At 39.5% G+C, this 72,089-nt stretch overlaps 2 protein-coding genes across 3 annotated transcripts; one reads left to right on the forward strand and one right to left on the reverse strand.

The window, feature by feature from the left end:
* The first annotated feature begins 242 nt into the window (after nt 1–242).
* Nucleotides 243–27,907, forward strand: igfbp2b (insulin-like growth factor binding protein 2b). 2 transcript variants are annotated; one of them, XM_018696677.2, is made up of 4 exons: nt 243–694; nt 12,353–12,495; nt 16,308–16,448; nt 20,252–27,907. In XM_018696677.2, the coding sequence occupies exons 1-4, from the start codon at nt 334–336 to the stop codon at nt 20,408–20,410; spliced, it is 804 nt and encodes a 267-aa protein (XP_018552193.1). In that variant the 5' UTR covers nt 243–333; the 3' UTR covers nt 20,411–27,907. The 2 variants fall into 2 exon arrangements, with proteins under 2 accessions (XP_018552193.1, XP_018552192.1); XM_018696676.2 differs by having other exon boundaries at nt 247–694; nt 12,353–12,504.
* igfbp5b (insulin-like growth factor binding protein 5b) lies at nt 27,047–40,640 on the reverse strand. The gene is made up of 4 exons (XM_018696675.2): nt 39,283–40,640; nt 31,092–31,306; nt 30,739–30,858; nt 27,047–30,365 (listed from the first exon to the last, which is right to left on the reverse strand). Exons 1-4 carry the CDS (start codon nt 39,641–39,643, stop codon nt 30,234–30,236), a joined length of 828 nt encoding a protein of 275 aa, XP_018552191.1. The 5' UTR covers nt 39,644–40,640; the 3' UTR covers nt 27,047–30,233.
* Between the last annotated feature and the right edge of the window lie 31,449 nt (nt 40,641–72,089).

Here is a 72,089-nt window from a genome sequence, read left to right on the forward strand (position 1 = left end):
GGCCTTGAATATCCCCTTGAGGGATTTTTGGGATTCCCCTGCATTTCCACCAATAAATAAATATAATAAATTTTTTTGAGCATGTATTATTTGCAACACACAAATAAAACGAATCAAAATCAATCATTCCAGGATGTATACTTTGATGAAGAGTGTAATGGGCTCTCCTGTCTTTGAGTCAACAAGTAATATGAGAGCAGATAGGACCCTGTCAGTGGCATCAGAATGTTTACCCAGACACAGTTGACTTTCGGGATCCTGAGGTTCATTTTGTTACCTTCCAAGGGTCATTTTGGACTTCAATAGTCACTGAAAAACCTAGCAACCGTTAGAATGGTCATATATTTTACACGCGGGTTGCTGTTTGCGTACTTTGCCTTGCCTGGAATCTTACTTGGGGATTTAGTTTTCCGATGCCCAAGTTGCACCGCGGACCATTTAGCTGCGTGCCCCAAAGTCACAGCAATATGTACAGAAATAGTGAGGGAGCCGGGCTGCGGCTGCTGTCCAGTGTGTGCCAGGCTAGAGGGGGAGCTTTGTGGAGTCTACACACCAAGGTGCTCTAGTGGCCTGAGGTGCTACCCGAGCGCAGATGCTGAATTACCTTTGCAGGAGCTCATCCAGGGTTTAGGTCGATGTGGACAAAAAGTAGAATTAGATGTCCCAACAAGTGTGGACCACCAGGCAACAAATGGTAAGTACAGAAAAAGAAACATTAAAGCTGCACAATTTTATAACTTTACATTAACAATGGATCAGATTACTATGTGTAGTGTAAAAGGTGTTGCTTGTAACTTTCAACAAAAAAGCTCTATAGTGTGCCCAGCACTTTAAGTTAAATTCCTAAACAAAATGTAGGTAATGACTTACAGGTTCTGAAAAACCTGAAATAATGTCTTGACTGCCTTAGAGACAGTTTTACTCCTTGAAATTCAATGTAGACTTACAGTATTCATCAAGGAACATATTGATTAAGATTAATAGTAAGTCAGCATCACCCAGCCAGCTAGTTTTGACCTGGGCATGATTTTCAAACAATTACCTTAAAATGAAGAAGTTTTACGGAAAGCTGCACAATGAGTCAAAACAATATTTTCACTGCAGGACTCCTTTTATGCTAGAAAAACCACAACTACATCAAACACATTCAGCCACAATAAATACCCAAAAGAAATAACCCAAAAATGCTGCGGGGACATAGAAATGTTAAGCTTTGCTCTCCCACATTATAGCTATTAGGGACAAAAGGTCACTATTGATTCCTGAGAATGAATGTTGACATATGCAATGTGTTTGGCAGGCAGTGGCAAGCCCACATCTGTGAGTGCAAACAAGCAGTATCCCTGCAATGAACCCGTAACATGTCTGTAACCCACATATTCTCAAAGCTCTCCTACTGGGAGTGTCTTACTTTGATGTATTTTGTTTACAGTGCTTAAGAGAGGCAACTAAATGAAAATTCAAAACTTACTATTTTGGAATGTTAACATTTAGTAAATATAGAAGATGCTCACAGACTTTCCTAAGAGTTTCAGAACCCCATGGAAACAAGTACCACTTATTTTCTCAATCAGGCTCTTGTTGCATGTGTCTTGGGTCAACTCTATGAAGAATGTGCTCAATAAGGTCTTGTCTGAAATATTTTCAGACAATAAAAGACTGAGCAGAGATGATTTTTTTTTCCCTTCAAGAATCCTCATTTGGTTGAAGACTTATGGTAACCACAGACTTAGAGGTTTTGGTGGGAGAGGCTAGTAAAAACAAACCCAATTCCATTCACTGTAACTTTAGTTAAGCATAATGTCTGTGCTCTCTGCTAAGATTTACCGTCTTTGGTGTTCAAACCAGTTAGAGCACAAAAGGAAAAGCTGAAAATGAGTATCAGTTGAGACTGTGGTTTGCCCCCAGTTCACTGAGTTATGTTTGGCTTTTCAAGCATGAGTAACTGCTTGCTATCAGATGTCAACATCTGTCTCCTATGTACCTATTAAAATGCACATTTTGGAGTTGTTTCCTGCAGTTGGTTGAAATTATATTAGCACTCCTACATAACCACACTGCTGTTCATTTGAAAGAGAACAGAGACCTGCATGTACTTTCGCTGTGGTTATTTGGTGTGATACTGAGTTCAGATGGCAATATTATCATTAAACTGAAGTAAACAGCATGATAGTCTGAGTAAACAGTCCAGAGTTCAAATAAAGCACTCCAGGTCTGTCAGGTAGGAGAACACTTCATATTCACTTACATTTTGACATAATTTTGTGATATTATACTGCTGATGTCATTAACGTAGCATTTACCACCTCTGCTCCTGCTCCACCTCCGCAAGTGTGCTTTGACAAATATCCACACAGTAATGGTGACAGCCAATGGCAAAACATGTTTAAATCCACAGTTTGAATTCTTCCAATCTGACAGGCATTTCATATTTAAAATGGCACATCATCTTCAGTATTTCCACTTTGGCTATTTTTGCATTGGGAGTCAACTTGGAAATGTTCTCCCAGTTATGGTCCACAAAGGTTTCAGTCTGGCGATGAGTGTGAGCTTTGGTCTCCAAATGAATCAAATCATCTCTCTTCTTTTGAATCCTGGACAAAAATTGGACTGTCTCTCATGAGGCTCTTAAGTCCATAGCAGGTGTGGTGCTTCTTTCAGTGACATGGATGCATCATTATACATTGTCTGTATTAACATTTAGACTCATACATGTACACGTATGCAAGGAAGGCGTGGTGAGCAATGCCCACTCTTTGATTACCAACTCTGTGTCCATTGGACATATTTGAAAACCTGAAAACCAATACTTCTATTCCAGAGCATTATTTTCATTCCACTAACAGCAACAGTTTGGACATGTAACTACCCAAATGTTTGCGAGGGGGAGGGGTGCTCTAAAGGCCTACATGATCTCAGTGGTTGGGCTAAATATAACTGAATGTCTTCAAGCCTAGCAACTATTTGAAAAACAAGCAAAAAAGTATTTAGTAATATTCAGTAATATTTCCATATTGGGGTAGACTCACTGTTGGTAAGGGAAAACTGAATTGCACTTGTGGCAGTTTAAATAATGGTTATGGGACTGCTATCTAAATGGTCTCCATCAGATATCACAGAGAACTTCTTCAAATAAGAAACATGTAATTTTCTTCCTGTGGAATGTCAACATGTCTTCTGTGAAAAAGACCTACTAGTTAAAATGTGAAAAAAATTCAGCTGGGGGAATATAAAAATTTGGAACCAGACTTAATGTAAAAACACCAAGCTTCAATGATTCTTCGAATTATTTTAATGATGTTTATAGGAAATAGTCTACCCTTTAGATAGCAAGGCAGAAGGTAAGGCTGTGTAGATCTGAGTGGTGTTTATTAAGAGAGATTTCCATGCAGGAAAGCCAAGACTGTGTCCTGTTACAGATCTGCATTTACTGTTTATCTTTCTATCATCTGCAGCCACAGTCTTTCCCATCTTTAACTGTGTGTTTAATCATATATTTCTTTGCCATAACCACCTAACCTTAGAGGATTATGATACTTGATATATAAATGTGGCTATTATGGCTCTATGAGTGTTGATAACTTTGCATTTGCCACCATCATTGTAGAAAAATGGAGACCTTGCACAAAGCAACATCTATCAGGACAATTGGCACAAGTGTCTTACAGATTTCCAAATAAACATGATTTTAATGTGAATCAGCAGTTGTTTCTGAGTCTGACTCAAAGGTAAACACAGATTGTAGCCACTAGGAATGGCTATTATGCTATGCATTATCTGGGGCAACTTGCTGGCTGATCTTGTCCTGAAACCTTATTCATTCACACAAGCTGATTTGTTTACATGTGTGAGGCTAACTCTCACTGGAGTTATACTGTCTTCCCAGCAAACTAAGGGACCTTTGAGGAAAAAAATAAATGCCATGGATTATGCTGTGGACTCTTATGAGGAGCAGCCACTGTGGTGGTTGATCATATTTATGATCTCAACTGGCCTAAACAGATGAGGAGATAATCAAACAGAAAAGCAACAGCACTGTCCTGAAAGACGACATACCCCAGAATGATGGTGAAACTGATGGTGATCCTGCAGTCACTGCTCTCCCCAGCCAACTGAGAAGGAAATTGTTCACTGCTATGGGAAATGTCGATTCCAGACTTGGAGAAATTAATGTGTCTATGGATTATAGACACATTAATCTACAATCTACATTAATCTATCTACAAGAAATGATTTTACAGCGCTTATAAACTTTGTCATCCTGGACACTTTTATCTCACCTCTCCAAATCTTTTTTTTTAATTTAGCTGTGTTCTGGACTTTTCTGTCCACAAATTTTTCAGTGTGGGGCACCCTCCCAATGGAGTGTGTGGGAGTGTATATTTGTACATAATACAAACATTTGTGAATCACAACCACTGTGTCTCTTCCTCTCTCCCTGCTTGATGAAAAAAAGTGTTTTTGCATGGCAGCAAGGGGTTAAAATATTAAAAGGACAAAACATGAAATGAATTATAATCATGTGTAACAGGGTGTTTTCTTCTCTTTGATGTTCTATGCTGGTTGTTTTCTGTCGCCGTCTCTGCTTTACCTTTATTGCATTCTATGGGGCTCAGGGCTGGATCTATTAACATAATGATGGGAGGAACACATGTAAGAGGGCTTTAGTGGCTGAGGTTGTGAAACAGGAAAAGACTGATATGTTTTTTTCTACAGGAAACACATAGTGATCAAACTAATGAGATAGATTGGGGTCTGTGGTGGGATTGGTTGTATACACTCAGTCATGGCAGCAAACTTCTGTGGAGGCGTAGAAATTAAGCTAGTTAAGGACAATCCAAAGATTTTATCAACTGTGGAATTAGTTAAAGGAAAGTGCCTGATTTTAAGAGTAGAAATTAAATTATGCAATCTGTTTGGTTAATGTCTCTGTCACAACAGATTAAATTTTCTTAGTGTTGTAAGGGGTGATCTGCAGAAATATGGTCAGGAGCAGGTGATCATTGGTGAGAATTGGAACTGCAACATTGATTTAACCCTGGACAGGACAAGTGTAGAACCACACATTCATCTGCAAGTTAAAGCAGGGCAGTCACTCAGTTAGACCTACTGGATGCATGGAGGTTGAAACACCCCACTGCTAGACTGTCCACAGGGTGAGCAATAACAAGGTGGGTGCATCAAGGTTAGATAGGTTAAACATTTCACATATCACATGGCATCAAGTCTAGTTAGTAGCTCCATTACTACAGCGCAGAATTGATCATCTCTCCAGGACAAAAAATTAGGTCATGTTGGCATTTCAACAGAAGTTTGCTGCAGGATAAAGCTTTGCAGAGTTTTCAAGTTTTGGGTCTGTTGGTAAAGGGAAAAGGACAATTTGGATCTGCTGAGGTAGTGGTGGGAAGTGGGCAGAGCACACTGAGTGTGCTATGTATGAGCAGCAGTAACCCAGACTGCTGCTGACAGCCTGTTGTAGGAGAAAAGACTGGAGCACAGGATTTTCATGCATGAAAGGATTACTCGTTAGGTTTGGTTTCCCCAACATAAAGGACATGGATGTTCCAAGCTCTTTATTCTCCAGTTTGGAGAAAGGGCAAGTCAATGACATTCTTGATGCTTCCTGGTGGCAGGGTGATGATAGATTAAGGGGAAATGAGGAGCCATGTTGTGTTGTTTTACTCTTCTCCTTTTTGAGCTGAGACTGTGATCCGAGTAGTGCTGCAGGGTTGTCAGAGGGGCATCCTCAGCTCAGCCCTGAGGATAAACCAGAGCAGAACAGAGAACTCAGCTTGGAGGAGCTGAGCTGCAGCTGCTGATCAGATGGCTTCTGGATGTGCTCCAGGGATAGATGGGTTCACCACTGACTTAAATGTGTCTGGTGTTCGGTTGGGCCTGAACCGCATGAGGTACTGCTTTCATGCAGGGACATGTCTCCCAAAATAGGAGATTTAGTCTTGCTAAGAAAATGGAGGCTGATGGCCCTTTTATGCACAGACTATATAGTGCTTTCCACAGTACTGTCAGACAGATGAGGGTACTATCTGGACATACTTGTTCATAATAATCAAACATACGGTGTACAGGGCAGATCAATAATGGACAACCTCTTCCTTCCTTCTGTGCTTGACTTGAGATGTATTATCTCTTTAGATCAGGAAAAAGTATTTGACAGTGCTTGCTCATGGTGGGATCTGTTGGGTTTCTCTCTGTAAATTTTATAAGATAAAGAGTACGGTCTAGACCTGCTCTATATGTACAGTGCCTCGAGATAACTTCTGTTGTGAATTATATAAATAAAATTTGACTTGACTTGACAGGGTGGACACACAACTCTTTGTTTTCAGTACTTAAATCTTTTGTATCATGGGTAGGATTATTGTACAGTGGTGCTGAAGTTTTAATGAAAGTCTGGGGATATCTCAGGTGGCCAAGCTCTGTGCAGGGGCAAGGCAGGGTTGTCCCATTTCTTTATAAGTAAGCTTTATAAGTCTAGCTTTTAAACCTCCTTTAAGTTTATGTGTGAATAGAGCCGGTAATTGTCCAGAGAATTCATAGTGAGTGAGTGAGCATATTAATGACCTTCTCTCCTGCAGCGCTAGACTCCTGTAAACTCTGCCCAAAGGTGTCACCCCTCACCTAAACTAATCAGAATATTTCCAATAGGAGATAATGCATCTCACACGACTGTTCTCCAACTGTTTGCTGCATGTGTGAAAGGGAAATGCTGTACCTGGTTCTCTGGTCTTTTTCCATCTGGCTGAGCCAGGCATGGGGGATGGGCAGTGTGGACCCTTTGTAGACCCAGATTCTTATGGGACTGCTGACAGCTTGGCTCAGGGTGGAGCATGCCTATAACAAAATGTTTTTGTTCTTGTTTTTCTTTTCTTCACCTGCAGGTAACTATGTAACTGAGGTCTACCTTTGGTAGTGCATAATAAAGGGCTATGCAAATTCTAATTCTCTCTCTTTCTCTCTCTCTCTCTCTCTCTCTCTCTCTGTCTCTCTCTTCCTCTGAGGAGGGGCCATTTTTAGTGGTGCAACTGACAAATCCTACAATGTATACCTTTAACTATGGAGTAGTTGCAATTTACAGAGAGCATAAGAACAGAGATTTTTTATAAATGTCACTGAATGTAATCCGCATTCAACTATATTCTACAGTATGGCTTTTGTTCAAGTCCATCTATGCAAGCATATTTGTGTATTCTTTGCTAAACTATGCAGACCACCATTCCTCTGCTAACTCCCTTCCCCAGCCATTAGGATACCACTATCCTGTGTACTACCACTATCCTGTCTACAGACAAGGAGATGCCCAAAAGTCTTCTCTCTCCTTCTACCTTTTCTCCTGTTGTGAGTGGTCTAAAACTGGCCTTGTTGCCCTGCAGGTGATCCTATGTTGAGACTTGCGTCCTCTCCTTTATTCACCCTCTATGGTCTTTAATTACTCTATGTAGATGTAAGTGCACTTGTGTGCATTACACATCCACAGGAAAAGATGAAGCCATAAGAGATCACTTTGGGTGGGAACTGCAAGCTGGCGCCTGCAATTCTGAGAAATCTCCCCCTGAGGTGTAAATAGGAAGCCCTCCCCCATTCATGCTAATCTTAAAAACAGTCCATGTTGAAAAATCACATTTGTATAATATGATTACAACATTAGTGAGCCAGAATGTATAATCACAGCAGGTACACAAGTACACATTCAAGTACTCTACTTAAAGTACAATTCTGTACTTTAATGTCATTTTGTGCTACTTTGACTCAACACATTTCAGAGGGAAATAGTGAACTTTGAAATCCACCACATTTACTCCACTTATTACTTACTTTTCAGATTAAGATTCACAAAAAACATATAATCAATCAAACTACTAACAGTATTGTTAAAATCAGCTCCATCTCCACCAACTTTATTACAACAATAATGTTTATGTATGAATGAAACTTAAAAAAATACAAATAAAACTTATGTCAGTGGTGAAAGTCTATATTTTGTAAATGTCAACCTTGACCCCAGTGTACACACATTCTATTTCCAGTCTAACAACACTGCAGGAGTGCCAATTGGCAGCAGTTGTCCTTTTAAACTACAAAGGAAACATCATTTGGTTCGGATGACACACACACAGCCACATGGAAGCAAAGCAACATCAAGAGTTGAAAGAAATAGCTAACCGTAAAAGGTTTGAAGGGGATCTCTGGCGAGACAAAATCTTCTTCATTATTCAATTGCTTTTTGTAAATTTGCCAGCAGTAAACTGTTTGAAGTGGTTGAGCCTTGAGAAGAACCATTTACACTGACAATGGTTTGAAGTACTGTAAGGCCACTTTCTTGGCCATGGAAGCACAGTCAAGTGTTTGAGACACAGCTCCAGTGTATACGATAACAGGGCAAATACATTAATGCTAAGCAACTCTGGAAAGACATTACTCATTCTGTGCTATGAGAGAACTGTGAAAGCATTGCTCAAAGGCAATACTAAAAGCCAACACTCCAACAGCTCAAGACAGGTAGTTTCTATGGCACTGAAGACAGAATCAACAACACAGTATTTAGATGACAGCTGCTGGCTTAAGACATGTTTTTTCTTCTCTGTGGAACATGCTGTCATGAGTTTTTCTAAGTGTCTACAGAAAACAAAATCTTAAACACAACTATAGAAAACCTTTATAACCTTTTTGTATTTACACCTCAGGTAGCTTGACAATACAGCACTCCTCCAGCCACAGTTGCCTTGTGATACATACTAGCACTCTATGTAAAACTTTTGAAGGGAAAGGAAAGCTCATCTGTTTTCTTTAGGTTCTTATATATTTTTAACCACAGACCAAAATTCCATCACATGTTTAATATGTTCTGCAGAAGCTCTCCATATGACAGATTCTTCCACTGTTTGTGAATATCTTAACACAACTTGGATCATAATTCTAAGCTTGTGTGCTCAATGGAGGTTGGAATTTATGACATTTAGCCATCCTTGACCTCTGCTGTGAATATAATATGACTTCTTAAAAATCAATGTCTTTTTTATGGCCACAGTTTTAACTGTCTGCCCATGGGAAATGTGGGCATGTGCAGGTATATTATATATTTTATAAGAGGGGGCTTCAAAAAGTTTGTGGGAAAAGGACAGTTGGAAAAAACGGTTTAGGCAGTTATGATGTTTATTTGTTAGAACATGTTATGATACGGTAATACGAGAACATACAGGTGCAGATCAAAATTCCTGCATATGATTTTTAGCTATGTACTTTTTCCGCAAACTTTTTGAAGCCCCCTTGTATTATACACCAGTGGTGGGCTGTGTATTTCATGCCTAGGCCTTTACTGGTGTTGTACCGAATCAACCCACCTCTTACTACCATCATTATGATGCCACGGCTATAGAAACCATCAACAATATGCAGAAACACAGTACAACAGAACTTTGCATCACAGACAGGCACTGCAGCCACAGCTGTACCACACACATCTCCAACAAGAAATATCAATATTGACCAATAAAACAAACAAACAAACACATAAACAACAAAATACAGGTAAAATGTGTTTTACTCACCGAAATTGCAGATTTTTTGCAGACAAATAAAAACACTGCTTCTGTCGAGCGGACATTCTCAGCCTTAAAGCAAATTAAAACTTATGCGAAAAATATGACTGGGCAGACTCAACTTTCAGCATTAGCCTCCATGGTGATAGTAAAGGACTTATTATTGGAGCTAGAGGCTTATGAGGAGTAAGTAAGTAATGGTGGAAGTGGTGGAACATAAGTACATTTACTCAAGTATTGTATGTAAATACAATTTTGAGGTACTTTTACTTTACTTGAGTACCTCCATTTCATGCAACTTAATATTTACTGAGAGGCAGAATAATGGCACAATGTTCCTGCCTTGAAAAGGCTGTGGAAAAGGGGCTCTAGACTCTCCTAGGTGGATGCGATTTTTCCCTCTGTGGGTGTGTGTGGTTGACTCAGCACCTAGCTTACCTTTCTCATTTCCAGCTCACTCAGATTAGGCGAACTCTCTGGAGATGCCTGAGGAGCTATTGCGTCAGTCCAGTTGATGTTTCCAGGAGGATGTTCAGTTTAAAAGGAGCTTACAGACAGTTTGTGATGGTGTGCAAAATGGACTCTGTTTTCTCTTTTTGCCTGCAAAATGTCTTGTCCTTGGCATCTAACTTGTGGTGTGTCGGACTCAACTTGAAATCCAGAAAAATACTTCAGATGCAACTTCTGACAGTTAATGAGCCCCTGACATCAGTTCTGACCCTGCCTCCTTCAAACTGCCTCAGCCATGCATCTTGAAAGTATTCACCCAAAATAAACTGCTAAAACCTTACCATAACAGTGATTAATAAACTATGCTCCTAGAATGTGAACTCTTCTAGATAAACACACATAGTACTTCAGCTTCTGAAGGCCTTAAGGAGGATTTTGAACATTAGATTGTTTTTGTGATTGAATACTCTACGTCATAGCTTTAACGGTAACATTTCTCATTGTTGTTCAATTCTTAAGTGTTCACCTATGGTATTACATTTTCTTCCCCTATTATAATAGATAAATCGACAGAGGCGTCTCTAATAGAGACACAGTATGATGATATATTATGATGGCTTCAGCCTGAGTCCTTTAGGGAATATAAATTATTGATTATATATATATATATATATTGTATTATTATTATATACACTGTGATTTATATATATGTAATCTAGATAAATTTAAATCTATATATTTTGTGTATATAATTAAAATGACATGTATTACTATTTGTAACAGGTGTGATGTATCATGTGTGTTTGTAAACATGAATTGTCTGTATTTAAGATGGCAACTCTCTATTTATCAATAGTGTGAGGAAGAGCTTTGTGCTCTATCTATTTTCTAGGAAAAAAAAATTCAAGAAATGTTCATATATGACATGAATTCACTATAATGATCATGGTTTGTTGTAATGTCATAAGAAGCATTATTTTTTGTTTTGCTCCACATCATTTTCTCCTGCAGTAATTTTGACACCACATGATCAGGGTCGATACCATTTACACTCGGGTCATCTACTCAGGTGGTGAATATAGCCTGAGAAAATGAGTGGACCTGTGAAGACAGTCAGTCTCTTTTTAGAAGAAACTGTTATTTATTTAGTTAGTTTGTTGCAGTGTAGAAACCACACTTACTTAGTTTTAACACCTGGCCAAGTGTGAAGAAAATGTGCCTAGATACACATTAACACGCACAGAAGCATTTCAGACAGTGTCATAGCATGTGTATGGAGCTCTGAAGATTCGCTGTGGGGCTTTTCCCTCTCAGGCGTGATTTACAACCTCAGAGTTCTGCTCCACTTTTGACAGGGCTAATTACAGACACACACAAATGCACACACAGAGCCTCTGGCAGCTACGATAGATACCCCCACAAAATCCTTACTCAGCATGAAAAATCCTCATCAGAAGTGCTTTCTCACAAGTCTGGACTCACCTCTAGTGACTAGCAGTCAAGCTCAGCTCTTTAATTCAGTCACAGGTTTGTCATCTTCTGTTAAAATGTGTAAGACAAGGATCAGGACTTTGACATCTAAGACTATGTTGATAAATGTCTACACAGTGTTATGCCCTCCATGTACTTGTGTTGTGGCACAACATTTGTCTGTTTCTGATGCTCTGAATGAATTTGCATCACATTTGTTTCTGTTCTGAATTAACTTGTTAGCTTGTTGTTTGTGTTTTGTCTCTCTTGTATCCTCCAACAAGCAGCAGGAAACACACTGAGAGTGACCCCAGTTCTTAGAAGAGATCAAACCATGTCATAAGTGTTATAAACCTAAATGCACTGGATGTGCTGAGAAAAGATCTTAGTAATTCTGTTTACACTGTTGCCATAGTAATTATAGCCATTGCTCTGCCTGTCCAGCATAGTATCAGTCACATGAGGTATGAGGGACACAGGATGCCTTCAGGACACAGAGTGACTTTGTCTTCTAATTCTAGGATTAAGATGACTTGTAAAAAGACCTGTAATTACAAAATTGTTTGCTTTTGATAGCAGCATGTGTTTAAAGAATGGATAAATGTAGACAATGTGAGGTGAGACAGTTGTGTGTGCATAACAGCTGTTGATTAAATACATACTAAAATACATTACTTTTATGTTCAAAAGACTGACTCAGAAGATGGATATCTAAGAACCTACAAGTATTTGAACATTGCACTGGGATTAAAACCAGAAATGTTGAATTAGCTTTGCAAAGCTCTCTCTGGACCCAGACATAAAGTCTGTTTCCAAGAAGGCCCAGGCAGATGTTTTGTATGTCTGAGTTTCTTGTGTGTCTTTATTTGCTGCAGAGGTACATGGGACTGAGAATCCACTCACCAGGAGACCTGCCCTAGACGTAAGGATTTGGCAAGAGTCCGCCAAGAACCATCACTTGAATGAGCTCAAAAGCAAGATGAGGACAAATCAACTAGAGGACCTGCGACCCCCAAAGGTGCCTCAGGTCAGGACTAAGATAAGATAAGATATACTTTATTTATCCCACTTGTGGGAAATTTACAAATCTTTTAGCCATGATCTATTTATAGGTGACAACTCAGGATTAATTTCCTCAAACTTATTACACATTGTAACTAAAGGCTAAAGTTGTAAAACAAACACAAGATCAGCAAATAATTGTTATTTAATTACTCTTTCCTAGCTTGTGTCTAATATCACAAACATAGTGTTATAATTATCTCATACATCCTCAATGATCCACTGGGTTTGAAATGCAGCACAGTGGTCTGCCTTATTCTAAAAATAAAGATTCTTTACGCCACCACTTTACACTACGGTATTAGCCTAACGTCTAAGGATGTTGCCTCCGCAAGTTATTATCTCAAAAAAAAATATATATATATATTGTTATAACACAATATTTTAATGTCTCTTGCACCTTCATTTGTTTGCTATACAGACACAGTAGCAGATACTGTAGAAAAATTAAAAATTCAGAAAAAAAGGCTTAGTGCGATATAATTTAGCATGAGCGTAGAACCCTAGTAGCTCCATGAAAATTGAACAAAACAGCATGCTAACGTTTTCTGTATACTGTAGTTTTACAGTGCATGGCAAAGTACAGCTAAATTGTCAGTCTGCCTATTGAAAGCAAGCAGTGACAAAAGGTCAATAATGAGCTGCGTGAGGAACAATGTATAGTACAGTAGTGACCTCCTCTGGGCACTCTTTCAGTCAAACAAACATATGCACATGCACAGACACAGACACAGAACTACACAATTTTTTTTATCTCTTACAATTATTAATTCTTGGAGACTTATCCTTACCTTGCCTAAATAAAACTTTTACTCTGGATTAACCCTCACTTTAGGCAAAAAACAAATTTGACACTGAAGCAGCTTACCTGGTGGAGACCAGAACAATGATCAATACAAACACACATTAATGAGCTATCATACAGATGTTGGTGTTAAAAAGTCCAAGAATGTGAGAATATTTTCTGTGATAATAAAAAAAAATATGTGTGTGTGTGTATATATATATATATATATATATATATATATATATATGTGTGTGTGTGTGTGTGTGTGTGTGTGTGTGTGTGTGTTAAATTAAATTGAACTAAAAATTAATGACAGAGTCCCCCATTCCCTGTCGCTAACGCTCACCCAAACTTCTACATTCTCAAAAGCAGCTTCACAAAAAACAGTTCCTGGAAAATCCTTTATAGGGTGGCAGATATTCTTTCTGTTTCATGCAAATGAGCTTGGGCCCTGGGGGCTGTGCAGAGGAGGCCCATATATGTTTCAACATGGCAAACAATGATATGCATTTGCTCATTTTCTCCCTCATTTAACTCAATCAGTTGCAGCAAAACAACAAAATAAAACAAAAAATCATAAGTGGCAGAGTACAAAACAATTGTCAAGATCATTAGAAGCAACAAAAGAGAGAATGCAGTAAAAAGGAGTCACGCAGCTGGGTAGCGGGAGGGATTTCAGACGGCTGGTGTCAAGCATGGATGCACTTCGTTGTGGGTGGCCATGTACTGTATACAAAAATGCATACCGCCCTGTCAGAGCTGGGGTCGTATCAGATTTGTAACCCAAATGGCTCAATATATACTTGATTTTTGATAGATAAAAGCCTCTTCACAGCTGTCTTGATTGTCACTGACATTTAAAATATCTATTTTTTTGCCCTTTGGCTTCATTAAACCTTCTTAATACTTGCTTAACTAAAAAACATTTTATTTCTTTGTTCATGGAAAGCAGATTCTGGAGACAATGTTTTCATGGTAATAATGTGAAGGTTTAAGTATATCGTCAAACTATGTCCTATAATGTCCTTTAGAGGCTTTAAACACACCCAAATCTCCGATTTTACTGTCAGTGGTCAACTTGCTTTGTGGGTAATGTACCAGGCACCAGGTTTTACATTGTTTTATATCCTGTGCAGGGTTGGCAGTGCCAGAACACAATCCTTAAAGGAGCACAGTGGCCGAGAAGGAACATAAACCTGTATGATTGAGTTTAGGTAGATGGGTGCAGACCCAGAAGCCACTCTGTAGGCAAGCATTTGTGACTTGAATTTGATTTGGGTGGCCAAGGGTATCCAGTAGAAATCAATGAGCACCAGTGAGACATGTCTCCTTTTAGGCTGATCAAAGACCAGATCTGCTGCTGTATTCTGGACTGTGTGAGGCTTTCAGTGTGCATGAAGGGATTCTGGCTAGAAAGATATTACAGTAGTTGCAGTGAGAGATAACCATAGCCTGTACCAAGAGTTGGGTGGTGTACTGAGTCAGATAAGTTGTGATTATTCTTTTGTTGTATTGTGCAAAGTGAGTGGGAGACAGAAGCAACATGGTCATAGAGGGATAGCTAGTCATCACGGTCAACATGACACCCAAGTTTTGCTCAGCCTTGGTTGGGGTGAGAAATGAAGAGATTTCATAATTTGATGTAGAGATTGATTGGCAGGAATGATTAAGAGTTCAGTCTTAGAGAGGTTTAGTTGAAGCCATGTGGATATGTTTGAGAAATAAGGGCATCATCTAGCAGGAAGGGCAGGTATAGTTGGGTGTTGTCTGTGTAGCAGTAATATGAGAAGTTTGGAATTGGACCCTACACCTAAGGAAGTGGTGTATATTGCAAAGTAACGATCATTGGGGCACCCCTGTCAGGAGGGGATGGGATAAGGACGTTTGTCCTTGCCATGACACATAGAAAGAGTGTCCAGTGAGATAGAATTCAAACCAAAAAAGTGCTTTGTCTATACTGCAGATTACAGATAGCAGAATGCAGTGGTTCACTGTGTCAAAATGCTGCAATGAAACACATGCATTTTTGCTTGAAACAAAGACTGGATTTTGTTCTCTATTTCTCACAGTGTAGTTTATTGGCATGTCCTTAAGGCCAGAGAGAGACAGAGAGTAAATACAGCAACAAAATATATATGAGTATTACCTGGCAATAAATGCCCTAGGAAAAACTATACCTAAACTATGTAATGGGAGCAGCAGTGAAGTTGGAGGGTGCATGTACTGAGATGTGGATTTATGTGTGTCTTTATTATGAGGGACAGAGAGAGACAAGGAGTCAAAGACTGTAAGAGAGTGTGAAACTGAAAGCAAGAGATAGAGAAACAGTACTTTACATCCATATATTCAGATAAGGTTTGTGGTAGCCCCTCTCTCTGATCCTCAGCCAAATAATCATAAGACTGAACCCCTTTGATTCCGCTGGCAGCCTGATCTAAGTATGTATGTATGGCTACAGTACAGTATATGTGCTTGTATGTTCACATGAATACATGTAAAATGTGTGTGTGTGTGTGTGTGTGTGTGTGTGTGTGTGTGTGCACATCCATGCAACAGGAATTCTGTGCACAGTATTGATGTATGTGCATGGACGTGTGTGTGTTTGTGTGCATGTGTGGCCGTGGCCACCTGCTGAGTTAAGCAGTCTAACCACTCATGTTCCACCCCACTAGACACACATCAATAATATCGGCTGAACCTTCTGCTTGCCTAACTGCACCTCGTAAAAATGTTAGCTACAAATGTGTGCATTTGTGACATTTTTACAAGACACACAGAAGTATTTTATTCCACCATTCTTTTTCTTGGACAGAGCACATTCTTGGCCTCAAACTTAGTTCTAACTTTTCCTTACTGTATTTTTTGTCTCCTCATCTTTTTATCCACATGACTTTAAGTTCTTTTTCTTTGCAAATGTTTTTGTGAAAATGCTTAGTAGTCATTGGTGTTAGTATGAATAACTGTCTCTTTCATTCTTTCAGAGTGCCTGTCAGCAGGAGTTGGACAAGGTCTTAGAGGAGATCTCAAAAATGAGCTCTCAGGATAACAGAGGCCCACTGGAGAACCTGTATGGGCTCAAATTTCCTAACTGTGACAGACATGGATTGTACAACCTCAAACAGGTGAGCCATGGACAGAGCACTAATCTCACACCACACTCTTTTAACATAAAGTCTTGTTGTTGAGTTAAGCCTGGCTCACACTTAACAATTTGTAATACCTTATTAATTTAGAAAATGTGAGAGACAACTCACATGACGACATATAATGTCAGATTTCGCTGTTTTGTTCTTCTAGTGTGTGGTGTGCAACGAAAATGCCAACACAGCACACCTCACACAAACAGATTCTGTCCACCAACACCCAGAGTCTGGACTTTCAAAACTTGAAATGTCACGTGGTCAAACGAGACTTTAGAGTAAATATACACGGCGGACGGCGACATCTCTTGTTTGCTGTGCTTCTGTCCTCAATCAGCTTGCTTCCTGATTGGCTAATGCCCTGTTCCATATGATAATCCACAGAGTGAGAGCTCGGCTCTTCTTGATCTACTCCCCACACAACAGGATTTTTGATTGTAAATATTGAACATGTTTAATATTTATTGAGGCAGCCCTGATCGTCTTCAGAGCAGATCGGGGAGGGTAAAATCACTTGTTAGAACCATTCAATAATCGAGCCTTTGTAGACTTTGATCAGAAGAGGGGATTCAGGACGATAAAAGGCCTGATTATCTTTTGGTGTGTACCCCACTTTAGCTAAAGGGAGTTGCAAAAGAATCAATGAAACCCACTGACTACAAGGTAAACATAAAATTATGAAAAATTCCCCCAAAACCCAGAAAATATTAGCATGTATTATTCTGACCGGTCAAACATTACATATTTAAATAAATAAATACATTGCAAATATAGAAAGTAAACAATTTATGGTTTGGTTACAAGACAACAAGAATGGCTTAATGTCGCAACTCATACGAAGACCACTGAGAGATAGTATTTTGAGGAAATAATTCTATAAAAAGGTTGATGAAGTCATCTTGCATAATTCTACATCATTTTAACCCTTCCACTTACTCACTATCAATATGCAGTATTAACATTTAGCATGTTAATAGTGAACATCCACACAATTGTTGTGGAGCAAGTGAACCCTGAATGGCCTGTATTTATCTATAAAGTTGTCACAAAATATATTACAATAATGAAAAATACATTTTGACTAAAAACACTCAAACCATTGTATTGTTCTTGTCCATGTTGAATACATCATTTTAAACATTCACAGTCTAGGTTGGAAAAAGTATGTGAACCCCTTGGGTAATGAACAAAAAGGTCTAATGTTCAAGAGTTAGCAAATCTCCAATCAATGAAATATGATTGGATGTGTGGGTTAGAGCAACTTTGATTTCTAAAGGTGACCCAATCAACCAGAAGCATCTGCTGATGGGAGCTAAGCCTGGAAAAATCAGTCCACACTGGGACAAACTGTTTCTGGAGACCATTTAGTACTTTGGCTACTCTCACCAGAAGTGTGTGCCCAGCTAAGATGATTTCAAAGGCACAATGCAGAACTTTAAATGTAATCAGTGGAGCTGGTTAACATTTCTGTTGATGAGTCTATTAAATGCAAATCGTGGTACATAGTTGTATTGAGCAAGGTGTCCATCACAGGACACCATGGAGGAAGCTCTCCAAAAAAACATAATTTTTCCTTTCAAGGCTTTGTGTGTTTAATGAGTGAATTTAATCTGATCACATTTTATGACCAATTAGAGCTGAAAACCAGGTCATTCCAAAGGGTTCACTGACTTCTTTCTTGCCACTGTATAATACTGTGTGTATCTTTACTTCCAGGGATACCTAAATACAGTGTCTCAGGTAGAATTTTAAGAAAATGCCTATAAAATGACATATACCTGAAAATGTAGAGACAGTGATTCAGTAGTGAGAGAGTGTTGTTTACCTGAATTTGGCACATAATACTTTATTTTACGCCACTGGAAATACTGCACACATTTATTCAAATTCCATTACTCAGTTCAGATGATGGATAATTAACATCACATCTTCTATAAACACATTTTTCATGTTTTAAAAATAAAATTAACAATTAATCAAGCAGCAGAAAACGGCTGCTCTCTATGGGTGGAAACTTTTATAAATTTTAAAATATTGGCCACACCCCAATCAGTGATGTCACAGCAGGTGTTTTCCATCCACTGTCAAAGACAAAACACCTGCTGTGACATCACTCATTAGGATTTGGCCAGGGTTGTTACGTGTTTGAAATTTTCTGCCCATAGAGAGCAGTGCAGCAGCAGTTTTCTGCTCTGTGGAATTCACTGGTGACTTACTGTTTCATGATGAACTGTAACCCAAGAGCATGGAGAGACTCAAGTGGTTGCAGATGTCATTAGGTTTCAAGTTGTTCTGGTAGTCGTTGTTCGTGTGCTGTGACCAGTGACTTTAGAGGAAAGAAAAAGCTTGTGCTGTGAGCAGTATCACTGAAGATTATTGTGCCTACACATGTAACAAATTTGAGTTTGTTGCAGCTTCTGCTTTATGTTTTTTCTGCTTTGCTTTTCAACTTTTTCTTTTTCATTTCTTGACCACTTTCTGAGTTATTTATGTCAGTCATACATGTCATTTGGTGTAATTATTGGATTTCCCCTCTCTTTTCTTTCCTAGACTAACTCAGCAGGGGTACACATACACACACACACACACACACACACACTTACAAATTCTCTTCCATCACCCTGGCAAAATCACCCTGGCAAAAAATATAACCTCCGCTCCCTCCCGCTCCCTCCCACCTACCACCATGCTCCAACCCCCCCCCTGTCTCTCATAAACACACTCATACATCCTCCTCATCTTCATCCTAAGCAGTCTGCTGTTAGACACACAACACACTCAAACACACACGCACATGCACACACAAATGCATGGAGAGATATTGTCATTGTGAATGAGGCAACAAGCTTCTGAGCTCAAGGTTACAAGGCAATAAAACTGTTTGGCGTACTTCATGGGAAGGCTTTTGTTAAGCTGAGGAACGAACTGTGCTTCCGACTGGGGGCTTGAATTTGAATTCTGCTCATCCATAGAAATCAGACAGAGGAGGACAAACAAGGTCACATATCCAGTGTTGTCTTACGAGGATAGTAGAGCAGAAAAGAAGATTTGAATAGGCGCCACAGGTTTCCTAAAGCAAGGCTCTCAACCACTCAGCCAATTTTCATCACTGGTCACAAACAACAGCATTGTTTTGGACTGGAGTCCTTGGTTCCCAGGGAGGAACACTGTACCTCCTCAACACTCGGCTCCCTTTTGGAGTTGTCCCTCCTTGTCGCGCGGTAATTACTGTAACTGTCACTTTTTTTGTTCTTTTTCAACGAAGGAAGAAAATGGAAAGTCTTTTCTTTACCCCCAGCTCTTCACTCTTTTCGCTGTCCCCTACTCAGCTGCCCCGCGTGCGCGGCGTAAACTATGTCCACTTCAATAACGACCTAATTTCTGAGTTGAGGGGGGCTCTGCGGGGGGGTGTGGGGGTCTACTGGCATGCCTCTGTGTGTGTGTGTGTGTGTGTGTGTGTGTGTCTGTGTGAGTGTCTGCGATGGCATGTGTAGCTGTGGATGGGTTGTGGGTAGTGGGCATGACCTAAGGATGGGCTGTTATTGGGTGACTGTTGTCCCACCCAAACCATAGCCCTCACTCTCATCCAATGGCCCCCCCGCCACCAGAAGTACACACCACAAGTACACACACACACACACACACACACTCACACACATCTCAAGCCACCATACGCCATGCTTCATTAGCACACCCGCTGCTTCCCACTGTGCATCTTTACCCCTCCCTCCTTTTTCCACTGTTTTCCAACTTGTCTAGTTTGTGTTTTTCTTCCCTCTTTCCAGTGCAACATGTCCACCCACGGCCAGCGGGGCGAGTGTTGGTGCGTTAACCCCTTAACTGGGGTCCAGATACCAGAAACGCCTAAAGTCAGAGGGGATCCCAACTGTAACCAGTTTCAAGAGGAGCTCAGAGAAATGCCCACTGCAGTAACCTCCTACTAGCACAGTTCAGCATACATTATGACATGGTTTGGTTTCCTTCAAAATTTTGAGTCTAGGAGAATTTTGGTATTGTGTTATTCTATCAACAAGTATAAAAGTGAAAAGACCATAACCAACAACACATCAGTCCAACTCTCAATGCTTATTGACTTTCTTACTCTGTCTGTTCTTTTTTTAAAGGGTCACCAAAACTGAATATACCATGCAAAATTTAATAGAAAAGTAGCAATGGAAGTAAGTGAAGCCTTTGCACTGTGGAACAAAGTGTGTTACTACTCATTCTGATACATTATTAGGATAATACTGCAGGAAGTAGTGTGGTATATTATTCTATGCTTAATTTTAACAGTACACTGAGACATTACATTATGTAAATTTAAATTTAAATTTTCAATTCAGCCGGAAAAATGGAGCAGTTTCCCAAAGGTTGAGAATTTATTTGTGGTGGTGGGTGGCATGGCGTGTGACCAATGTACACACAGAGACTCATGCAGTTAGAGGGAGAGTGTAATCCACCGAGTACTGTTGTTACAATTTACAGATTTCCCCTTAATGCCTCACATGCAGACTACTAGTAGATGCTAACTAGCCAGCTGTGCATAGTTACAACTCTGTAAGGCTGGTGCAGGTCACGCAACTCAGACAGGTGTGTGGCTACTGTTCAGCTAGTGCACAGTGGATTTATCAGAGCTATTTGGCTAAAACAAAACAATGGGCTAAAAAAGGCAAAAATGCTTTGTAGGGCTAAGGGTAACTGTTGAATTAGGTACTGATTATATATGGGTTTGTAACTACAAGTAACCACTATGTTATCTGATCCATTATTAACATAAGAATATTGATTAGTGCAGCTTTAAGTGAAATTTACGTAAGACTTCTTAAAGGGAAGAAATGTAGCTGTGTGTTAAAGACCTGAACACTTGAATCCTCACATTCACACAGTGACAACTGCAGTTGGTAGTCTTGTTACTATGCTAATGATGGGGCAGGGTTGCCACTGACAGCAGTGCGACTTACTTCATACTTCAAGCACACCAGCCTGTTTTTTTTGAGCTGAGATGAGAATATTGCAGTTGCTCCTTAAAATCTTTTGACAAGAAATATATGCACAATCTACAACCTATTTTAGTGACACCACTTGGTGTATCCTTGTTTTCATGATACTTTTCATATAGACAATTAAAATGTTAATTACACTCATACTTTTACTGATCAGGTCATGTAATATTTCTTCTTGATGCACCAGGTTTGCTTCCAACATTGTTAGCAGGAAATAAATTAAATAGTCTTTTCTCTGACATCCAGTCAAAAAGAGTCTGAAGTGGCACCTTCTTTTTCACTGCAATTTTTATGACATTTCACAGTTACATTCATGTTAATTTAACTCTAAATATCAAATCTGAAACCATATAAATGTTTCTATGAATCCACACCTTCTGGTTTGGTAAGCTGCAGAGAGTTGTTGTTGTTATTGTTATATATCAGCAGTTTTCTTATCAGCACTTGTCAATCCCAAATAAGCGTCGCCACTGAAAAATTACACTTACACTAATAATGCTGGAAAGTGCTGGGTGGCATCACTATTCCTATCACTGCTGTGCATGCAGATATGAGTGTGTGTGTGTGTGTGTGTGTGTGTGTGTATCCATGTGGGTTACTAATGAAGTGTTGACATGAGGAGGGATTAGGATGGGGGGCTGACATTGACAAATGTGATGCTAAGTGGGTAAAGGTCTCTATGAATAAACCGACCCAAGTACGCAAATAAACACAGAGACACACACATGCACTCACTCTCTCGCTCTGTCTCACACACACATTTGTGCTGCAGATCATGGTCTAAAGAGAGGTAACGAACATAATGTCATAACAGAGGGATGTAGGGGTGCTATTCTATTAATGATTCTGAATGCCCCAGGCAAACAGGATATCAGGACTGTCTCACTGTACAGGCTATGCTAGAGCTATCCACAAGCTGAAAGGAAATCCGCTGTTATTATCTCTTAGACAGTCAAGACATTTCTCATTGTGGATGACATGGAATGTTTATTATCACATATCAAAAATGTAATACATGGATTCCAACCCATAATCCATTGCAGACATTGTAAACATACTATAATTTGATTATTCAAATTCAAAATTCAAATTATACTTCACATACTTTTGTTCGTCCTACAATTATATAGCATTTGTAGTATTTGTTTTATAACTTTTATAACTTTTTTTTAACATGTCAACAAATCCTAGAAGTTAAGGTGATGGTGACAGTCTTGTGAATTCCAGTGATGTAAAATCATTTCATAGATTTTTTAAGAGTTGCATTATGATGATGTGGTAATGCTTAGTAATACAGCTCACATTTTACAGTGTAATTTGTTGAATCAATTGGATACCAATAAAATGTTCCTGATACTTAAATACAGTCGCAGAAAATGCGATTATGAAGAACAGCCACATTTCAAAATAATATTCTCATGAATATTGAATATTTTCATTCTCAGACATTACCATAATATACTATTTTAACTGCTTTCCCAGTCTGGTCGCAATGTAATCTCTGGCTGGAATTCATTCAGAGGCCTTTTTTGTTAAGAATGAAGTGCTACATTTATTAACAGAAGAGTTGCCAGGAGGTTTGTTGGGGTGGTGTAACGCACGACTGTTACACCAGAGAATGTCCTGTGTGTGGTCAAGTTTGGGCAACAAAAACTCTTTGGTTAAGGCTGGAGAGAGATCGTGGTTTTGGTTAACTGTACATATGAATGAAGTCACTGTGAACTTTTTCCATATTAAAGCAGGCTACAATTGTTCTGTGTCCTGTGCTGTTGATTTAAGAAGTATTGGTTGCTGTAATCATCCATCCTGTCCATAATGGCAGTGAAGTGATCCATTCCGAGGCAACTACACTGTAAAAGTGGGAGGATAAAGTCTAGAGTTATTTTTTGTGCAAAAGTGAGTTCTAAAGTTTGTCTAAAGCTAATATATAGAGAGCTACAACTGTGTTCTGACATTTTAATATAAAAACCCCTTATTGTGTTTCTATGGATAATGTTTCCTTGCATATGAATAACTATGAATGCACAAAAATAAAAACCCCAAAATAGTGTCTCATATTAATTGTAAATATTATATTTTTTTGGACTGAAATAAGGACTGTGGATTATATATAGTATAGGTGATGCAGAATGATTACACTGGCCCATAACTTTTTCAATATGAATATTGTATCAAGGCGGAGTTGAGTCTGTCAAGTCCATTCTGATGAGTCTAAATCAATGCAGAAAATACGACTATCAATTTTGTATTTTCTGCATTGATATGATACAGGCAAGATTTAGGACAAATGCAAAGTTTTAAATGGACTGCACTTACATAGCGCTTTTCTAGTCATATCGACCACTCAAAGCGCTTCACACTACAGATCACATTCACCCATTCGCATTCATACAGCACTTATTCTATACACACAAAGTGCTTCCTAACACATTCATACACATTCACACACCGATGACACATCGAGGGCAAATTAGGGTTCTGTATCTTGCCCAAGGATACTTCGGCACACGGACTGGAGGAGCCGGGGATTGACCCACTGACCTTCCGATTGGTGGGCAACCGCTCTACCTCCTGAGCCACAGCCGCCCTTTTAGATGTCATATAACCTGAGTATATTTTGTGCAAGGCTTAAATTACAAACACTTGGAAATCCCAAACAAAAGTCACCACTGATTTGCAATCAGAATGATTCAAGACTTAAAAAAGACTTCTTTTAAGTTCTGGCCAGAAGTGTATCGTATGAAATGACTTCACCTAATCCATGTGCCAGTGTGCCAGTTAGCTGAGCACCAATCCAAAGGTGGAATTATTCATGCTGTGCATAATATGAACACTCTTTCAGCTACAGCTTTATAACGTTGTTCAGGCTTTGTGACATTTTGTTTTCAAATTTATTTTTATTTTGTTTTACTAAAGGCTGGTTTTTGGCAGGGGCATGCTTTAAAAATTTGACTTGGCTTGGTTACACACATGAATCTTGGGCGTCCTTGGGTTGTTCTTCATGTTTAATGGTAGTTTGAGGCTGGTCTTTTCCTGAAAACAAATCAAAACAAGTGTCTTTTGTTTTGGATTTAGTTTAGCAGTAGTGGGGGTAAGTATCTGTGCTTGCATGATTGTGTGTGTGTGTGTGTGTGTATGTGAGTGTGTGCGTGCGTGCAAAAGCACATGTGTGTGTATCTGTGTGCTTCCACCCTGCTTTCACAATTTCTTTTGTCAGCATTCAGCAACTTCCCTTGATATGTTGATAGCAGGTTTGTGTTTAAGACTCAGGGAAGTTGCACTTGTTGAATGTTCACAAACTAATTGTTGTTTTATCTTGGTTAAAATGATGAGTTGCTCCAATGTTAGCAGACATTTATCCTCAAATATGTTGTTCTATAAGTTCTATAAGTAATGGCTGTAATTTTACCATTCCTTCATACACAGCAAAATCACCAGTGTTAAATTAACACTGAGATTGTTAAATTTATCACAAAAAAGTGTCTATATGTGTCCACTCTTTTGAGTGTTAAATTAACACTTTTAACCAAGCATTTATTTGCAATATTTACAGACCACTTGTGTCCACTAGTCCCATCTGAACTATATTTAGTGATGTGTCTGCATTTTGAGATCACAGCAATTACTTTGGTGAGTACAAGTTTAATAGCCAGAATAGCCAGAGCTGCAAGCTAGAAAAGTTTGCAGGTCATGGCAGCCATAACAGAAGCATTATAATCGTGCATTGAAATGGTTTAGCATGTAAAATATTCATCTCAAAGTTAGTTTACTTAACATGCTGTTGTGATTCTCACAGTCACATCCGATCTATTCTGAAGAACCCTCCATTTGGGATTACGGGCCTAAGTCCATCTTTGATGAAAGGGTTTGGATAAAAACTAGCAGACACTTGTCTGCCGTCTCCACCACTGGCATTGGAGGATTCCTCCACTAAGTCATGTGATTTACTCCTTACTGCTGTAAATTCTTTCAAATCTCCTTTCATCTCCATCCCGGTGATGAAAAGAACCACTATTACCTATTTAAGAGATAGCATTATACAAGAGCACAAGCAGTGATTTGCACAGATCCCAATTATGCAGTGTAAACATCTGCATTCCATTTGTAAGCTTATGTCTTTAAATGCCCCATCATCATTTCTAAAAGTCACATTTAATGATATGAGCCACAGGCAAATTGATGCAAAAGCATGTGAGATAGCATCTCCAGTGCAATGGCATGTGATGTTAAAGCACAGATCATTTGTTTCATCTTATTACTGTATACTCAGACATGAGGAGAGGAGGAGAATCCAACTGTTCTGCAGAACTTTGAGGTCTGAGGTTCACAGAAATGCTCTGCACAGCAGTTTGACTGGGTTCGGGATGGGGTGAGGTGCGTGAGTTGATGTTAGATGAAGCCATCCAACGTTGTTGGCCTAATTATGTAATAAAAGGGGCATAAATGCTTTGAAGTCCTAAGTGCAGTTGTCAGTTTCTTTGAAGGCAAATAGTAATTGTCATGTTCACTGCCTCACAAATCAAATCTTGTACACATGTTCCCTCCTCCCTGAAGTCAAAGTCTGAACTGTCCCTGCCACATGCACACACACACACACACACACTGAGACATACCACAACAACCTTTACGGCAGCCTTGATTTGCCATACAGGAACTGCTGGGCCCTCCACCCTTGCATGCCCTGCTTCAGTCACCCACATCTGGAGTTGGTCAAAGTTCTGAGGTCCCCAGGGAAAGATTTTGGTGGCCCCCAAAAAGAAAGATTTTGTCTCTTCCTGGAATTCATGAGGGAATAAAAATGACCAGACACCCCTATGTGGTTGATGCATGCACAGATCTTTTAGATCTCTTAGATATTTTATCCTTGTGTGTTTGCAAAAATTGAAAAGCCAGCATCATTGCCACTGATTTTTAACAGTTTCTATTCTTCCCATTTTGTTTTCTATTTTTCAAATAAATAAATAAATAAATAAAAAGTGAAATTGCTTCATCTTTGATTTACTGTAGTAAGTTTACTAGATCTTCTACAGTTTTTCTTCCTCTTATTTTTCATAGTCCACACCTTCTGTCTGTGTATGCACTTGCGCTTAGCTGCATGTTGTATGTTGTGTCTTTGTCGATGGGTGTGTCTCAGGAGAGTCCATTCTGCCTTGAAGTGGTAATAAATATAGGTTTTCCATAACATGATGAAGCTTCCTCCAGGCTACATATCCCTTCTTCCCAGTCATTTGAATAGTGAGTTGGTTCCACTAGATGTTATCCCCCCCTTGAAGTTCAAACTCATGTTAAATAACTTCCTTGTTCCTGTGCAATCTTTTTGACTATGGTGTTAAAAACCAGGTGACTTGCCCTTGGGCGAGGCTGTATAAAGTCACATCCTACATGCTGCTTGAGATCCTGTGGGCTACCCTGGGTGTCTCAGACTTATGTCTAAGAGGTTTAGCAGCTCGTGCCTTGGAGATTAGTTGGTGTTTACTATCAGGATCATTCCACTTCACTGTACATTTCAAGCCTATTTAGGGGCCACTTGCTCCTCTTAAAAATGCAGCACTAATAATGAAAATCTCACCAGGACACTTAAATGAATACATAACTTTATTTAAATAAATGCTTTGTCATAACAAAAAAGACAAAGGTTAAAAGAGTACATAAATTACAAGTTGAATAAATATTACACAGTGATATTCACTTTAATAATTTGAGATTTTTTGTCTTTTTTTTTTTATTATTTGTCTTATGTAGTTCCAAATACTGACCATTTTATTTCCCACTATCCTCCTGCCACCGATGGGTCTCTTTCACAAGCCAGTGAACACCAAATTATGAAAACCAATTGTGTTGTCTCATTACATCCAAAAAGTGTTATGTATTCAGGAAAAAGCTGTACTGTAATTACTGTACTACTGAAGGATGAAATGTGAATATAAACCAAGTAGGAGATGAAAAACCTGAGGAAGTCATTACTTGCAAACAGGTGTGGGGAAACAGGGAGCTGCTGACACAATAAAGGAAAGACCTTTTTTTTAAAAAAAAAAAAATCCTGAACCTCAACCTGCAATCCAAACAAAAGAAACAAACTTCTGGAACATTTAAGTATTCACACTACTGACTGATCCAGACATCCAATATCAGATATTTCATTGTTTTGTACTCTACCCCTGGTTGCAGTATTGCATTCCCCAGGTTTCACTGACTCCTGATCACTGTCTTGCTAACTGTATCTAATATCATGCAGTTGGTGACCCCGTATCGGGGAAGTGGCTAGGCCCTGATTATGACCACTGCCCATGGCGCTCGCTCTTCCTCTTCCCTCTCTCTTCCATCTCTTTTCCTCCTCTCTTTCACCTCCCATCTCTGCGCAATAGGCCATGAGAACATCTCTAGCTGTGTCTTACCTTTAATCTATTTTTACCTAAAAGATGTTTCTGTATTGGAGGTCCCAGGCATGGGCTGCACAGCCCCTGTCAACAAATATTAACCTCAAAGCACCACCTTTACAAGGTAAGCACAAGATAACACAACATTTAGCTTTTGTGGCTGTTTTTTTTTTTTTAAATTTGTTCCACTAACTTCATGATACCACATCTTAGGACGTCGTTGTGTGTCAATATCAATAGTGAGTAACTGAAATAAGTGCAAGCTGCTTTTTTTTTTCGAAGTGGTAGTGGGGATTTGGTGTTGGAAGAGGGGCAAGGACCCTTGATAATATATTCACAACTAGAAGCCATTCAGGATGCATATATCATTTCCATTTTGTTGCAGCAAAGGAAAGGGTTTATTTACCTCCTTTGGCTTCCCCTCTCTGGCAATCATATACATTGGCATTCACATGAAAAAGCAAGAATTCTAGCTTATTGGTTGTCAAAGAAAGAGGGAGGTTTAACTGTCTGCGGTTACACAGCGATTCCTCACACAACATTCTTGTCCAGAATTGCCCCAAGGTACAGGCAGAGATTACAAATGGATTTGCAATGTGTTGCTGACACCATTTACGGGACCTACCACATTCATTGTTCTTCTCTTAATCAGAACTAAACCTATACCTCTTTATTACTTGTATCAAGTATCAGTCCTGGCAGGGCAGTCTGAAAAAGGAAATTGCCCCATATGATATCCATGTCACTTTCACGTCACTACTTAATGTATTTGCATGTAGGAAGGCACTGTGACTTGCACACAGAGAGAACAACTCTACTTAAATGACCCTGTTATAACCTGTAACATTTTTGTTTTCATTATGCTCCCCTCCCCTAGGTAGATAACCTTTGTGTGGAGGCATGAAAGCAGAAGAGTTCCAGAGGGTTAGCTTCTTTGACTGTCCTGTGGTCAAATGACTCTAGGTCATTCTCCTGACAGGCTACAAGGACCTATTCAAATTCTTTACAGGCTAAAATCTTTTTTTCCAAGCACAATTACATTGTTGTCATACTTTGTTTCTACAGGAAAAACAACATTCAATAACTATATTTAAAAGTAATGTAATACACCATGGTTACACTGTAGTAGCAGTACTGAGGGGAAACCACTTGGTAAAGGAACATGGCTCAAAAGTGGGCGGTCTGTACTTCACTGAAGGCAAAGAAAACAGCACAAACAAAACCATACAAAACTACACTTCACACAACTGAATCAGAGAAGCAACCGGCCTGACTGGCAAGTTTGATCATGCACTGAACTCGATAAATTGGTCAAACTTGAGTCCCATCACTTGAGCTGAAAATCTTTTATTTCACCAGTAGAGCCAGCGCTCTCTAAGTGTTGCCCTGCATGGCATTGTCTGTTCAAATAGGCACAGTTGGCATATCAGGCTAGCTACATTGTCGAAGAGCCACTTACAAAGGTTCATCTGTGATGATCTGCTCACTCTTTTGTTTTTATGAAATGCTCCGTGTCCCGAGACATACTTTACAATAAAGAGAAGGCCAGCCCCAAGACCACTTCAAGCACTAGCAAAACTTGTTGTGACAAAGTCAAATGAAAGAGAAAGAAAAAAACATTCTTTTTTTGTAATAGGCTCACTCCGTCATACACCAACATAGGCTGATACATACCACTCACTCGCACTGTATACATACATACACACATTCATGCATGCGTCATTTTGTGAAGTTACACGTATCTAAGCAGGTTCCCCTATTCATAAGTGCTCTGACAGAACCACATATCCAGATAGAGTCAACTGTTACAGCGTATCCCTATCTCTTGTTTCTTTTTTTTTCTTTTGGAAAACAGACAAAAAAACCAAATTACTCAATAGCCAATTGTCAGCTCCAAAGTAGCATCATGTTCCACAGCCTAGAACTGATTTGTTTTCAATGTGTCTGATGCTTTTCTTTCTTCAAAATAATTGTGTTAATTTTACATCATACAAAGTGTTGAAACCCCCAGTTTCTATAAAAAATATATCCATTGTGTGCATATATTTTCATGGATCTGCAATCAGGGGACCCTGCTCATACAAGGGCTCCCATGAGCAATAGTCAAGGGATCTAGTATATCTTGTGGGACTTTTGCCCTCATTCAAAGATGAGTGCTTGGTCAACAACAGAAAAGAAAAGAAAAAAATGACAGATGTCTTTCTTTCAGCCTGTTCTTTCATTTGGGTTTTTTTTCTTCCTTTTTTCAATTTGAAAAAACTGAAATCTTGAAGTGAATGGAGGGCAGAGCATACAGGTGTGATTCAGAGAGGAGGTGTGGGCCCTGGGTCACGTGGTGGTTAGGGGTTTGGGGGGAGGGGCAGGGGTTGAGGGTGGTCCTCCCCTTTTCACTCGTTGTTGCTGCTCTCCAGGTCTTTACACTGAATATCCCCTCCGCTGTAGTCTGTGCCAGGGAGCTGAATGCCATACTTGTCCACGCACCAGCAGATGCCTCGTTTCCGGCCGCGAGATGGCTTACACTGTGGGCCAAAAAAACAGTAAATGGGTTACAAAAGGTGGTGAGGGTAAAGGGCTGCACAACACAGAAAGGGATGGTCACTGCAAAGTTTGCCTGAGTTTGCCTGTGCTTGCAAAATAGACTAGCTTGGAGACACAGTGACTACTCAAAGGCCTAGCTTGTTAACTTGTGAGGTTATTTTTTGTCCTGTATCGCTAACAGATTTTTGAGGATTTATTTCTCCTTGGTAAATCACTGTTTTTTAAAGGTGCTGTACATGGAATGGTGGGTAAAAAGATAAAACAGCAAGCCTAAATACAAGACAATATTTGGAGGGCTTTCTGACATATTAAAGGTAAAATTTAAGAGCAAAGGCTTTTCTGAAGCAAACTGACCTGCTTGCGCTTGAAGAATCCTTTCCTGTCACAGTTGGGAAGGTACAAAGACAGAGCCATTACACGAGAAGTGTCCTTCATCCCCTGAATGATCCCATCCAGTTTTCTCCTGCATGGACCCTTTGGAGACATACATTACTGGGTTACGAGACAGCAATACAGTTATTAGAGGCCAATCTCCACTAAAATTACACTCAAGTTAAATATGTATGAGATCAATGAGATGTAACTATGTGGGTGTCACAGTGTCACACTGTCTTCTATTACCACTAGGTTTTGTCAGAAAAATATTCAAATTCTACATATAGTACCTGTAAAAATGACATAGGATCAAACTAACACTGAATACTTACAAATTCAGGCTCATGCTTGTCAATGGGCAGAGGGGAGTAGTCCATGGGGGAGCCCATGGAGCGCTGCTTGCCCAGCTTCCTCTTTTGCTCCTTGCGCAGTGCGTGGACTTTTTTACTGTTCACAATGTCTTTAGGAAGAAGTGGCACTTTAGCTGGCTGCAGCTCCTCCGTAATCTCTGTCGTCATGGTGTCCTCATGTTCTCGAGACTCACGATCTACACCGAATAGGTAAAAGATTATCAAATAATGTCACGTTTTTAAAACTACAACAAACAGCCATGGATGAATGTATTGACATTTTCTATGTCCATGCAACATTTAGAGCATTTGTTCAACATAAATAATCTGAGAGAGTGTGAGAGTGTGAGTGGTATGGTGAGATGCCCTCTGGTGAAGAAATATAAATGAATGGAACTGCTTCACCTGAAGTGACAATTCAGGCACTGTAAACCCAACATTGGCATTTTAGCACCATGTAGGTTGTTATGGTGAATGTGTTAGCAAGTTATTGTCTCTTTACCACAAGATGGTAGTAAGTCAAATGTTACTCTCTAGCTCTGTTTTGGCCTCTACCAACTAGCCCACTGAGAACAATTAAAATTACTGATTAGTGTAGCTTTAAAAGAACAATTTATATTTAGAGATCGCAAAAAAGTTATTGTTGTACTATTTTTCAAATGTAAAACATGTCCACAAAGGGTAGTGTCTGATCTAACAACACCCATAACTAAGACCCATAAGCAAGCATTAAGATCAACCAGTAAAAAAAAAAAAAAAAATGTTATATATATATATATATATAATGTATCCTGTATCACTGTAACAATACCTATTATTACTTATTATTTGTTCATATGCTATCTGCACAAACTGTGAAATTCCACAGATTATTAGTTGTTCCAATATAAATACCAGGTGCTTTTCCCAGGGTTTGTGCCACCAAATGTTGCCAAACATTTGTTTACAGAGGAGGGGAGGCTGGAGCTAAGATCAACAGCTGATGGACTCCTTCAGCTACAGGAGTCAATCAGCTAAACATGTTTTTTCTCACCCACCATCACTTTACAACCCCCACATTCTTTACTTATAAACATCCATTTATGCAAGAGACATTGTAGCTGAAGAATGAAAGACAACAGATATTTAAATATTTGTCCAGTAATGTGTGATGAACTCTAAGACAGACTTAGTTATTAGTTATTTGAAATCACACATAAATGCAGATACACAGATACAGGGCAGTGAGCATACAGACCTCTCCAACTTGGGAAAACTGCATCACATGTTGCATGTCTGCTTACACTGTGCCTGGAAAATCTGCTAACACATTATCTGGAATGCTAAACTGCAACAACGACTGAAACCTCTGAGCGCAGTAACTTTATAGGGACGTGTCCCACATTAAACTGATTCAAATGTCAAGCTAAGGAAAATCCAGTTGCTCTGTGGACTCATATAAATGCTTGTACATTTCTGTCACATTTTATGCAGTTCTTGGACGTAATTTCAGCTCCCCCAGGGGGCACTATAGTCTCAGAGATCTGAAAGTCCCTCTTGATAGGATATTCACAGGTTGAGGTCCTTTATCCTTAACCTTGCCCCTCCCCAACCCCCTCTCCTATCTTTGGGGCTCAGCCTCTTAAGCCTGGACCCCCAACCAGAGGTTCTTTGAGGCCACAGAAAGAAGCCCTCTGCTCCCCCCTAGGCTTAGCTGTACCATAAGTACAGAGTTATTGTGGGTGCTTTGCCAGGCCCCAACTGGCTAAAGTGATGGTGCCAGTGGATGACCCTGGTTATATTTATCTGACAAGGAAACCCGCCGTGGTGCACAGGGCCAGATGCACTGAACCAGAGAGGAATGTTGGCTGCCGACTACAGGCCAACTGCTGTAGAAAGACAAATCAACTTCCATACTTGTATACTTGTATAGCGAATACAGTGGAAAATATGTTTTAACAAGTTGCCATAACTTTGCTGACTTGCCTGTCAGTACGCAGCCACTGTGGAGAAAGGCACTGAGACGTAGCAACGACACAAGCTCAGAGAAACTGATGTTCAAAGAGCCTGACACAGCATGAGCGTCTGGAGTCTCTGGGAGGGGAGGGAGGTGGGGGTAGGGTGATTACCAGAATTGGGTCTTTGGCTTCTGTGCTGCACTGCCATCTCTTTGAAATTAATCTCACAACTCATGACTTGGCAGGCTTTGGTTTGTGTTTAGATATGTCCTTGTGTCTCCCCTCTCAGACTACGGGGCTATTACTTGCTATAAATAAATACATCAAACAAGCATTCCTGTGTACACCATGCATGTGACAACTGTGGAAAAACTCTTAATTTCTGCTGTACTATCCAATAATTTCTCTGGGGACTTGATTAAAATGCCACATTTTTGCCAATGAAATATGCTGTTGAGAAGATAGACTGTTTTTTAACATGTATTCTTGTTTCATGTGTAATCTCATTTGAGCATATAAATGGCCAGACTAAGAAAGGTCTGAGCCATGACACATCAATTATGCTCACCTCAGAAGTCACTTTGAGAAAATCTCTGTCTTTTGAGAACAGTGTTAGAAATACTTGAAAAGGTTTTTGTCAGCTTTTTAAAATTTGTGTAGCTTTTGTAAAGACAATGTTGTCTGACTTCTTTTCTCCTCAACTCGCAAAAATCACTAAATTCATCTCTTCTGAAGTGGGCTCTTCAGTGGAGCCACAAAAACTCAGTTTTTCCATGCTCAGGGTACCCAGCTTGTAAAGGAGGCTTATAGGGTCTGTGTTTAACTCCTGAAACTCAGCCAAGGTGCTGGACAGGAGCCAAGTGAGCCAAGTCATGTGCAGCTCTTCCATTCAGCTGAGCCCAAAGCTGTGCTGCTATCTTTCTCTCTCTGCCCGAGCTAAAGATTTCATTAGGACGAGAGGAACAGAGTAGCCAAAGGAGGTGCACCTGATACTTCTCTGTTTAAAAATTAACATCTGCACACAATTATGCTTCATGAATATCCCAAGTTTCTTAGGGGCAGCAGTCCAAGCATGAAAGATAAGCTACCCCCTTCTTTGGACTTTTCTCTCCACTGGATCTTTAAGACTATAATAATACCATTTAGACAGCAAAAAAAGCCTGGACAATAGATTCTCCCACCTCTCATTGGACTTCCCAGCATTACACCACGTTTGTTTCAGCCTGCCTTTGATTAAGTCAGTCTCTGTGCAGCATCTGAAATTACATCTTTACAAGATGTAAGAGAGTTGTGAATAGAGGTGCTGTTTAATCTCAACAGGGGGTATGACAAGATAATTGTGGGGATAAATGAGCCTGAGGGCCTGTGCCATATAAAGCACAACGTTAGTAAACCATCCTTCAGCCTCAGACTGCCTCAGCTACTTAATATTTGAAAGAAGGCCATGGCCTGATAACCCTGCAGTTTCTAGAGCAGAGAGGGAGGTGTGAACAACCCAGCGGAGTTGAGGATGTGTGTGCAGCAGCACAAAACTTAGGTCTTGATGACCAAAAGAAATAGGTCAGAGAGACTTTTCAAAACTGTGGCAAAGTACCTACAGAACTTTGGTGCAACTGACAAAAGAATTTGCAGATAAAATGACAAAGTTTGTATCACCGGAGTAAATTGAAATTCGACTGAAATACTAGCATGCTCAACCAGTAGCACCTTAATAAGGTGATAATTGTTTTAATTCAAAAAGCCAAAAAGTTGCATCCTCTGCACATGACTTGACAGATGTTCACAAAGCCCAATCATGAGACTGATGACTAAAAAAGGCTCCCTTCCAAACCAGTTGTAGCAGTAAGAAAATGTGAACTTCATCAAATGTCCTGTCCATGATTAGTTTGACCACAAGAGTGAGGGAATTATGTTTTGACCATTACGTCCTGTTGTTTCAGTGGAATTTCTGTTGTTCGGCCCTGTGCATGCTCTCAGTCAGCTACTGAATATGCAGGAAATAACTCTTCCCATGGTATTGTGCACACAGAATATGTTCATTGCAATCAAAAAGTTTCCTGCTTTTCTGAATGCATGGTATAAATAGCAACAAGAACAATTCAAGGATTATAAATCACAAAACAGGACTTATGAGAGGATGCAAAATCTTTCCAAGTGGGAAATGCTCCTATAGGTAAGCAAACCTTTTAACCTGTTTACAGCTTCCACAGTGCAAATTAATGTTCAATCCATGTTGCAAACGGTCATGTGAAAAGTACATTATCAGAGTGAGGCGCATGGCCCGTATACTGTACATTCCTAATTTTGGTTTGAGGTCTCATACCACATCTGAGTTTGGGTTTTCAACAAGCCACATAGACGGACGCAACCTCTTTTTGGGTCACCATCACCACAACACAATTGCTGGGTGTGACAATGTTCTAACTCCCCAGCGGCAGAAGCAGCTATTTTGGCGAGAGTAGAGTGTACTGTACAAGGCAGATCTCCACGCAGCATAAAAAGAAACATCACAGTGGGTGAAAAACTAGCTACAAGATTAATTTGTGGTTTACTGTGGTTATCGTCGTCTTCTTTTTTTTCTCCTTTCCCGCACCATGCTGGCATGTAAGCAGGTGTTAGTGTGACATCATTTTAAAGCCTAGCATGTTGCCATCCCTGCCGCAGTTTATTTCTTTCATGGCTATTGCCTCCAGTGGGCTAGGTGCTAGTTTTAGAGGGAGAAATCAGTGTGCCAAAGAGGATATTTGCTTGCTAGTGAGAGTTCCAATGCTTAAGACACTCTCTATGATCAAACTGTACCTCAGAATATGCTTTGAAACCAGCTGCACATCAATAGTCTGTGTCATAGCTAGGAAATGGGTTCTCTACTTTTTCTTAGCATCACATTTTCCATGAATTCCATGCTTTTTCTTGGAGTCCTCATGTGATATCTAGGCAAAATGACCTTTACAATAATTCTCCCCAGCACCTGCAACAGATCAGTTGCAGCACGCTAAGCTTTCACTGCGCTGTCTCAGATGTTCAAGGTGAGACGGATGGAAAGCCACATACGGTCTTAACTTTCTCGTGGACCCATCATGAAGCTGTCAGGCAGCTATGACCGCACGTGACCAGAGCTATATCTAACATGGCATGTCTGTATGAGCACGCAACGTCCACAGCAGGCAGCGTGTGGTTGCTGGCTGTCGTTAAGTCTGAGCATTTGCTTCAGTTTCTCAGCTACAACCCAATAACCAGCTGTGTCAGTGATGATGTGGACATGGAAAAAACAGATGGCAATTCTCAAAGTTGAACTGCTTTAAAAGTATGTGATGACAAGTGATTCTGTATGGTGCTTAGAAATGTGAGGGCAACATTGTTACCATACATGTGTGAAGTTCTCTGACAAATGCAGACAAATAAATGTGATATGTGAAAAACTTCTAACTATTCAGAACGTTGCTGTGGCTGAAATAACTCAGAAACTGTCTGGCAACAGGTTAAAACTGCATTTAAAGAGCCAAGACAAATGTAAAGTATTAAAGTTGTCTGTACAGGCAATAGGTTTCCTGTTGCTATGCTAATAAGGGGCATAGCATTTCTGTCCACGTGTGAGTGGAGTATTCTGGATTTGGAGCCACTCCCTAATCATCTTTTGTTTCTTGGCAAAGAGCAATCTGTTCAAACATAAAGCCCTTTCAGAAGCTTGAAAGACGAGGGGCCTGCTGCCATGAAGTCATATCTGTTGGCAAGCTTTCCGGGGTCTGATTCACTCGAAGGGAGCTAACAAAATTTGAGTGCCCCTGAAGCATATACCACCTCCTGTGCCTTACAATCCACGCAACTCCTGGGATCACAGTACAAGCAAAACATGAATTAATGCACTGCTGGGATGTGAACCCAGATGCAGAGTGATGGCCAGGATTCTTTTTCTTACATGAACAGTAGAGGGGGTGGGGTGGTGAGGGGGCTGTAAGATAGCAAAGATTCCTGTCTCCCATTGTTTAGCTGCCCCAGTCAATATTTAGTAGGTCGCAGCTCTCATGGCCTCCTAAGTGCAGCGGACACTTGAGCTCCTCCTCCCTGTGTTTGCCTTGCTCAGCTGGTACGGCACACAGACAGCTGCAACCCCACACCACAGGAAACCAGAAGCTCACCTCAACAGTTCCCATCCGTGGAGTTGTTTGACAGAAGGGCCTTCAGAGGAAAGAGAGAGCCAGAGGCATTCTGCTGAATCACTACGTTGTGACTGAGCACCCATGCAATGAAACCACTGCCAGAGGCAGGAAAAGATGCTCTGATTACCTCTGTGGGCCAACAGAGAAGTTAGGTTCTCTGTGTGTGTGTGTGTGTGTGTGTATGTGTATGTGTGTGTGTGTATGTGTAAAGCCAGAGTGAGAGAAAACTACAAAACTGCCCGAGGTGTCATCACAACAGTCACACACAATGCACACCCAGACACCCACACAGCCCCGCCCATGTACACGTGAGAGCAAACACACACCACACTCTCTCTCTCTCACACACAAAACAAAAAAAGTCTGCCTCTATATTGTCTCAGTCAGTGATCAACGATTTGCAAAGTATATAAGGCTTACTGTGCATCTTTAGGACACAGACGACATTCTGTTCTAGTGTTATTAAGAGAGAGAGGTGAGGGCTGCTCACTGTGTGCAAATAGCCTATTGATTCTGTCAACAGCCAAAATGAGCCCAGTGGTAGTCTATTTTATAGATGAGGCATGTAGCCAAAACCTTTGTGGTTACCACCTACTTATCTAGTTGCTGACAAGCTGTTAAAACTCTGAGTGACGGTGGACCTCTCTGCTACACTGAGAAATGTCTTAAATCATTCAAGATAAATGGCTCAGTGCTCCCTCTCCCTCTAGTTTGTCTGTCTGCCTTTTTTCTCTGTCTCTCTCTCACGCATAAGCTACAGATTTAGTGGCAACTGGACACAATCCTTGAGGCAGACTGAAGACCTAAACCTATCTAAATTCTGCTTGAACAGGAACCTGATTCTGTGGAGTGGCAGCTCATTCCTTCCCATTTAGTCTGTACATATATTTTTTTCCCTCAGCCTACATTGATTTCTCATCTCAAACAAGTTAGTTGCCAGTGACATTGGAAATGAAATACATTAAAGTCTAATGCGCTCTGGCATTACGATGAAAAATCAAAATCGTGGCGTTTGACCGGCACTTGTTAAAGTGCTGGATATTAAAGGCAGCAATTTGCAGAATAAACCACAACCTGAATGGTTCCACATTTTTCTCTCAATATTCCTCACATAAATAAGCTCTACTTTTGCTCACAGAGCCCTTTAGATAAAATTTTTGTCCCGCTTAAGAACGTTTTTGCCGTTTGCCAAGATCAACAGCAGAGACGCTGAGAATTCTTAAAAGAAATGCGTTTAATAATTCGCGCTGCCTTTAAATGAAAATATTGCCAGGACCCTTGTCAACCACTCTCGGGTGTTGCTTAAACCGCACTTTGACAGCCACTACTGTCCCGCATTAAAAGCTCAGCTCAGCCGGGGCGCACACCATGTGCGTTTACCACTGTGGAGCGTCGAGTCGTGCCGCGCCGCGCCACGCCGCGCCGCGCCGAAACAGATTATCCGGCATTGGCCGCACAACCGGAATTTTTGTTCGCGCGTTATTGCTGTAAAGACTCATTACACAACACACAACGGTTAGATTACAGCTGGATGCAGAGCCGGTGGCCATTCAATGTGCAGTCACTTGTACAATTATCTCCACAAAGAGCCGATGAGAGAAGAGGAATAAGCTGCTGTAGCCAGTTTAATCAAGGCAGTGGATAAAAGTTAATCAGATGGTACCTCAAACCATCTGTCAAACAAACGGTCTGTCAGAGAGCACTGGTACCGGCTACTCATGTTCCACAACAGTGGCTCTTTTGGTGAGGAAGTGGAACCACATAGGGTCCCTAAATATGGAGAGAAAAAGAGGGAAAAAACATTAATTGAATTTACTGAAAACTATTGGATTTGCCGTGGAATATTCTCCGTTGAGCTTGCTTATAGTCATTGAGTCCTACGACACATAGCAGCACACTGTGGATTCCCGCATGGGACAAAATGTTATTAAACACTGATCCACAGAGGAGAGCGGGGACCCTCCTGCCCTGCTCCACATGACACTTTTGCACTGATGCGTTTAATAACCGTTCCTATTCTCAAGTCACCTTTTAGGTCTCCAAGCATGCATTCAGTCAGCCAACCGGTGCGGGTCTTACCTATGGGCGTATGAACAGGTTTGTATCCTTTCTCGTTGGTGCACACTCCCCTGCCGTGGAGAAGGGCGTGCAGGGGTTTCTCCTCCCCGCTCCTCGGCAGGCAGCGGAGGCCCTGGGTGCACGTCCCGGTGTAAACGCCGCACGCCTGCCCCTCGGACAGGGCGCACGTTAGGCAGCAGCCGCAGCCCGGCTCCTTGACCAACTGGCAACCGACCGGGACCGGAGGGCACATGGACAGCGCTTTCTGGTCACAAGGCTCGCACGGCACGTATGAGCCCAAGCATCCGGACAGCCCCAAGATAAATGTCACCAAGAGGCAAAAACTCAGAATCATTGTTGGTGTTCTCTTCAGTAATAGCATAAACCTCAAATGCGAAGAGGAGGGGGAAAAGTAGACTGGTCTAATGAACAATGCAGTCAGATAATCCGATTTTTAAAGCTAAAGCCAAGAGTCTTTATCCAAGAGTGTTACTATCTATTTTTTTTTTTTTAAAAAAAGCATGAATTACAGGCTTTGAGATGTGCACCGTGCAAAAAGAGTTAAAATGACCAATTTAAAATATGTGTGCTGTTTTTTTCCCCGATGTATTGTCCTCTGCAAGATCAAAACAATTCTTTGCATAAAAGCTCAACTTCTCTCCCCCTCAGCTTGGACTCCAGTACTTTCTCCACCAGAGGTTTCCTGAGCAGACTGATCAACTTGAGAGCTGCCTTGCCTTTTTAAAAACAGCCGAGCCCAAACCCCTAACTATGAATACGCTAAACAGCAGGGAAGGGAGGCGCACTTGTTCCACGGCTTGGCAAGCCGCCAAACATTTTTTTTTACAGCAGCAGGAGGATCGCTCTTTCACCCCGAATGCTGAACGATGCCGAAGTATAAGAAGCGACGGCAGAAAGCAACGCAACCCTCATCAAAACATCTCAGCAGCCGCTCAAACACCACAGGCTTTCACTGGCTGGTACACTTTTTTTTTCTTTAACTTCTGTCTAAAGATCATTTCACTGCCACACACTGCAAAAAAGTCTCATTCTCAACAAGTTGTCTATACTCATGTCCAGCAATAGAATCTCACTATCATCTCCTACACGCTCCTGTTTACAGTGGGTGGGATAATTCCTCCTGGACGCTCATATAAGCAAACTGTTGAAGACTGAACGCGTGTTTACAAATGGCATCCAATTCAGGAAAAAAAAAACTGGAATGATGCGTATTTTCTCCTACTCTGACAGTTTACCGGATCATTGAGCGAATTTAAATTCGTAAATTAGTTCGAATTACCAACAAATTACTGAATTTTAAAACGCCCTCTCTTAGACTTTTATTAAAGTCTCACGGAAAAATCGTCCTCTTACATCATGATTCTTCCCTGGCCATAAAAAAATAAATCATTCGGTAACCCCCTACTTTAGTCATAAGTGCCTCGTTGTCACGGGTTGAATGAAATGTCCTTACTAAGAAAAAGGAGAACGGAGATGGGCTACTTTGCATTATGGTCGGAACAGAGAAAAAAGTTTGTCGCTCTACACGACACCGGAACGACCGTCACTTCATTTTAAATTATGATTGGAAGCAAGGGGCATGGGTTCATTTCTTTTACGTCCGATGTAGCTTTTCTAGATTGTATTTCTGTCCAGACAACACTCACAGAGATGGATACCAACCCCGGTCTTTAAGTCACCTTTAAAGCCTGCACCTGTTGCTTCCAATGGACACCATTTATGTTACAAATGTAGCCAGAAGGTAAACCCACCATCACGTCCTCTCTCTCTCTCTCTCTCTCTCTCTCTCTCTCTCTCTCTCTCTCTCTCACACACACACACACACCACACACACACAGGGAATAGGAGAAAGTCACGTGCAGAGAAGATAAAGAGAAACAGAGAGAAAAAAGGAGGAGAGATGTCACGAACTCCGAGTTTTGATTCAACAGCCTGACAACTTAAGTGCAACTGGGCTCTATTATTTTATAGCCTGCATGCAGAATAATGCCTGATTGCTTCAACGTGTGGTATTTCTTTTTCTTGCGCCACACATGTACTCTACATCAGCCCAGTGAGGGCTGTTCTTTCCATATCTGCAGGTTAAAGCTTATTTGTCTTCCTTAAGTAACAGCGGAGTGTCAGGAAGCTGAGTCGGATGTTCTGACTATTTCCACTAACTGCTTGATAAACGGCCATGGTTCTTTCTTTAATGTGGCTATCATTTTATCCAACACTGCACATGCAGGCTAAGGATCCATAAAGAAGTGATTTACTCATGTTGGTTTAGCGGTTGACCACTAGAAGGCGCTGTTAACAATGCTAAACTCTGCGGAGAAGCTCATCCTCATGTCCTCTGTATATACCTTAGAAACCAGACATTACCACATTAATTGCAAACCATGGCTGTAATAAAGTACTTGATTCTGCACAGTGGAGTATACACAGCAAAATCTATGAATCTAAAAATAGAACCACTGAAATATTTCTTTTCAAATTGTTCCCCATAGATTCTGTGACTGGATAATCACATAATCTCACTTATGTGAAATCAAATTCACATGGGCATTTCTAATTGGCTTTGAAACAGCTCTCAAATATGTGATTCACCACAACATTAGCATGGCACATGTTACTGTTTCCTTTACTTCATTTCAGCCATGATTGTTTAAAACTTGGTTTACAGAGGATGTTGAAGGCTTCCATAACCACTGTTTACATATCTGGACTGTTTTCCCCCCATGGCTTTTTCCTCTGGTTTCCCTTACATGCCTCCATCCATGTTATCACTTCCCATCTTTTGCATTCAACCATAAACATCTGGAACAGGCTGAAATTTTTTGTCAGACTTTGACACACAGGGACAAATTCGGAGAAAAAAAGAAGTCACACATTAATCCACCAGATACTGCACAGAGTTAACCATGATAGCTAAACTTCTCACCAGCCAGCTCCTGAGCAAAGAACTGCAGTGAGTCAGTGTTCCTTCCAAAACCAACAGGAACGGCAAAAACCCGGCAAGAGCGAACTAAGACATAAATCTGAGCTACTTTGGCCAAACCAGAGCAGCGATAATGAATGGGATTAAGACAGTAAAGCTGTGTGGATTAATGATGCATCCACCAAATCTCAGCTGGGCATGAGATGATGACGGATGAAGAGACAGGATGACAAATTACAAGGAAAATATGCTCCCAGTACAAGCTCCAGTTAAGGATGTACAATATTATACATGTTATCATCGCTGAGGGGACACAGTGTTCTTGTTCTTTTTTCTCAATGCAAATCAGAATCCCCCAAAGATCCGTTCATGTTCCTCCTGCTGTCCCACCCTCCTCCTATCCATGCATCATTCTGACTTAAAGGAACAATAACAAAGTTTTATGCTGGACCAAAATGCAAACTCTTAATGACTTAGTGATTTGTTTGGGTGGTAGTATAATTTGAATGCCAGCAGACTCATCACCTGGCACTGCAATTCCCCAGACTACATCTACAGTACTCAACTACTGGCAATTTTAACTGCACCAATGATATAATCACATAACAAAAATTATGTAGTACCATGGTGCAGTGTGACATCACTTCACTTCAAGCACAGCAAACTTAAATCTGACATTGCAACAAAGATTTCATCCCTTTCAAAGCTCTACTTTGCCTTCCAACTAACATTTCAGCAACAACATGGTTTTGTCTAATTCCAGAAAATGTTGCTACTGGACATGAATCATGACCTGAACAATTATCCAATATGAACATAACTCCTAAGGATAGTGGGCTGTTAGTTTGTAAAAACATGGCTTTGTTTAAATGTTTCCTCTGATTGGTTGATGAATATATCTTGAGAGTTCAGCCATATTTTTATGCAAGCCACAGATGTTTCCAGGATTTGTGTGTTCAACTCTATCTACTTTAGGTTTAACTCAAAACCAACAGGCTTGGTTTGCACATTGTGTACTGAGCACAAAAGCTGATTTTATTATGACAGAGTCAGTATTATCTGCCAGTCAAGCTCAGCTCTCAAACTGTATGTGCTCAGACAACAAACTCTGTGCGCACGTGTGATGTACAGTAATTACTGTATGCATATGTATGTCTTCAATCGCATGTTTATGAAACAGCACTTTTGTGTTTATGTGTTTCAATATGCTGTAAATGGTTTGTGTATGCGTGTTTGTGTGGGCAGGTGTATTTGTGTTTTATGTCCTTGCATTTCCCTGTAGATAGAAAATAACGAATGCCAGAGAATGCAGCTTGTAATTTTTCTCGTTCCACTTTGTCAAGTCTTCACTTTACATATACACAAGAGGAGTGCGTGATACACAAACACTCTTGGACGCAGAAACAGTTCCATTTCCAAGGACATGCAGAAAGGTGTTGTTGTGTATATCTGTTGAGACCAGACAGCACGGCTCCAGGAATTAACCAGTTAGTGGTCTGCGTTGTGTCATTTAAACTGTGGAATAAAAAGTTAGGCTGTGGAGTCAGTGATATCTATAAAAGTGTGGGGACATGCAAATGTGAATGTGCATGATAAAGCAAGAAAGACGGGAGAAGGAAAGAAGCAATATGACCAATACACTGGGCACTCAAAGAAACTACAGACATAATGGACAAAGGGTGGTTTTAATCTTTGTGAAAGCAGTGAATCTTAGTGCTGCAAGTGGCTCCTAAACCTGAAATAATTTCATTTGTCTGGGTTTCATTGGAGAGGTTTACAATAGTAATATGGTATAAATGCGGTTTCAAAGTCTTTTGTTTGCAGTCAAGAATAAAAATATTGACTTTCTGGCACATTAACATGGTCAAATTTTAATGAGGCATATTGAATATCAGTGCAAAATATGAGCTATTGACAGCTCCAACACAAAGACACTGATATCAGTATCAGCCTTGAAACATTTGAAATCCACATTACCAGACAAAATCTCATTTTGTAAATGAGTGGAAAGAAAAGTTGGTGGTTTTAGCTGTATATGTGTATTGGCTCCCTGAGAGCAATTCCCAACTCATTTCTGAAAGGAAAAAAATAAATCTCACAAATGTGGTTTATTTTCTAAAACATCAGATCACTTGGAAGTGTGCGCAAAGCTTTTAATTCACTAAATGCTTAGATGTCTTCAGCTTGCTCCTCCTTGGACTGCATCTTGACAGTGTTGCTATGATGGCCTTGTCAACAGCACGGTGAACTTTTGTGGTGATGAGCGCCCCTGCGGGTTTCCATTAGCGCTGAATCACCACGATGTGACCATGAGAAGACCTGCATGGTCGTGTAATGTGAGATGACGCGAGAAGCTTACCTGCGTGCTGTGATGGAAACTCTGCAGATCAAGATAAGCTGGCTAAGTGTAAAACCTTACACAAGTGGTAGTCTTTTTATAGTCCATTAATGTATGGTTGGCCTAAAGCATTTCGATAACAAAACCCATTCAAATATGTGCATGAGGCCAAAAAGAGGCTCAGAGGAAAGGTGTGCGGGCACCATAGGATGGTTTTGCTTTGTGTCCTAGTTCCTGGCCAGACTTTAAGCTTGAGCTGGCTAACACTCGCTTTTGTTAAAAGGTGATGTATTTGTGGTTTTGCCTCACTCACTCATTCAACCCAAAAGATGAGTCACTTAAAGTTGCATTTCTCTTTGCCTCATGCATATTTCAATGTCTTACTCCTCATGCTTGTAATTGAAAGGCCACCTTATGCAATCAACCTAACAAAAGATTTTTTTTTTTTTTTTATATGTGTGTATGTGTGTGAATGGAGGCGCCAAGCCAGGTCAAAAGGGACTAATCATACTTGTAAATATTTGAATTTTTGCATCAAGTATGCCTCAAGTATTCTTTAAACACTTTCAAACAATGTCTGCAATTTGTCAGTTTAGGTATTTAGCTATCGCTGTCATCCAGAATGTCTTACACTAAGATCAACATCATTATTCTTGGGTATAAATTGAACTAAATTCCTCTGCTGTTGACATCTTAAGAAAGCATGGAAAACAGCTACACACACAATGAAAAAAATCCTCTTTTATCATCAGTATGAAAGAAGCTCTATGCTGAAACCAGAGCCAAAAATAAATAAACAGATAAATCAAAACTAACCAGATATGACTTCTAATTGATTCTACCATGTAACGGAGCTATTTATTGGGATAGGTATTGGCAAATGTGGCAAAAGCTAAATATAAGCAGATTGCTTTTATGCATTTAGAAAACAAAAAAGTAAATCTGATGAATGCAATAATAAATAAACAGTCTAGGGAAAAAGAAAATCTGCATGGAAATTAGGTTGATTTTATTTTGGGGTTAAAGCTAGTGCCTACTACTTTATCAAGACCATGCCAACATGCTGCATGGTACGGTAACAGCTCCAGGCAAAAGACTCTGACACTGGGCAGCTCAGGTATGTGCCAAGCTTTGGGTATGAATGGTGTTGTGGACAGTAGCAGGCAATCTGGCAGAGGCTGAACTGTAGTGCCAGGACTCTGCTGGGGAGCAGATCACTCACATTACCATGCCAGGCCCTGCTGGGCACAGGGAGACAGTGTGACAGAAAGAGAGCAAATCTAAATGACATTATGGAACAACATTTTGAACAAAACAAGACTAAGAGCCTACAAGCAGGTTGTACTTCAGCACAGCAGATTGAGCCACATGCTAACAATAGCATGGCAGTATGCTCCCAATGACAGACTCACAATGCTAATGTCTAGCAGTTATGACATTTACTATGATTACTAGTTTAGCATGTTTACACACTAAGACTTGCCTATTAGCACTGATGGTTGATGACAATGCCATTAGTTTTGTTGGTATGTTGTAGTAAGCCAAACTTTTAGACAAAAGTTTGACTAGATGAAAAATTAGGGGATCATTCCTCTGAGGACCACAAATATCTGTACAAAATGTCATGCCACCTATGCACTGTTGAGATATTTCAGTCTGGACCAAAGTGTAGGATGAGCAGACAGACAAACCAGTGTTGCCTTCCACAGAGCCATGCCATAGCATACTATTTATTTGAAGTTCATTTGTGTGTTATTTACTTGGCAGCTTTACAAATGACAACAGAATCACAAATGTGTTTGACTTAATTTTGTAGAAATAACACCAATCTAAAGTATAAAGTTGTTGTTTCATACAATATTCATTTACAGTAATTTAAGAGTGGGAAATATTCAAATCCAAAGCCTGGGATGTTTTTTAGGACTGCAATGAAAATATTCATGATATCTTCTGCATGAATTTATTCTCTAAATGATTTACCCAGCAGCAGGTCAGTGGGTTTAAGAGGTTACAGCTGCCCAGTTTTATCTAAACCACCTCTGCAGACAAAAACTGAGGTCAATATATAACTGTTATGCCCTGTATGCCTGTGTGCTTTCAACCATTTCAAATGTTGTGCAGTCGGCCAATGCAGAATCAGGTAGTAGCTGTGCAAAATACAACACTTTTGTTAATAATTTTTACATTTACTATTCTTGGCTTGTGGGAGCAGTAGGTAGTTTTGGGAGCTGCAGGCTAGGTGCTACTCCAATGAAGCAACATTTACAGCATGAAACAGTAGCTTAGTGGTTTGCGGAGAGAAAGGTATGGGGGTCAGTAGGTGGATGTCTACTAAATGGTAACCCTTTTGTCTGTCTGACCAGTGAGCAAGAGTTGGATGATTTGAATAATATCCAACTGCAAATTTATATTTTTATTACATTTCCCACAGTCAAAACAAGATGCATTGGTTATTGTTGAATTTACTGACAAATCAACCTCAGACCCAATTTTAATAAGGCAAGTGAATGAAAAACGATCCCATATCCTGTTACATTAAAAAAAAAGAAAAAAAAAAACTGTAGTCCACATGTGTTAATCAACAGCAGTAACACTGTGGTTTAAAATACTCATGCATCAGCTGTGTATGTGTGTTTAAGTGTTACAGACATGGCACATGGAGAATACAAAATGGATGAAACCTTGGCTGCATGTTGTCACTGCTGAATGGTTGAAATGCATGTTAAACTGAAGCAAGAAGCATTCACTTAGACTGAATCCAAAGCACAGTGGATATGTGGTGCTAAGACTCAATATTGAGAAGATTCACCAACTCCTTTTAAGGAATGTCAATTTTTTGGGCCTTGATTCCAATCCCAGTCTTTTATTATCAAATATCTGCCGATATCAAGCCCAAATGTTGATGAATTTGACACTTCTCTACTTTTGGCACACCTAATTTTGATCAATACTGGAGGTCCTGATTCAAAATGACTAAAGTTATGAACATAAATCATTGATATGATATAGATCAAGGTTTAACTTAAGAGTGTGACTCCTTGATGTCAGATAAGATGTATCACTCTGTTGGAGTTGTTGGAAGTGCAAAAACAGTCAGTCCACTCACAGTTGTACAGAGGTTCCTCCCTTTTGAAATGAGCTAAGGCTGACATTACCTACTGCCAGTGACTATCGTTTTAACAGTTATAGCAATAGGTTTAGGTAGACAAAACACAGTAGGGTATAGTAAGAAGAGAATTCAGATTGGATTTATTTTAGCCAATATTGATCCATTATGCCTGGATCAGCCCCAATACCAACCCCTAGGATCTGCTTAGGACATCTCTACTGCTTTTGTCATATTTCAAAGTGCACAAGAAGCACCAGTCTCTGAATTATCTTTGCTGTCCCCTTACATGTAATTTGTTATTTTTTATAGCCTTCAGTCTCAACAATCATGCATAAACCTGTGTTACAATAACCATATTGATGTGAGTTGTTTTTCCTTGTGTCTTCCAAATTTTGGCGGTAGGTGTTTTCAATCAGCCACAGTGGTGTCTTTGCTGCAGTGTATTGTCATTTTTCTCAGCGAAACCCCTGCCAACCGTAATGATGGGACATGTTTTGCACTATACAGCACAGACTGCAGTGTTTCAGCCGAATGCTGTTTTGCAGTGGCTTGAATGAAAAAAACATTTGGCTAAGCTGCAAATCAGAAATTACACCCCAATTGTTGGTGTAAGGGTATTTAGCAAACTGCAGACATAAGACTTTGCCTCTGGATGTGAGTTTTCCAGTTTTTTGATTAGAGAGTGGGTTTGAATTTTGATTTGGTCAAGGCTCTGGTTGTGACTGCAATGCTACAGAGAATCCCAAACGGGCCTGAGTGGACACAGAGGCTTTTGCAGAGTATGTAATTACATAGTAAATTATTCAGTGGGTCCAAACCAAAACATAAAGGCATTCATTTTCAAAACCAGCTTACAAGGAAGCCTCTGGCAGCGTAGAGCCACACTGTTTTAAAAAAATGGAGGCCTTCAACATGTGCTGGAACCATGTACCTGGAAGTGGTTTATTGTTTTTGTAAAGAAGGATGAAACTTTGCATCTCTTTTTTCATGTGGCATCAGTGAAATATTGTTAATGAATATGATCTAAACTTGTCATATTTGTTGGAGGGAACAGTGAGCATTATTTCTTGGCTTGAAGCAGCAAACTGAGTGTGTATAAAATAGTGCTTCACAAAGAAAGATGCACACCATAAAAGTGACAGCAGAAACTTGGTGATGACAGAAAGGTGGAGATATATTATATGACTCTGATGCCTGCACAAACTGGTTTGTTTGTACAGGCATAAAACATCCAATGGATCTTGTGTCTTAATAAACTTTGTTGACTTGTGAAGAGTTCAGCATTCCTCTTCAAGTGGAACATACTCTTCCTCATGCAATAATTAAGGCACGATGGAGTTACTGGTTTTTAAGGCACACTGTCGAAATATGATACACAAGTTAGGATTTTGTTCAAAGTCAACAAAACAAGCTAATCATATTGCGTTTGAAGCTTCAGGGTCTGTGGTTATACTTATAATTCCTGACCTTTTAGATTTAAATTTTTCTTCCTTGCATTTTATTTTCTTGGGCTTGTGGACTTTTCTTTGTTGCTATGAATAGTGATGGTGAGGAGTGGAAAGTTAAAATATAGACTCCCTTTTCATTTTATCACTTACTGGCTGTCACTTGCTGTGTGAAACAGTGTGTTGGCTTCCATCACACAATATCAAATGAATGAGAGTATGTGACTTATTGCAACAATTCATGCTTTAAATACCAGGGTGTCTATTTATCAAGACTTGAGGTTAAAAACAGAGTGACTTCAGGGTCCTTTTTCAGGAGTGTTTTTCTTTGATTCTCAATTTTCAAATTAATTTGTCACTTTGCAATGGTATCAAATGCAGGGTTTTGTTGTTTAATTGTTTGTGGTTGTGTCTTAACCAGATAATAGTGTCTTTTACAAAATATAACTTGATATAAATTTATACAGTATTTAGACCAGTATCCATATAGTAGTTAAAATTAACTAAAATTTACAAGGGTTTGCCCATGGAGGACCCTATCTACAGTGGCAAGAAAAAGTAAGTCAGTGAACCCTTTGGAATTATGTGGTTTTCTGCATTAATGAGTCATAAAATGTGATCGGATATTCATCTGAGCCACATGCTTTGACAACTCTAAGCTAATTACATACAAACTAATATGGTCTTTCGCTCCCATATTGAACACATCCATATTTTCAGGATGTTTGGTGTGAATGGCTCTCTGAGCACATTCCACAGCATCTCTGTTGGGTTATGGTCTGGACTCTGATTCCAAAAGGTGGATTTTCTTTGTTTGAAGTCACTCTGTAGTGGATTTACATTGATGTTTAGGGTTATTGTCCTTCTGTATCAATTTGTACTGAGCTTCAGCTGACGGACAACCACCCTGACATTATCCTGTAAGATTCATTTGGGAATTCATTTTGCATTGCCCTTTTTACAACTTATGTAGTGCTGCATGTTCTTCCCAAACAATGTAACTCTTTCAGATTACCTTTTATCCCTTTATGCAAATCAACAATCAACAATTCTTGATCACAAGTCTTCTGAGATCTTTTGTTCAAGGCATGATTCACATGAACAGATGCTTCTTGTGAACAGCAGACTCAAAATGTTTAAATGTTTTTTATAAGTCAAAGTAGCTCTAACACACCTTCAATCTGGTTTCACTGACTGGACTCCAAGTTTATTAACTCCTGACTTGATGTCATTAGCTGAAGGGTTCACATAGTTTCACATTCAAACATACATGATTTATTCAGATACAATACAATACAATAATTTTTGTTGTTGAAATGGATTTTGTTCATTATTGTTACTTTGATGAAAATATAAGACATTACAAATACATTGTAACAGGCCTACTTTTTCTATTTGATTAATTAGCCCCTGATATTTCACACAAAATCCCTCTCCTGACCACCAGACATCTACAGACTAGTCTAAATTTCTTTCATGACCTGAAAGTGAGTCTCACTCAGCCCTGAGCAATGCATGATATCACGCTCTCATTAGCTTTACGACTGACTTGAGTATTTCTATAGTCTTCATTGCTGTCAGCTTAGATTCATCAGTAAAGTTTGTATATTGCTCCCATGGGGGCCCCATCTCTCAGATGTATCAAAATGTGTGACAGACAGTTGGTTTTGAGCTGTGGTGGAAGAAGTACTTTATTTATGTAAAAGTATGTAAATATCAGAGCCACAATGTAAAAATACTCCACTACAGGCAACCATAATACTTTCAAATGTGTACTTTAAGTATCACAAGTAAATGCACTTGGCCCCTGTGACTGATTTATTACATTAATGCATGAATGCATAAGTAGCATTTTACAGCTGTTCCAGGTGCAGCTAGTTTTAAGTACTTTATTTACAGTTTGGTAGTTTAGTCCATGGGTTTGTAACCTAGGGGTCAGGCCCCATGTGATAAATTGGATGGGTTGTGAGAGCAATGGGAGAGTAAACAAGAAAAACAAACTTCTGCTACACAAATTTGTATTCATAAAAAAAAAAAACCTCCAATTTTTGTTGTTTTTGAAATGATGGATAATTCAAACAATCGTTTAAATGAAACCATGTGAGAAGTTTAGAGGTTGGGAATGTCTCTTTGGTGTGACTGATAACATCTCAGTAGACATCTGAAACATGACAAGGGGCTGTAAGTAGACTCAGCTTTTTTGTAAGAAATTTTGCATTGCATTTTATGAGCCAGTTTTATTTTTATGCACAATAGTAACTGCTAAAGCTGTCAAATAAATGTAGTGGAGTATTGGGATGCGCCATCCAATACTCCAAGAAAAAATGCAGGTTCAAATGACTTCTTGGTGAAACATACTGTATCAGTCCGTCCTTGTGCACCTTAATAGTTATTCTTTCATGTGTTTCCACTCAGAGTAAGAGAAGTGGGGAGAGGGAAAAAGATCTGGCCTCATATGTTAAAATTTATGCAGTGTCCTCTGATGTTGTTATCATGCATTTATGTGCTTTGTTACGCAGAACCTTTGTGGCAACCCTGATTTTAAAAGCACTTCATAAATTACAACATTGACCGGACCAGACATCTCTCCCTCCGTACTCTCTCCGCCATGTGAACAGCTGGAGATAAACTTGAGTAGGTGCAATCAGTCCAACAAATAAAGTGGCTCCATCTGGTTTTGTGAGGGCTCTGGTGTTAAGTCAGGAAAAACCTCCAGTGTGGTGGGGCTATTTTGGACTGTCCACAGTGCATCTGCTCTACTTCGGGTTTAAACCAATGCAATAGATTTGTCACAAGACACCAAGACATTTATCAAATGTAATCTTGCAGTCCTTAATTAGTGGTAAATATCACTCCACCTTAATGAATGCATATGATAATTTTTGTATTCTCAACCAAACAATCATAGAAATTACTACTGGGGAAAATAGATGCCAAAGCCAAAGAGATGTCTCTAATGAAAAATTATATGGTCAAAACTCAAAGCAGGTCCATTGTGAAATGATACACAGATCCATATGTATCTTTGTTTGCGGGACAGTGGTTGTAGAGCTTAATTGCCCCCTGGACTCAATAGTTGTCAAATGACAGCAATGAAATGAGTTATGGATTGGTGCCTGGAGCTAGTAAAGTATTTATCCTCCAATATTAACATAGAACTACAGTATGTCTATTTTCATTGTAAATCAAAATCAGAGATGACCAAATGAGTTCCCTTACAATCCTTGTTCCAGGCCACAGGCTTGCTTGATTGAGTCCCCTAATTACACAGAAGCCTCAGGGGTTTGTTATCCCAGCAGAGTCTCAGTCGCTACTCATCACGACTGTAGCAGGAGCTGGATTGAGGCGGCGGGGTCAAGGGGTCTTCGTCAACATGTGGGCCTGCTTTCAGCATGTGACTGCTGACCCATGCATTGTATCACATTGCACTCATTTAAAAGGTCAAAACTTGTGAAACCTGGTGCCTTTTGCCCAACCCAACCTTTGACCTGGTGTGGACACTTGCTCCGTTTTAATCCCTAACAATAGGACCCATTCAGAACAGGGCAACCTGTAGAACATCTGTTTTTGTGGTCTAGAGCAGATCATAGATCAGCACTAAGGCAAGGAGTTGGCAGTATGTGCTGCTTTATCAGAAACATTTATCTTTTCCTCATAGTGCTGATAGAAAAAAAAGACTAGAAGGCTTTGAGTCTGAGGTGCAAAATGTTCAAAATGTATCCATTTAAATGTGATCCATGTCCAACACTGCAAACAGTATTTATTCAAAATCCTGTCTTTACACAGACATTGAGAACCAGTTTGAATCTATGGGATGGCAAAATGCCTGAAACTGAAACTGTACATTTATGTGTATCTGCATGCATACCAAATTGTGTTGTTTGGGGTGGCAGTGGCTCAGGAGGTAGAGCGGGTCACCCACTAATCAGTAGGTCAGAGGCTAAGTCCCTGGCTCATCCAGTCCTCATGCCGAAGAATCTTTGGGCAAGATACTGAACCCCAAATTGCCCCTGATGGTGTGTGAATGTTTGTGTATGTGTTAGAGTGCTCTATATGTATATATAGAACAAGTGCTGTATGAATGTGTGTGTGAATGGGTGAAGTGTAAAGCACTTTGAACGGTCAACATGACTAGAGAGGTGAAATATAAATGCAGTCCATTTAACAGTTATCATGTCATGCTGCATACTGTACCAGTATGTGTTCATGGATTTAAGATGTTCACATAATGTTCACAATTTAAGAGCAGTATTTAATCTTTTTTCAATAAGGTTTATAAGAAAAAGGACTGCATATTTTAGAGGTATTCCTTTTTGAATAATTCCAGAAAACTAAGCAATACAGGTTGTATATGTGTGTGTGTGCTTTGGAGGTGCTCACTAATAACTGATGTTTGTACTTATCCATGTCTTCATAATTTTAACTGAACAGGAAGTTGTTTAATAGAGCCTTATTTGGAGGCACATTGCAATGTGTATGATGATAGTATCAGTTCCCTGATATGATATCAGTGGAATCTATTTCTTTATTCTTTATTTTAGAGGTATTAAGTAGAGTCGTTACATTCGTACTTAATCTTAATCAGTGTCAGTGGGTCCCAACCAATATTGCACTTTAGTGGATGAGGCCATGAAAAGGTCTTACTAAGGAGTATTGTGTGTTAATAGCCTACTATATCTTATTTCTCTGAGTTACATAGCTCCTTGTTGTTCAAAAACTATTAAGAACACATGTGAGTCACACTGTTGCACTGGGTGACACATTCCGTCATTACCATGAAGACAAATTGTAGTTTATTTGTTCTCAATCCTCACTCAGTACTCTGGCAAAACAAATGTCTATTAATTCATGGCTGAAAATATTGCTAAACAAATTCACTACTCGATTCTGAATGTGTAGTGTTTGCTAAGAACTACAGTTACCAGCTGTTTAAGGAAATAATTTAGCCTTTAAAAAAAGGAAAGAAATTCTATATTTGTGGAGTATTTTTACTAGATTTATGACTTCAGTGGGAATGGGCTTGGGGCTGTGAGCCACAAACAGAGGCAAGTCAGGAATTACTGAGAAATGGACCAACAGATTGCTCTGGTCTCTTCATGGGATTTTTTGGTATAACACAAATATCCTTTATCCAGGTGTAGCCCTCTGCATTCCTCTGGGTGATAAAGGAAAAAGAAATAACACTTCCAATACACTTCAATCCACTGTATACAGTAATCGCAATGCTGCCACATCTCATCGTAATTATGGAAAACTTAATCGAATCATGTAAGAATGTCACTGTCAGTGTCTCCAATTTATTCTATCATCATAGTAACATGTACATGTTTTCTGTTATGAGGACATACATATTTATCTCATTATAAGGAGGAACATTTGCAAGTATTTTGTGATAACAAGAAAAAGGTTTTGTTATGACAAGAAATTTTTCTTGTTATAATGAAAAATGGAGTGCTTTTTTCTCATGGTGGCAGCAGTACACTACTGTATAGATGAGAGGTGAGCAGTACAAATCTTGATCAAGTATTTCTTATTGACTTAATAAAGCCCCAATGTTATTTTAGTAATTATATAGCAGTAATAATAATGTAATAGTCTTGTGGTTTTTATCATGGTTTATATGTTGCACAAAATGTAATTCAACAATTTGTAACATGTAACATCCATATTTACATGGAATATACATATTTCTTATGGATAAATTCCCCTGCTTCATTTTCTCTTGTTCTATAGTGGGATACAAATGCACAGTTTGGATCCTTATTAGCACATCTGCTAACTGGACAGTTGCATTTGTTCCGATTTGAATGTGACTAAGGGGCATTGTGCAGTAAATATTTAGCACATTCCTCAATGGTTGTGCACCTGTGTCCTCGGTGTTGTGACTTCACTGATGTTGGGAATGAAAAACCTTTTTCTGCTAAATGAGGATGAACTTGCTGACAAAACCACGACCATACTTTGGCAGAGGAAGAAGCTAATAGCACTGCAATTTACCAGTATTAACCTTTCTAATGTATGAGACCTCTCTGTGTGCTGTTTGTCGCTATTCTCACATGTCCCATTTCAGTTGAAGCCTACTGTGTATGTATGTGACAAACTTAGTGTAGCCAAAAACATTAAGACTTGTGGGCTGAACCTGTACGTACGTAGAATTTACCTTAGCATCATCCTGAGTGCCTGAACTGAGCTGCATAAAGACTGAGAGACATAAAGACTAAATAGTGCATTCAGGAGCTGAAAATTCCACTTCTCCAGCACTGTGCACAAAAACATCTGGTGAAGGTGTTAATTAACAGTGGCAAACTGAGAAAACTTTGTGATACCAGTGATTTTTTTTATATTTCACTTCAACATTCAGTATCATATACATCTGTCAATGTTTCATGTAACAACTGTATAACGTTTATTATGTTTGGTGTTTAACAGCATATCCAAGCTGCAGAAACAGGCCCATTATTTATCTCTTGCAATGGCATTTTCATTAGTCCAGTTAATGTGATGTATTTACCAGTGACCGATGACCACCTAAATGCAAACACCTGCTAAACGCTGTCATATGGCGTTTTCCCAACTTTATGAGTCATTGAGGAATGCCCTGAATGCACCGTTAAAAACTGTTCCTCTGGTTTTGGAATACTGAGATCTGCAAGCTATATGGCAGCTATGTCCTGCAAAAGTTGCAAAGTTGACTCTATTTCTCAGCCAACATAGTCGAGTGAAGTTGTTTTTTCCTTGCTGTGCATTTAAGGAGTGACATTTATGAAATTGCTCTTAATGCAATCTTCAAGTGAAGTTTTAGTATTGTTTTATATGATCCAGATGTTTCTGTGCTATGCCTAAGTAGATACAGAGCTCTAGTCTACAAATCTTAGACCTTGTCATAATATTTTACCAGATATTGACATATATTTGGTAAGTGATCCAAAAAAGCAGTGCTATGTATGAAAGAAGTCACAAATTGTACACCTAACATACACCAAACAGATGTTAATGCTCAAATCAATGCTATGTTTATCATACTGTGTAATAAGTGTACTTTTTAATACTTTAATAATTTACTTTAATTTAAAAAAAATACCTGTCCATCTGGGAGGCAAAAAAGGCATTCTTTTGTCATTTTTAACAAATATGCTGCTGCAGATGCATGTTTTCATTCCAGCAGCAGCTGGTACTAGTACTATGCAGAGTCTGTGCCATGCAGATCCAGTTTCACATGTGAGCCGCTATCTGCTCCTCTCGTGACAGGCTTCTAGCACCTCAGGCACTGCAGTGTTGGCAAGTCACAACAAGAAGTGATGAGTCATTCCAACAAAAAGTGCTGACACGCTTATCTCTGTGCCTTCATCAGTCAAGACAAAACAGCCTTATTCTACAAGTTACTTTGTGATGATTTTAATTTTTTGTTGGTTCTGGATTTTTTTTTTTTTAAATAAAGATTTCTTCTTTTTTAATTCCTTCAGTAATGGTTGAGGAGTTGACTGCTTTACTGGTGCAAGGGGCATGAAAAATAAGAATTTACATATCTCTCCCTTACAATTTAATTAGAAAAAACATGAAACCTTCAACCAGTTTTACTTTGCCTCTTTCCCAGCATTCAGGACCATAGCAAATCAGGCCAAATGGAGCCTAATCAAACAAGAGTCACAAAAGAATTTTAACCATGGAGTTTCTCATCAAACTTCATAGCTATCCTGTATTTGCATTATTCCATTAAGATCATTAAGTCAGTAGTTCAATGACAACACATTGCAGCTCACTGGGTCAATAAATAAAATATCTCAAACCACTGATAGAAATAGTTTAAATAACATTCATTTTATTGACAGCATCTCTTGGACAATAAATTCCCCAGAGGAAGTGAATATATACACATACTGTATTAATAAAGGGAGGCAATTAAAATTTGTCTATGCACAGTATCTGTGTCTATGTGAGTGTGTGTGTGTGTGTGAAACCTAGCATGAGGTAATAACAGTATTGCATGCCTGCTAAGTATAAGCATACTCCACTGTCTTTGCTATGGGCGTCTGTGTGGTAAGATGTTCCATGTGTTGGGAGTTTCATAGAACATTTCATCAAGTGAAATGATGCACAGGTACTCTGAGGTAATGACATAATGATGCTAATCTGATTAGCTGCAATGATAGCATGGAGAGGGGAGACATATCTTGATGATGTGCTAATGATACTTGCAGGGATTGCCTCATGAATAATCTGATTGGTTTCCCCGCTGGCTGAAATAGAGTTTTCAACAATAATTCCAAAATGCATAAGCACGGAGGAGTGTATGGTTTATTTCTCTTTCCTCTCTGACAGTGACCAAAACCTTTGTGGTTTTCTGGATATACTCAACATTCTTTCTGGGGCACTCTTGGACGATGTGATACACGCAGTAAAAGTTTTACAAGGCTGATCCAAATTCTCTAAATTTAATTTGTTTAAAAAAATCAATGTATTCAGAGAGCTGAGAGAGCATGCTGAGCGTGCATGCTGTTTTCCAACAACATACTGCTTTATTCACATTTATACAGTCATATGCATTCACACCTGGGAGTCATGCAGTAAAACTGCTGCACACGAACACTTAACACTGAGCAGTTGCAATGCAGCATCTGGAGGTTCAAGGCCTTTCAACAGACCTCACCACAGGTTAGGATTAGGATTAGGGTTAGGGTTAGAGGGGAGTGTATCATCCATTCTTACTACCATACTTCACTGCTTTTATACTTATGTAGTCCGCTTCTTTTTCAACAATCCTATATTGTTCTTATTGTTTTTTCTCCCCATATGGCTGGAGCCACTAGTGACACAAGCTGAAATATCTGATTAACATGATCCATTTTGAGAGGTTAAACCAAAGACTAAGGATTAGTCTGTCACTGTGGATCATTAGTCTAAGGATTAAGGGGGCTGATGTTTATTTGTCAACAGTCTCCCCTGCGGTCCACACATTTCTTCCATTGGTGTTGCAGCACTTGGATTCTTGTGGTATAGAAGCTCTCATCCTGATGCTCAAAAAAGTCCTCAACAGCAGTCCTCATCACCTATAGTGCTTCCCAGCCAAGTGTTTTTTTATGTTGGGGAACAGATAATAATTTGGTGCCAAATCAGGAGAAGGAGGGTGATCAACAAGTTCAAAGCCACAGTCATGCACAGCAGCCATTGCAACCACAGACTTGTGTGCAGGAGCATTGTCCTGGTGAAACAAGACCCCCCCTTGTCAGTTTTCCAGGGTGTTTTGACTTGACTGCCTTTCACAGCTGCCTCAGCAAGTTGGCATAATATTCTCCATTGATAGCTTGGCCTTTCTTAAGGTACTCAATGAACGCAATGCCCTTTGCATCCCAGAAGATGGAGGCCATCACCTTCCCTGCCGATGACACCACCTTGGCCTTCTTTGGAGGGGGAGAAGACAGGTGTTTCCATGGCCTGGACTGCCGTTTGGTCTCTGCCTTGAAGTGGTGGACCCAACATTCATCTTGGGTGAGGAAATGTTCCAGAAAACCAGCTGGATCTGCTTCAAAAAGTGTCAAGTTTGCCTGCGACATGACCAGCCTGGTGTGCTTTTGATCAGGTGTCAAAAGCTGTGGCACCCACCGAGTGGAAACATTTGACATGTTTGTTGTGCAGAATGTTCTCCACTTGTTCATAATAATAATATAACTAACTAATATTGCAACCATGTCAGCATGAATGTCCTTGGGGACTAGAATAACCCACGGTGCCAAATTTTGTCCACATTCACAAAATGTCTCTAGTACTGCCTTTCAAAGTCCTGAATTACATCTTCATTGTGGGTTTATTCGGAAGGAAACATTGCAGTTAGTATCAGGAAAGGCTGAATTTAATGCATGCCAAGTTTCATTGCTGTGGCATAACTCCTTCTTGCTCAACCTATGAACCTTCAGCCTACCCTTGTATAGCAATTTGGAGAAATGGCCTTTACTGATGTTGAGATAGCAGAGATCCAAATAGGAGTCTGAGACAAGACAAGTCAAGTCTTTTGGTGTTTTAAGAGAACCATGGTCCAGATGCCTCCCCTTTAGCTACTTCCTCCATCTTCTATTGCATGGACCTAAAGGTATTCCCAAGTCAGATGGATAATACCTCTAGCATGCTCTGGGTCTACCCCAGGGTCTCCTTACAGTTAGACATGCCTGAAATAACTCTACAGAAAAGTGTCCACGGGGGCTCCAAACCATAAATTCCAAACTACCTCAACTGGCTCCATTCAGTGTGAAGGAACAACAGTTCTACTTCGAGGTCCCTCTGTATGTCCAAGCCGTTCTGCATCCTTTCCCTGGGGGTAAGGCCTAACACCCTGCCACTGCTTATACCTGCATAATGATTATCTCAGTTATTAGTCTTTTCAAAGTTCCTGACCGTAGGTGATGGTTGAAATATACAGTGGATCAACTGGTAATTCAAGAGTTTCCCCTTCATGCTTAGCTCCCCCTTTGTCACAATAGTTACATACAATGCCTAGGAATACCCCCTTAAACATCTTCAACTGCAGACGTCCTCTGTCACATGCGGGCAACAACCTAGAAACAACCATTTGTGCTTGTTATGAATCCTTTAAGAAAGTGTTTTCTACTCTAGCTCAACTACATAAGAGTACCTCAAACAAAGTGCAGGAAAACCTAATTACTGAATTCAAATTCAAATTAACTCCTTTTTACTTTTACTTTTTACTTGCCAGTATAACTGCAGCTGGAGAAAATAAGTGTCCAATCAGAGCTGTGTATCTAGATTACTTGGTTAATATTAAACATGCCTGCAAGCTTTATTTTCCTGAGGGTCAAGAAGGCAAGGCAGGACCTGATAATTTGATGTGTGCAGGGGAGAGGGGTCAGTGTGTATTGGCTAGAAGCAGAGCACATTATTAGCAGAGAGCAAAGATGCAATTATGAGATCACCAATCCAGAAATTCTTTTTGCCGAAGCTGTGCCAAGACAATCCACTTTATTCTCTTGTATGCACAGAGGTTATTTAAGGAGGAAAAAGTAGTTATTTTTGCTCAACAATTGTGATGTATTTGATAAAGACTGGACTGAATAAATAAAAGTAAATAGCTGTGGAATCATGCTTAGAGTAGATTGACAGTTCAATGTGCTTCCCTCTCTCTTTTCTAGTAAAATGTAAGGAACAGGCTAAAACATGCTCTGGATACAATCTTTTTGCTGTATTGTTAGGATAGTGTGATTAAGCCATGAGGATAAACCAACACATTGCTGAAAACACTGGCCCTTTCTGCTTCTCTGCTTCTTGGTTAAGAGAAAGAAAGAGAAGAATCGGATGGTTGGTGGCAGTAAAGTTGATAGTAGGGGGGATGCGGGGGCCAGTGTGAAAGAGAACTGCTGGGGATGGATGGTAATCTCAATCTGATAATGCTCATGTACTGTGCAACTGAGCATAGAACGGTAAAACATGATGCCACAGACCCCACTCCCTTTTTTCCATATCTGGTTTTCATTGCCTTCCCTCACACTGTATGCTTCACTGACATGCAGAGTACAGTTATACATGAACACACCCAGAATAGAAAATCATGTTTATTGTCACGTTTATTGGTAATACAAGACAAGCCAGTGAAGATCTTGTGCTACAGATTTGAGGAAAAGCTTCATTATTAGGAATGGAACCTGAAGTTGAATACAATACTTCAATACTTGCTTCTTTCTCTTGGTCAGACATTCCAGGATTGTGTTACTATGTCTGAGGACAAATGTGTCTGAGCAAACCAATCTTTCATTATGTGGTGCTAAATGTCACAATCATGCCATAAAAGGAGAGAACATGATACACATTATATTCAGAGAGTGGGAACACAACATTGCAAAATATAAGACAAAGGTTTTCTTTTTCTTTCAGTTTTTTCCCTCATTACAGTTTTGTTTTGTCAGACACATTAACAGATGAAAACTGATTCAGTGCAGTAAAATTGGTACTTACTGACATAATGTGTGATTTAAAACCTAACAGGAGGGTATGGGTAATTTAGATACACTACACTAATAAATCTACAGTCTATTTTAAAATGAATTGCATCCAATCTACAATAAGTAACATCAATTCTATTTTAGTTTGCATCCAGGGTCAAATAGCAAAATAAGTTTCCACAGCCACCATTTTTAACTTATGTCACAATCACACTGGAAAACCAGCGAATGATGGACTTCACCCAGAGCTCATGGTGGACACATCCCTTGACACACAATATAAGTCCTATTGAAGTCTAATAGAAGTCCTAATGTTGTACAATACACAATCTCTCACTGGCTTCCCACATACAAAAACTGGTGTGTTTGATAGAGCAAAGCCAGGAGCACTGCAGCCAAGTTTTGAACCCCATTGCCTGTGGTGATAGGTGATTACTTTTTGCTATTTCATGTTCACAATATCAGATGAAGACTGTACCCATGTAATACTGGCTCCTACAGAGTATTATGGGTTGTTTATAGCCTTAATGTTAGAAGGCTAGTATATGTCTTCAAATCTACTTATAAAATTTAACTAAAAATGTCTTTTAGAGTAGGTCAATTTAACCTACATGAGTTTCTGTAGGCTTGTGTGATATGCTTTGCTGTCATGGAGGAAATAAATCATGATGACTGAAAAGTGTCACACAGAGCTTTCACTGCAAAAATGGACCATGGACTGTACCACCTGTCAAAATGTCAAAAATCACTACTATCACAGATGATGAGGAGTCTACCTGATGGTAAATGCCAGAGAAATTATGCTGACCACTATTTTTCCAAGAGCCTGACATGAGAATGTGTGCGTATGTCACTGATCCACAGTGACAAGCTCCACAGAAATTTTGCTATGCTTATGTTATGTATTATATTTGTTGTATTATTTCAAGTTCCATCTATATTAAATAAAAGGCTTAGAGGATGATAACTCTCTTTTCCTTAGATTAACAGCACGTCTTCCCAAACAGGAATGAGTGTATTTCCATAAATATTTAGTAAAAACAGGGGTAGGAAAAGGTGGTGGCATTGTATTCTATTCATGTTTATGTTTAATATTCAGGCCAACGTGGTGTATCTATTAATTACTGATTGGGATGCAGTTGAATTCTGATTTACATCAAATGTAACACATTGATTCTATAGGAAACAATAATAAAAAAAAAAATCAGTAGTTTTTGGCTGCTTAATGGCCTCCTTTAAACCTTACTTCAATCAAATTACCAAAATATGATACAACTGTATCATTCACATTTGGCCTATTTTCATTACTGCGTCAGACAACTATGGTGTATCTACAGATGTGTATCTGATCATAGCCCTGATCATAGCCCCACCAGCAAAATGTGTGAAAAGACATTAAATGAAAATACTAGTTTTTGCTGCTTTTTCAGAAAAGACACCTGTGAAAAACATCTGCATTTGAAAGTGATTGAAAAGTGTAAGGTGAAAAGATATCTTTTTCAGTCAGTGTTTTCATAGGCACATCACATAAAACTTGGGGTTGGACAAATCCTATAACTCTCAAACTGTCTGAGTTCTTAAAATAAAAGGCCAACTAAAAGCTTGAAATGCTATTCAGACACACTGTGCCCACATTAGACCCTTTATTGGGGAGTATTTGCAAGAAAATTCTTGTTTATTTGAGACATATAATGAACTATCTTACAAAAATCTGTGAAACTTTAGAAGGACAAAGAAACAACAAACAAGTGCAAAATACTGTGAACCCATAAAAGTAAACCAGCTCTGTTTTCTTTTAAACAATTTGTGTTTAACAATTAACCCTTTGAGGTGTAATATATTCAAACCATATACAAATTCATAATCAAACATTAGGATAAAGTCGATGTCTATTTAATGGGGCAAATGTTCCTATATAAACGTACCAAAAACTCTTTGTACCCACAGTTGTCTTTTGTTTTAGTACAACCTCCGCCTACAGCCTGTTCAGGGATACATTTTGTTGTGTCAGACGCAAAGCAGTGCATCATGGTCCCGCTAACCTTAAATAACAAGACATAGGCTGTGGTCGATTAGTCAAAAAAATCTCCTTTCCTAACCACAAGATGCAAAGGAGAACTGATAAGGAATTAGGAAAAGAGACCACTGTATTTAGAAAATCTGACTGCACTTACACTAGCCGTTTTTTTTAAACCATCTTTATTTATAATACAAGGAAGAAGTACAGTGACAAAATCAGTGCTGTAGGCTACAATTCAATAAGGTTTCCTGTCCAAGTTGAGAAAGTTGAACCATTAAAATAATGATGAAAAAAGGAATTGTGCAAGGGTCCAGAGTAAATTACATTCAGACAGAAATATATAGTTTCCTGTTATGGTCGTTCTGACCTTTTTTATATTTATATATTAAATCTGTATTGTTTGTTAAGCAGAGAAAATACATTTTTTAAGAAGGTAATGATTTTAACAAGTTTTGGAGTGTGTTACAAACATGAAACAGGAGCTCTGTTGCGTCTACATGTTTGTGGATCTGTCGTGGTGTAATTACAACGGATGCGTTGCTGCAAGAAATTGTGGGATGGCATTCTCTCCTTTCTTTTCGCAAAGGGAGGTCCAGTGTATCCTATGCTAAAGGAGATAAGATAGGAAGCACTAAAGCTCCTTTCCTTAACATTTAGAGAATTTGACCAGCTCTTATCATGGCTGCCACTGAGATACTTCCAGGTCATTTCACTCATTTAGGAACCTTCCTAAGCAAAAAGGACTATTCAACCACAGCCATGTACTATTCTAGACTTTTGTGCCAATAGATAGAATTGATAAAACCACAAAACCTGTCTCTCAATCCTTTCTAACTTCCCTACCTCACCTGTGGAGCTCATTTGTTCCTTTACAGATTTAAAGAGGCTTAGCAATTTTTCTTAAATGGCTGGGCACTGTAGATTTTAGACAACTAACTAACAACCTGTAAACTGTGGTAAACAGTGTTTTTGGGGTGACTATTTTCAGCTGTGGTTTAATCCACATAGTATGCAAGAAATATGTCACACAAAACTGTGTATGTGTGAGTGTGTGTATGTTCAGCGTGATAAAGAAATACTGTGCATCACCCATTGCAACAGTGTTGTTCACTGATGTGTTTTGACTAGGTTTTGGACAACAACAGAGCTCTATGGTACAAGGAATAAGATATATCAGGCTTTGCAGGCAGTACAAGGGGATCAGTTCATTGTTGGTTTTGGTACTTTGAAGGGATTTGTTGGCAATATGAAAAAAAAAACATAGAACATCTCTAGACATAGCTTTTCTCAGCATCTGCAAATACAAGAAAGAACATTTTTGGATCATTACCTTTGTTTAATTATTCTAATTATTACAAGCTTGTTACTGTCCAAAGATCTATCATTTTATAAAGTATATCTGTACATTCACAATAAGTACCTTTGGAAAATGGTTAGCAAGTGCGTAAGTTAACAAGGCAGACATGAATGATGAAACTGTAACTTGTAAGTAACAGATGAGTGGTTTCTAAATCAAACAAAGAAAGTTCAAAACTCCAAGGATGGTTAAAATTTCATGGATGGTCATAGGAATGGAGAAAAAACATTGCTGTCAACTAATTCTACCATGATCTGATGATGAAGGGCTTACTCACTTTACAACAGCAGTTCCCCTAATGGCTGTCATGTTTATGACTCAAACACTTTTGCTTTCTTCTGATGGATGCAGGATTCTCTTGGTTCAGGGAGAAGTTACACCTCAGTGAGGTTAGAAGCCTGATACTCCCTGTGGGTATGATGATGAGCAGAGACACTGTATAGGAGACAAGCGTGGGTGGTGGGGGCATCATGATGAGGAGTGTAAAACAAAAACATATAGGCAGACAAGAATGAATATTTGCACAATGTAGAGTCAATGTAGCATAGCGATAAGGCCCAGTCTTTGTCAGTGCCAAGCAGATGACAACACAGACACCCATGAACCACTGTTAGTCATTAGAACTAGTAATGGAAACATTGAGTGGAAATATCTACTACCACATTCTCTGAAATGTGCTCACCCACCGCAGCTCAAGAGAAAACGCTGTGTTTTTCTTTATCACGGTAAATGAAGCTGACTGCTCCTCAGTATTGTTTTAGGAGAGCACGCGTCTGCATCCCTCCAAAGTAGGGCGAGAATGTTGTCTTTCCTTCAAGTAAAGCTGGGCGTTCTCACTTCTCTTCCCTGGGGAAAACTGCTTCAAAGAAATATGGCCAAGGCCCATCGTTTCCCTTTAGGAATTTATCAAATGTGTCTTAGTTCATTCTGCAGCAATCAAATTTCACAAAAAACAAGGGTATATAGTAACTGTAAGATGAATAAATCCTGGCAATAAACAAAAGAAGACCTGTCATACCACGTAATTTTAGCCATTACTTCTTAAATGCTGGCAGGCACTTGAAATAGTTATGTTGTCTGTGTAGGATCTGTGTTTGAACTCATGCAGAGTAAGCTGTGCACAAGCATAAATATGAAAATTGTGAGTGGATTTGATGAGAATCACAGTGTGCTTGCTTGAATCACTGCTTTGGAAATATTTGTTGAACTAAAAGATGTTGGACAAGGGAGCTGCACATAAAAGAAGCTTCCTATATTCTGCTTAATGTGATTCCAGGCCATAACCTGGGCCAAAAGTGCACTTATGCCATAGTCTCCTACTGTGTCTGAGGGTGAAGTGTGTTACTCACTTTAATCATTTTTCTGAGTATTCTCTGCAGCAAGCATCTGGTCACAAGCTTATTTTGTATACATTTAGGTTGTTTCTCAAACAAACAAAGTACATAGTCCTTGGTGACTGACTGACCATGTGGCGCATTAATGTGTTTTAATTATATCTGCACAAAAATGGAGCTATGTCGTACAGAGGAACAAGCTCTATCAGGCTTTGCCTAAACATACAATACTTGTCAGTGGGATCTGTTAATAATTAGTTAACTGTTATGGTGTCAGTGTAGTCTTCATAAGATGCAACTTTAGTTGAGCCAAATATGTAAAAACACACGCACATTTTACATGACTATAGTATCAGTTTGGAGAATTTATATACAGGCTGCATGCCACACAAGCTGTGCATGTATGACCAAGTCTTTCTTTTATTTCTGAGTGGACCGCCTATACATAGTGCAAATCCTTGAAAAGCAGCCAAAAAGGCATGGGTATGTGTCATTAGAATAACACGCAGTAAATAAGATTTAGAGCTGACATCTTTGAGTGTGAATTAGTCTTGGCATCTGCTGGATAGAGGCTGTGTCCTGATTGCTTTTGCTTGCTGTGTGCACAACAACACATTGTGCATACCAGACTGAGAGCAAATCAAGTGATGGAGCAAAGATAAACAGGTGGAGACAGGATCATCATTATCAAGCAATGACGAAGATTTGGATGTACTTTGGGAGGGTAGCATTGTGATGAGCACAAATGGTAATACAGACCTAATCTATAGCGTCAGTTGTTGTTCAAAAAAAAAAAAAAAAAAACAGCTGCCAAGGCCTGAATTCCTTGTACCCAAATGACACCTCAAAGGACAAGAAAAAGCCACAGTGATTCATAGGTTTACACTTCTGGGATGTGATTCAAAAAGGTCTATTGTTTGACATTTATGCTCACCACAGTGTGGCAATGGAGCCTTACAAAGCAACGGGCAAATGCCATGGCTACAGTGAAGTCATTAAGGCAACGTCATAGCGTTGCTTCTCTTTAGAAACTACAGCACAAAGAACTAATGAACACAATGAGGCCTGGCTGTAAAATGTTGCTGATAATTTGTAAATGGTAAGGAGAGAGCACTGCATTGAGCTACCTAACCAGGCCACACACAGACTTCCAAAATGTCCCCCAGATTGAACAATACCTGGCTGTTTTTATGTTGGACTGATGGTGTGGCAATGTGGAACCAGCCTGTAAAAATTAACAAGCTCTCACTGAGGGAGGAGTTGGAGAACACAAAGCTCTGGGACAGCAGGGGATCAACAAAGTCAAATATTCTGCATGTCATCCATCACTGTTAACTGGGGACCGTGTTAAGACTCACTGGACTCTGAAGGCTCTTAAGGCTTCTCCTCTATTAGACTGCAGTGAAACAGTGATGTGTTGTTATAGTTAAAAGTCTGAATTACTGTGTGGTGAGGACATGGCTATGTAGGCCTTCTGATCCACCCTTCTGTGTTAATATAGGGCTACCCACTCATTTGGAATCAGACTTAGACACACATGGAAAGCTTTTGAACATTGCCAGCTCAAGAAAAGCAGGAAAAGTTCCTTGAATTCCTACAAGGAGACATGCCTGTATGGCACAAACCAAGTAGGAAACAGTCATTTCCTCCATTACTTTTATAATCCCCATTAACAAAAGGTGAACCAAAATCAAAGGATTACTTAATTAAAACACTTCTAAGGGGTATTGTATGATTTCCACATAAACATTAGTTATGTCCAAAATGGGATTTTTTTTACAGTTGTTTTCAAGTTGGAAAGTCTACATATTAATTCTGGGGCCAAATTTTCCACAAAGAAATGTTTATCTTTGAAAAAGACAATTTATTTTCATCTCTTAAGTTGCTGCTTTGTTTTCCTTTTTCGCTGTCATAACAAAAAATACAGATGTGGCTCATTTATTGACTTTTTTTTCTAGGAGCGAAGAACCCAAATGATATTTCCCAGCCCACTCATAAGATGTAATCTGTGTAGCATCAGTCTCCAATGTGATTTTGCCAATTTTTGCATATGTGTCAACCTGTCTGCTTTACTTCCTTCCATAGGTGTCACATGACTGATTTCTTGTTTTTTGTGTGTTGAGTAACTGGACATATCATCAATGAGGGAGAGGAAACGCTCATAAAACTTTTACAAGAAACAGATTGCAGTATGAGGCATTTTGTCCATTTATGCTGTTCACTCCCATCCATCATGGGATCTCTCAGAAAGGCCTGCTGAGTGTGATGGAACACGAGGAAAGCAACTGATGGACTACTGGCAGCAAATAATAACACATGATTTTGGTCTGTAAAAGTTATGTCTGATGTAGATGAGAAATGGGAGTACATTGAATTAAATGAGACAGTACATCTATGTTTTGTAATGTAAAAAAAAGTTCTTCAGCAAGAAAAAAAAACCTATAACTGAAATTTATTGCCCTATTAAATATATTAAATATATCACTACTCACACAGAAGTTTAGGGCAGTTTCTAACATTCTGATATACAGTTGAAATAACTTAACTGTGTCATGAGCACAGTGCCTTTGTGCTCAGATGCAAGCAACATTTATTGTGTAAAGATAGAAATCACAGTATAAATGTAGTGGTGCCAAATCCCATTGATTGTATTACAGGAAGTAATAGTTCCATATACACAAATAGAAATGACTTATATACTGTGCTCTTCAGGCCAAATATATAATAGTTTTTATCCACACAGTAAATGATCTAAATTACTTTATGGGATACTCTAATTACTATGTCACAACTTGCTTATCTAAAAGCCGGAGCTGCACAAGTAAGAACTGGTATTCTTCCTTTAGCTATTGATGTTGGCAGGGGCAGTATATGAGTGGTGTGATTTGGCAGAAGTGTTTTTGTGTATTGTATTCTACAAACTGTGGTGACTTAAGCAAGGCCAGATTAACCTGCCAGGATCCCCCAAAATGAGGTGCTTGATCCTCAACAAACACTCTTTCTGTGTTGGGATATGACATGACCCCAGATTTTTTGGGGTGATAACATGATTAAATGGGAAAATGGGAATATGCACAATACACTGATCATCCACAACATTAAACCTGTCTAATATTGTATAGGACCCCTCATGCCACCAAAACGACTGTGACCCAGGATCTCTGAAGGTTTCTTTTGGTATCAGGTACCAAGATGTTAACATTCCACATGCCACAACCCAAGGTTTCCCAGAGGAACATTGCCCAGAGCATCACAGCTCAGTGGCCCACAAGATCAAGTAATTAGGAGCCACCTGAAGGTCTTCACTGTAGAATGTCAGTTGATATTGTGCTTAAGTAGCATTTAGCCATATCCCTAAACAAATATACATTTAATTATATTAATAAAAAAATACTTGCCACATAGTAAATTTGAGGTTTTTGGGGGACTTGTGCCTTTGATTTTAGAGTGAACTGAATTTTCATGACACTTGACAAAACCATGAAATATTTCTGCAGAGCCAGCAGCCAGCTAACTGTGCTTAGCTTAAACATGAAGACAAGGAGGAAATACTGGTCTGAAGGTAACAAATCAGCACCTCTAAAGCTCACTGAGGTGGATTTTGTTATATTGGGACAGAGATAGAATAGATTAAAGATTGTATGAATAATCTCTTCCTACTCTCACCAAGAAAAGGACTATGCATATTTGTAAGTTAGCAAAATGTTTAAGAAAGGTGTGGAAAGGAAGACAATATTGACATTTTTTTTTTAAATGATTGCACTGCCTTCTGAATCTAGTTTATACAGTATGAATTTAAAACTCTTTTGCACTATGTGTGAATTTAAAGAGACCACCTGGTGTATGCATTAAAGTGCTACAAACCCAGATCTGGCTTTTTTGTATTGTTCATATTAGGCAGACAGCATGTGTCTGTATGCCAAGTCAGTTTTAAAAGTTTTTATGATGTTATGTCTTTGGCAAAATTAAGCAGCAATTACTTATCTGGACGAGTCATATTTTAACAGGCTTTTCAGCCCTCCCTCTCTGCCTTGTAAAACATGTCCTATCCTTTTTGGAATATCATGCTGGCATTAATGAGTTACTTCCTTTAGCTTGTTATATAATGATGTCACCTTCATAAACAGTGTTGATTGTTGGAGGTTTGGAAGTTTTACAAAACAGAGAACACACAAACTATCATTAAAGAGATGCCTCCAACACCACGCATGATATATTATTATTCTCTTGTAACAGATTTTTTTCCTGTTGGTTAATTAGAGTCCAGAATTCAAGATTCAGGAAGATACATATCTATCATCGAATTTTGACCAAATGGGGTGGGTAAAAAAAAAAAAAGTTTAGAGATGGCTATGTTAAGCTATGTTACAGGACGACTCAAACACAGATGAAACTAGTAAATGCTTAATGGATACAGAGTGTTGAATAAGGGATTTAAGGATGATGAGGGGTGGAGAAGGCAGTGGACAGGCTGGCAGGTGAGGGGGAATAGTGGAGACTGGTTGGAGATTTGCTGGATGAAGGGTGGACTGGCAAATGAATAGGCATACACAGAGGTTGCAGGGCAACAGTGGGAAAACCTGGAGTCATAGCCAGAGTTGTGACACCCTAACCAATGAAAGTTGCTCACCAGCTGCGTATGCCAAGTGCATCGAATGGCAACAAAGTAAATAATTGATATGGCTTGTCCTCTGGACATGAATCTAATGAATATATCAAAAATTAGAGCTATTTCTGTTGTAATGATATGTAAGGCAGAAATTGCTTAAGGCCAGTGGGCGCCACATGACCTGTAATTCCAAGCCATGGCATTCCAGCCAAAGCTCCTTCACAGCCAAGTACTGATCTGGATTGGTATCTGCAGCTGTGACATTTACAAAGTATCTATGTTGAGCATTCTGTCACTTATGTACAGGTAAGGAATCTCCAAGTTGAAGGAACAATTCCTGTTCTTAGGTTTAAACTAAAAACACAAAGTTCTTCACGATTCTTTGTCCTGTTGGTGGATAGAAACTCATCTACACAAACAAAATTGCAATTCTGAGAATTCACTGAGAGCAGAACAAGGACAAGGCTTTTATGACTGTTTGTTCTAATATCTTGAGTGTTATTCTCCCAAACCTGATTTGTTACAGGGAACCTTTCTTTGGCAGGCTATGTACAAGGAGAAAGTTATTTGTTTTTGGAATCAGAAGTTTGCCAAGAGTGCAGTGCACCTATTCTGTGGCCCTCTTGTGAACTCTTAGCCACATTGTATGAGCATCACTATTTGACATGTCAGGAAATATTGCTTGATTGCTCAAATATTTTCCCAAGAAGGAGCCCAATGCTGCTCTTGAGAAGCACCTGTTACTTGTACCTCTTTTTCAATTAGTCTCAGGGAATGTAATATTTACACCGTTATAGATTTGGGTGTGGTTATGAGTCCCGTTTGGAGGACGCAGCAGTGAAAATAGATCTTGGAGTTCAAATACATTCATTCCCATGTGAACCTTTTTATCGAGGATGTCAGACGTTTGACAGTTTTGAGATTACATAAGGGAGACAAGGTCATGAAATTTTAGTGCAAACACATGAGGAAAGGACTTATGTACTCACTTATGCACTCATCAGAGACACAGAATACTTTATTACAAGGCTGGTGTTGCACAAGCAGACAGTTGATTCCCTGTCTGGTTTGCTGAGGTTCAGGGAGTATCTGGATGTGTGTCATATTTATTGAGCTGACCCCCAGATATGAATGTGGTTTGTAAGACAAAACAAAAGGCCCTTCAATGGTTGATGTCAACCAGTTCATGTTGTCGGGGGGTAGTTTATGTGCACACTCTACTTGAAAAATGACCAGGCAAACCTCAACAATAATCCAGAGTAATCAAATCAGGTTAAAAAAACAAACATGCAGAACACATAATTTACGTATTTTTAGCACTCAGTTAAGCACACAATGCAGATGGTTGCTTGGATTTTGCTATGACCCTTTTGGTGACCGTACTATACCAGGAATCAGGCTTTGTGTGTGGACGGACAGACATAGATTGTTCCAAGAAGTTGTCATTTGGAAGTTCAGATTGGTTTGAAAAAACAAATACAACTGAATTACACATTGTGTTACATGCAATTTTTCTTGCAGTGGTAAGAAATGGAATAAGTTGAAAAAGCTCAAACTGTTATTTCATCAGTTGTTTTTAAGGGGATTTCTGCTGGTGCGTCAGAGTTGGAGAAGTTCATCCTACAGTTGCCTGTTTTGATTTAGGTCAGTCAGTAGTATTGCTGTTGATCATGCAGTGGTTCATTTGTTCTGGTCTTTACTAGCAGGGAAGCATTTTTTAACACTGGTGG

The sequence above is a fragment of the Lates calcarifer genome, linkage group LG1, assembly GCF_001640805.2.
Source record: "Lates calcarifer isolate ASB-BC8 linkage group LG1, TLL_Latcal_v3, whole genome shotgun sequence".
In the NCBI taxonomy this organism is placed as follows: Eukaryota; Metazoa; Chordata; class Actinopteri; family Centropomidae; genus Lates; species Lates calcarifer.

Coding starts and splice junctions, on each gene's coding strand:
- igfbp2b (XM_018696676.2), top strand. CDS start 334: ATGGTCATATATTTTACACGCGGGTTGCTGTTTGCGTACTTTGCCTTG. Junction 695..12,352: donor GGACCACCAGGCAACAAATG/GTAAGTACAGAA, acceptor TATTTGCTGCAG/AGGTACATGGGACTGAGAAT. Junction 16,449..20,251: donor GATTGTACAACCTCAAACAG/GTGAGCCATGGA, acceptor CCCTCTTTCCAG/TGCAACATGTCCACCCACGG.
- igfbp5b (XM_018696675.2), bottom strand. CDS start 39,643: ATGCTATTACTGAAGAGAACACCAACAATGATTCTGAGTTTTTGCCTC. Junction 31,307..39,282: donor ACCTGTTCATACGCCCATAG/GTAAGACCCGCA, acceptor TATTCGGTGTAG/ATCGTGAGTCTCGAGAACAT. Junction 30,859..31,091: donor ACAAGCATGAGCCTGAATTT/GTAAGTATTCAG, acceptor ATGTCTCCAAAG/GGTCCATGCAGGAGAAAACT.